General features: G+C 32.2%; 5 protein-coding genes and 1 long non-coding RNA gene across 6 annotated transcripts in view; 4 read left to right on the top strand and 2 right to left on the bottom strand.

Annotated features, from left to right (window-relative positions):
* Positions 1-6087, bottom strand: part of LOC100257346 (dicarboxylate transporter 2.1, chloroplastic) — a 9662-nt gene extending 3575 nt beyond the window's left edge. Inside the window, exons 1-2 of the mRNA XM_010649845.3 lie at positions 5005-6087; positions 3573-3886 (exon numbers count right to left, since the gene is read on the bottom strand). Coding sequence (XP_010648147.2) covers positions 3573-3886; positions 5005-5820 — 1130 coding nt within the window. The 5' untranslated portion in view covers positions 5821-6087. The remainder of the gene's footprint in view (positions 1-3572; positions 3887-5004) is intronic.
* A 29901-nt stretch (positions 6088-35988) lies between these two features.
* LOC104878939 (uncharacterized) lies at positions 35989-37173 on the top strand. The gene has a single exon (XM_010649931.1). It carries the CDS (start codon positions 35989-35991, stop codon positions 37171-37173), a length of 1185 nt encoding a protein of 394 aa, XP_010648233.1.
* A 1413-nt stretch (positions 37174-38586) lies between these two features.
* LOC100253700 (2-oxoglutarate-dependent dioxygenase 19) lies at positions 38587-44123 on the bottom strand. The gene is made up of 4 exons (XM_002267979.4): positions 43787-44123; positions 43466-43701; positions 39409-39736; positions 38587-39111 (listed from the first exon to the last, which is right to left on the bottom strand). Exons 1-4 carry the CDS (start codon positions 44036-44038, stop codon positions 38869-38871), a joined length of 1059 nt encoding a protein of 352 aa, XP_002268015.1. The 5' UTR covers positions 44039-44123; the 3' UTR covers positions 38587-38868.
* A 3515-nt stretch (positions 44124-47638) lies between these two features.
* LOC132253518 (uncharacterized) lies at positions 47639-49984 on the top strand. Its single transcript, XM_059735696.1, has 3 exons — positions 47639-47945; positions 48791-49563; positions 49664-49984. The coding sequence occupies exons 1-3, from the start codon at positions 47639-47641 to the stop codon at positions 49982-49984; spliced, it is 1401 nt and encodes a 466-aa protein (XP_059591679.1).
* Positions 49985-50712: 728 nt separating this feature from the next.
* LOC132253517 (uncharacterized) lies at positions 50713-51601 on the top strand. The gene is made up of 3 exons (XM_059735695.1): positions 50713-50815; positions 50929-51507; positions 51575-51601. Exons 1-3 carry the CDS (start codon positions 50762-50764, stop codon positions 51599-51601), a joined length of 660 nt encoding a protein of 219 aa, XP_059591678.1. The 5' UTR covers positions 50713-50761.
* A 2227-nt stretch (positions 51602-53828) lies between these two features.
* LOC132253539 (uncharacterized) lies at positions 53829-55333 on the top strand. The gene is made up of 2 exons (XR_009465373.1): positions 53829-53956; positions 54914-55333. It is a non-coding gene; the product is annotated as an uncharacterized LOC132253539 (long non-coding RNA).
* Positions 55334-72089: the final 16756 nt, after the last annotated feature.

Here is a 72089-nt window from a genome sequence, read left to right as displayed (position 1 = left end):
CAACTCTAGATGGTTGGTTTCATTGGACTCTTCTCACCCCACTAAAAGAGTATCTTCAATAGTTATCTTCACACCCTTCCAAGAGGGGGTTTGCAGAAGTGTATTGTCAATGGAGCAGGTACTTCCTACTCTTTCATTCAAGATGCCTATTAGGATGGACCTAGATACACATGTTTTCTCAGGGATACCAATTGGATTTAGACTTTTAGTGCAACTTAGAGATGGATTCGACCTACATCTCCAAGTATATGGGAATAGTATGAGGTTCTTAATTTGGTTGCTAGAGTAAGAGACCAATTGAAATGAGCTAAGCCCATTTCACCTATATAGAACAACAAATTGATATGCTAGGGAGTCTCTTGAGAGGAAACATATCATTGTTGTCGCGTTCTTTTCAAAAAAAGTTGACTAGTTGCATACAACAACATTTCATTGCTCCACGTACACATGCCACTATCTCATTGATAGTAATTTATCACTCAGTCAATTTTTCTCCACAAAGCCCCCTATAGTATAAGCTTAAAGAGTCACCATGTAAAAGGAATTGACAATTTTCCCTCCAAAAGTCGAACCTCTACATTTCAAAGCTCACAAAGAGTCTATCATTCCCTCAAACCCCATCTCACCTCACTCTGCTACACTTGAATCAGGACATCTCATCATTCATGTGGCCAACTTCCTCTTACTAAGGTCCCACCATAAACAATGAGGAAACATGTTAATTAGAGTGGGATCTTATCCAAAGACTGAATCAACGGATCAAGAGATTAGGTCAACCAAGTTAGTTTTGAGGGAAGATCTAAGTTAAAAAATAAACATAAGCTTGAAATAAATGACTTTGGATATCTTTTGGAATGGTCTAAAGTTTAAAGAATGTAGAAAACCTTTAGAAGTTCAGATAAATGAGAATTGGGTACAATGAAGAGAAAATGTAATTTAAACAAACATGGACCTAGGAGACAAACAAGAAAAATTGAGGCCACTAAATACAACTTTTGTACTAGAAAAATTAGGAAAAGTGAATCAGATATTGATTGAAACTAGCTGGCAGATTATTTGATTTTCGGAAGAACAAGAAAGATCCAGGCTCACCATTTTGAAAGATACTTTGTATAGGCATCATGAAAGTTACAAATGACTCATTGAGTTTTATGATCCAATTGGTTACCTAATAGTTTATGTTTTCTGGAGTTGGGAAAAGTAAATCTTATGACCCATGTTTTTCATGAACCTGGAGGAGAGGCAAAATTTGACTTAAAAAAATTACTATTATGAACCATTTGGAAAAATTGGAAATATTCTGATTTGAACTTGAAACCATATGATTTGTTATCAAATATATTTATCTGAACTCTTTGCCTCATGTGTATCTAAACATTTTTCACTCCAATTGACAAGAGATAAGTCATCAAACCTCTCCCCAATGGTAGAGATGTGTTGATTTGCAACCTAGCCAATAAAGGTGTTTGGTACATCTGACTTGCAGCATTCTACTCACCATACATTTTGAGGCTAGCCACCCTTTTGATCCTAGCCAACAAGAGATAAAGATGTTAGCCTTCAGATTCCTAGGAACCAATGATTTGTACATTAACCATTTAAGGCAGTTTATTTGGATATTCACTTTATCTGGAATTTATTTTGGAACATCTAAACCTTTGAATCACATGAATCTTTTGTTTCTCTCAATATATCTGATATGATTTAATCTTTGAAATGGTATGAACCAGCAATTTATGAGCCATTTGCACTACATTATTGTCGTATGTTTTCCCTATTGTACATGAAGGCTTACAGGTATCTTAAATATTTCAAAGACCAAGTTAGTAAAGAAAGTTAGACCTGTTTGGCAGTTTGATAGGCTTATTGGGAGTTTTCAGTTAAAGCTCTTACAAAATGAGCATTTGGTTGTTACATTTTGTTGGCTTAGTACATAAGACATTCAAGTTGTTCATCAGTTATCAATTTATATTCTGATGCTTTTTCTAGCTTGATATATCATGGATTCTTTCTTTGTTTGGATGTTTCATTTCCATAGTGCAACTGATTTCAATAGTAACAAATTGCTGGCAATTTGGTGTTGGACAGTTTCCTTGTTAGATTGGGCTTGACATGTAAAATGCAGTCATGCCCTTGAATCCTAAAGAACTGGGGTTTAAGGCATGACAACACTACTAACAAAATCATGTTTTTGTTAACAGGGTTCCCTTATTATAAAGAGCACAGAATTATAGGAGGCTTGTTAGCAGGGTTCCCTTGTTATAAGAGGGCAGAAATGGACTTCTCCAAAAGGATTGAGAAGGACAGAATATGAACGTTAAGACCCACCATTTGAGAAGAATTTCAAATGTTGATAATATTAACAGGAATGATTAGTAGGGTCCTAGGTTTGAGAGTTATAGTTTGGGAAGAATGTTGACAATATTGACTGAAAACATTGAACAACTAGCTTCATTAGTGAACTCTAATCTCGTTTTGGTATTTTTTTTTATTTATGAGAAACAACAGTATAGTATATTAAAGCGAGTAAAAATAAGTATAAAGAAGGATGAGAGATCCTCCAAAAAGTACACAAAAAGAAAGCAAAAAACCTCAAAGTTCAAAAATCTATACAAATATGAGGTTCCACAAACTATGTCCCATGTGGGAATATATAAAAATAATCTATCCTTGCTAGGCCACACCCTTGGAACTGCACACCAACACCCAATCAAGTTGGATAAAATCAAGGGGAACACTATGAAAAGTTGTGGTACAAGAGGCCCAAAAGGAGGCTAAGAAATGAATTATGTCCCAAAAACCCTCTGAAGTTCTTGTCTTGTCCTAAAAAATCCTAGCATTTCTTTCCCACCACATGAACCACATCAAAACAAGACAACCAAACTGCCACAACACCTTGCTACTGCTAGTACTTCCCAATCCTTTATATAAAATAATCATCATGTCACATATATTCCTAGGAGGAACCCAATTCATATGAATCAAATAGAATAATTTATGCCAAAGCCCCAAACTCAATGAACAATGTAAGAAGATATGATCTACTGTTTCACCACTCTCCAACACAACAAACAAACATTAGAACCAAGGGCTTTGTAGGATCTTCTCAATTGTAGCATGTCATTGGTGTTTACCTTCTCAAGTGCTACTAACCAAGTAAAGGATTTGACCTTAAATGAGACTTGCATTTTCCAAACAAAATCAATAGGGAGTGATGGAGTTAGATCAATATGGTTGGATAGGAATGAAAAGAACGACTTTACTACGAACAAACCTGAAGAAGATAGGGACTAGCTCTCGAGTCAGGACCAAATGGAGATAAGTGCAAGTGTGAAAGAGAGGACATAAGTCTTTCAAGATCTTCTATCTCAAGATCCGAAATATTGCGATGGAAGTTTATATTCCAAGAGAAAGGATTAGTGGACCCAAGAACTTATGAGATAGTGAGGTTTTTAACTAATGACAAGAGAAAGGTATCTTTGCCCATGTTATCACAATACCTTACAGATTTTTCACAAGTAAAATTCTAGAAGATTTTATAATAATTATGCAAAGTAAGAGATACTTCTTACCCAAAGACCCATAAAGATACTGCAAGAATCATTGTGCCAATCATCACCCACTCATCTCTTGTGACAGAACCCATATGCTCCAGCCTTTTAGCAGCCATGGCAGGGGCATCAGGTGTGTCTTTGATCTCAGGAGGATATAGATTATATAAGATAAATGGGGAGAGTAGAAGAGAAACCAGTGCTGGTACACTAGCAGCCCTGAACCAAGAAACCCATGGGCTTGAAACAATGACCCCAACTTCCTCAGCTAGTTTGAGGCATAGCATGTTTTGAGCTGCAGCAGTCAGGAAAAGAGCACTAGAGTTACCAGCAGACTGTCAATCATGCACACAAGAGTATAGTCATGTAGTTATCATGTGGCGCCAAAAATATATATACAAAAACAATATATATATATATATTATTAAACATATCAAATAATATAATTGGGAGATTGAGATATTAAATTCAAAAATTTAAAAAAAAAGAAAAAAAAAAAAGGAAGATTATTAAAATCATACAACATGGACAGTTGATCAATTCACAAAAATAGAACAAGTTTTCCAATTTGGCCAATATGAGGCTTCAGACTACTTGCATGCTAAAACACACATATGCAAACAAAAATCCAATCAAGAACCTTATCTGCCTAAGGAGCCATTAATTACTAGGGAATTCAGGCTGAGAATTACAAACAATCAGGCATCAACAGGATTGATTGTCCTATCAATAAGGTTCCCAGGGTATACCGATTACCATGAAATACAGAAGCTTCACTTTGGAAATCAAATCATGAAATTAGGTCACCATTGGCTACATTCTTCAAGAATACATTTCTAAAAATTTTGAAAATTCTTAGAATTTTGAGAATAAAAGAAAATTTTAGAAAATGATCCTTTTCATGTTCTCCTTAACCCTCCCACCCCCCCAAAAAAAAAAGGAATTGCGAATGAAAACAATTGGACATTACAATGTTTTCAGAAGCAGGGACGTTTCTAAACAATTCTTTTCTCCAAATATCAAAGAAATGTACTTCCACACATATTTCCTGCACCATTTCCACTTCTTTGTACACAAACACTTTGCTTAAGAGTGTTAAATCGAAACAAAACTATTCTATTTTCTTCAGGGTACAGTAGGAAATTAATTTAATCAAATGGGAAAGGCTCTCATGGGGATAAATTGTCAAGCATGGACTAACCAAAATACCAATTAGGACTTACATTAGATAAGCAATGAATGTGCATTTAAAAGAATCAGCCAAAAACAACATCCAAATTAATTTTGAAGTCCACAGTGTGCCCTTAACTCCACTAATCACTAACCACCAAGCCATATGGTTGAATTAAGCTCTCCCGGCATTGAAACAATGAAAATCTAATATTATTATCTGATATTTTCTCAACAACCAAACATATAAATGACCAAATGAAAAGGGAATGGAAAAGCAAACCTGAAATTGGGACTGAACGAGATAAGCGCCGAGTTTCCTGGCAGATGGATCGCCCGGTTTACTCCCAACGGAAAGCGACAAGGACTTGATAATGGGCAAGTAAATCCCACCAGCTCTGGCGGTGGTGGAGGGCATTGCAGGAGCAATGAGAATCTCACTGAAAGTTAACCCATATGACAACCCCAGAGTACTCTTCCCCAGCCACTTCACAAAGTAGTTGGCAACTCGATCGCCCAAGCCCGTTTTCACGAACCCACGGGCGAAGAAAAACGAAATCACGATCAACCAAATCACCTCGTTGGTGAACGCCCCGAAAGCCGTGGAAAACGACAGCGTATTGGTGAGAATTGAGGTAGTGAGGCCGAGAAAAGCCCAGGCACCCACCGGCAATGGATTCAATACCAGTCCGGCGACTGTTGAGAGAAATATGGCCAGAAGTTGCCAGGCTTGCATCGACACTTGCACGGGTTTCGGCACCAAAAATCGGACAATCAAGCCAATGGATATTGAGATTATAAAGGGAATAAGTTTGGCGCCCTTAGGGGATTCCTCTACCGGTGGTGGGGGTGGCGAGGGGGATGCTTGGATTGGGTGGAGGAAAGTGCGGGGTTTTGGGGACGGTTTTGATTTGAAGAGGGCGAGGGGGGGGAGAAGGCGCGAGGGAGGTGATCGGAGGTTGGAAAGCCGGCGAGGAGAGGCGGAGGAGGGGAAAATGGAGGGGGGAGATTTGAGGGAGGGCGGTGATCTGCGGAGTAAAGAAAGGCGAGAGGAGGGTGAGAAGGAGGAAGATGAAGTGTAGAGGACGAAGCTCTCCATTCCCTTGGGAGAAATTCCACAACCCACAACAATTCACAGACAGTGTAGTGATGAGATGTGATTTCTTTTTCCACCCAAAGAGAAATTGGGGAGGGAGGAGGGAGTAGGGAGGAGGGGGAGCTTTCACCCTTCTTCTGCCAGACCGCAACTGTTTGTGAGTTGTGAGGAGCGGACTCTCCAAAGCTGGGATGTGAGCATTGTGAGGAGGGAAATTAAATGGGGAATATTTTATTTTTGCATTTTAAGTGGGTGAATGTTTCTAACAAATCAGCCTATTCCTCAGGTATTGTCTTCTCGCATTCGTAGGTGGCTTCATCGCTATTTTTATTTTACGGATGTATATATATATATATATATATGACCAAAAATTGAATAAAACTTCTGAAAATATAAAAATAATAATAATCTCATAACAATCTAATTAGAAGTATAATAAATATTTTAAAATTATTTTATTAAAAATTTTGACATATGTATGATATAATTTATCATATTTGATAATAATATTGTATACGTCGATGATGGATATTTTGAAAAAAAAAATGATAAATAAAAAATTGATCAAAACTCATAAAAATATAAGAAAAATCTCATAATAATATAATTAGAAATATAATAGGCATTTTAAAGTTATTTTATTGAAAAATTTGATATGTGTATGATATAATTTATCATATTTAATAATAATACCGTATGCGTTGATAAAAAAATATGAATTTTATAAGTGTATATTTATTATTAAATTATATTAAATATTATTCCATGATATATAATTATAATATGTTTAATTTTAAAATATATTTAATATTAAAATTACAATCTATTTAATTTAATTATATGATATAAAATAAATGATAATATATATATATATATATATATATATATAAATTTTTTTAATATTTATATTTTATATTTTATATTTTTGGTGTTCAATTAAATTAAAATTAAAAATAAAATAATTAGAATTAATTTATTTATTAAAATATTTTATTTTTATCACGAAGTTAGTATATGTTAATTCTGGTGCACGTAATGTTATAAGTGGCAAGGTAGGGGTTTTTTAAGTTCTGCTTGAGCAGGTGGCTTGGGTTCGAATTTTATGTCCAGCAATTCACTAAATAAAGAAAAAATATTTTAAAAATTAATTTTCTCATATTTAGTTTTATATTGAAAGATAAAAAGAAAGTTAAATATAATTAAAATTGGTGAAAAACTTATATATTTTCAAATTATTGTGGACCACGCATTTTTACATGCGTTCCCACTCGACAGCATGACTCATTTTTTTATTTGTTTAATGAAAAATTGATTTTTAGAAAAATACTTGAAGTTGCCACTTATTTTAATTTTTTTTAAAGGGAAAAACAAAATAAGAAAAAAAAAAAAACTCTAAGTGTTGTGATTCCTAAAGGAAAAATACGTCTATGAAAAACCAAAGTCGGGTTCGAGGGTCAGGTTACTTATTGGGAAGGTACAGTGGTGAGTCGTAACACCCCTTTAAGCCCGTATACATATGACCTCTACTAAACGAATTAAGAGAATTGTGGTAATTAATTAATTAATTATGGATACCAAGAAAAATAATCAATGTACAAGTTACGATGAAAATCAATATACACAAAAATAATGATGAAATCTAATTATAAGAATACATGAAATGAATAATAAGAGAATTGTGCAAAAATGATTTATTGAACTAAAAAAAAGAGGTATTAAAAAAATGGTTTTCAAGAAATTTCAAATGATTTTATAAAAAATGATTTTGAATTAATGATTTCAATTTATTTATTTACAAAAAAAGAAGTTTCAATTTATTTTCAATTATTGATTTGATTTAATTTCATTTGTATTTAATTTTCAAAAAAAAGTTATTTGTACTTATTGTATCAAAAAAAATTTATTACAAAATTTTAATTTGACAACAAAAATTATTTTACTTGCTTTTTTTAGAAAATAATGAATTTTTACAATTTTATTTACAAAATTATTTTGATTCATTTTCATTAAAAAAATTATTTTTACAAATTATTTAAAACCACATAACTTTATTTGAAAAAGAAATTTTAATTAAAAAGAAAAACAAAGATTTAAATCCTCTGTTTCTGAAAAACACTTTTAATCCTATTTTAATTAAGGAAAAAGAATTCATTTAAAAAAAATATTTTTAGACAATTTTATTAAAAATTAATTTTTGGGACAACTTTATTTACAAAACAATTTTTGGATAATTTTTATTAAACAAAGAAATTTTTGGACAATGTTATTAAAAACAATTTTTCGAATTCTATTAAAACAATTCTTTTGGATTTTTCTAAATGCATTTTTCTGAATTTTTATAAATAATAAAAAAACTTTCTTATATTAAAAATAATATTTCAAAAGTATTGTTTTATCAAAACACATTTTACTGAATTCTTTCTCTCATTTAAACAAAATTTCTAGTTTGTTCAATGTTCAATTCTATACACACTCAATAAATATATACGAATGCAATATTTACAAGAACTAATAAAAATAAAACCAAATAAAAGTGGGAAATAAAATATGTACCCAAATGTTTGTACAAGTTCGATGTCTTCCTACAACTTTTTGATTCTCACTTTCTTTTATGAATTTTTATGCTCCGCGTGTCATAAATCCATACCCAGCCAACAGAATTGAAGAATGGGCCCATACAAAGACAAAAATAGCCCAAATATAAATATTTAAAAAAGTATAAAATTCATAATAGATATTTGAACCCAAATTCAAACTTCAAATTAGCCCAATAAATTTCACCAATTAAAAAAAAACCCCAAATTAACAAATATACCCCAATAAAAATATCTCACATATCATAGATCATAATCTAAAATTTCCAAATTAATAGTCAAAATATAAGCTCAAATAATCAAACCTAAAACATGACAAATTAAAATAAATCTCGTTAGGCCTAAATTTAATATCTCATCATTAAGACCAATTTAACATGCAAATCTAAATCCACAACCAAAATCAACCCAATTTAATATGCAAACTCACATCCAAAATATATTACAATATTACATCATATCCAAATTAAATAATCCAAATGAGTACAACCACATAAATTATCAATTAATTTAGCCTAAATTAACAAATTCCAAATTAATTCACCAACAATAAATTAACCCAAAATTTCATATTAATTTATCAACAGCAAATTAACCCAAATTATATATTAATTCAACAATCCAAAATTTCATAAACAAAAATTACTATTAAAATAATAATAATAATAATAATAATAATAATAATAATAATAATAGAAAATGAGTGGAATGGGAAAGTGAGGGAATGAGAGAAAATGGGAGTCTTGGTCGGTAGTGGCTCATCGGTGGCGACTGGCAGGGGCTTGTCGACAACGGTAGGAGATTGGTGGGTTTGTGAAAATAATAATAATAATAAAAATAAAGTGAAAAAAAAAAGGAAAATGAGAGGAAGAAGATGAGATGAAAGGGGAGAAGGAAGGGTTCTAGTGCCTTTGGAAGTCGGGTATGATGGAGGAAGAGAGAGAGAAAAAAAATTGGTGGGAAAAAGATTGGAAGAAAAATGGGTAGGAGAAAATGAAAAAAAGAAATAAAAAATGGGGGAAGAAGTGGGGGGTTCCTAACCGTCCGGAATGGGTGTTGCGGAAGGAATGAGAAATAAAAATAAAAAGAAAAAGAAAAAGAAAAATGGGGCTGTGAGGAGGAAGAGAGAGGAGAGAGGAAAAATAAAATAATAAAATAAAGAATAAATAAAATAAAAATATAATATAATATAATTATAATGATAATAATAACAAATAAAATGAATAAATAAAAAAATAAAAAAATAAAAAAATTTACAAAATAATGAAATCTAAAAATTAAAAGGTGAGTAAGCCTAAAATAACACATGTAATCGAAATTTAAAATTAGGCTCAAAATTAATATAAAATTAAAATTTGGACAAATTTTGGGATTAGAATAATAAAATAAATAAAATGTGTTTAAAAAAACATATAAAACTAATTTATTAATTTTAAATCTATTTTTTATTCTCCTTCACTTTTTCTTTTATCATATTTTTTCTCTTTATTTTCTTATTTTTTATCAGACTTTTCAAATACCAAATATGGTATTAATATTTCTAATTTTATTCTCCCAAGCTTAAGGAAGTTTCTTATAGTTCAGCATTGAAAATCACAAAAATTTACCAAATCATGGAAAATGGTTTTTCCTTGTCTTCAATTTTCAAAACAAAAAACAAGATTAGAAATACCAAACATGTTTAATATTTACAAAATGTACCAATTTAATTGAAAACATTTTTGCTTTTTTTTTTTGTTTTTTGAAAATCAATATAATATAAAAGAAAAGTATATTCAAACCATAATAATTTTAAATATTTTTTATGTTATGAAAAAAAATATATAGAGTGAAGAAAAATTCTCTTAATTGATGTGTCTCGTACAAGGTAAGTCCTTCAAAATAACTTCATTTCTCATCTTCAAGATGAGTAAATGAAAGTTTTTAAACATTTTTATTTTGATGTGGTGATCATGCCCCATTTAATTACAACATTTAGGACATTTCCCCTCTATCACATTTCAAAGAATATGCCTTCATTAAAACCTGATTTGAACTAACTCATAAAAAACCTTGTCTTTCAATATCAATAAGAAAAAACTTGGATGAAGGAAAAAAAATACATAGCATTACATCCTTTTATAAACATTTTGGCTATGTTTGGTTCCCGAAAAATTTGAGGGAGAATGCGAAGGAAAGAAAAAAGAAAGGAAAAATATAAGAAAAAAAGTGAAAGAAAATAAAAAATATATTTAAATTTAATAAATTATTTTTATATGTTTCTTTAAACTCATTTTATTTATTTATTTATAATATCAATATTAAATAATTTAAAAATATATAAAATTTAAATTAATTTTAATTATATTTAATTTTCTTTTATATTTTTTATAGCGAAACCAAACATGAGAAAACCATTTTCCATAATTTTTTTTTCTTTCCTTAGTATTTTTCGAAAACTAAACATAACCTTCCTCTTATATTGATATAAGTATGAATTTTTCACTAATTTATCATGAAAGATCCTTAAGCTGACTTATTTTAATCTTATGTTATAATCTCTTGAATGTTGAGGTTGACAATGACTTTATAAATAAATTTACTAAATTATCACTTAAATGTATATGTTAAACATAAATTTCACTACCATTCTTTTGGAATTTATGTACATAAAAAAACTTCGATGAAATTTGTTTGATTCATCGCCTTTAGGCCTTGTTTGAATTGACTTCTAAAAAATAAAAAGCTCTTTTTTAAGCTCAATAAGAGCATCTATGCCTATTTAGCTAATTTTGTCAGATGAGTGTAAAAGTTCAGTCACATAGGCATGGAATCAAGGAAAATGTTAAGTTCAGTCACATAGGCATGGAATCAAGGAAAATGTTATTGTATAGCCTCCATTTTGTTCTCATAACACATGTATTGATTGTGTGCTCGGTCCCTCTTTACATGTGCCCTTTGTATGGCCCTCTTTGTATGGTTATTCTTGTTCTCTTCTTAATGGTTTAGATGATACTTGGATTTAGTATTGGATTTTAGGCCCCCCCTCTCCCAGAGAGCTTGCTTCATTTGAGTGAGGGCATGCCATTATTGGTTCAATTGGTCAAGCTATTTGAGGATCCGAAGTTTTTGTGGATTCGAAATTTTCACGCGTCCCTATTCAACGATAAAACTTGTTTTTATTGTAAAAACTTATTTTTGAAAAGTTGGAGTTACCGTTTTGTAGACCCCCGAAAGCAATGATCTTTTTTTTTAATTTTAATTTTTATTTCCCGGGGCTCGACATGATGGGAGAGCTGTGTTTGGGGGCTCTGAAGCTGCAGGGGAGAAGGCAGAGCTTTTGGGGGTTGCAGATGGGACGGGATACGGCTGGCTTGCGGAGGAAGACAAGAAGAGAAGAAAAACAGGAAGAGGAAGGAAAAAAAAAGGGGGATCCTTCAGCTTGGGGAGGCGTTCGACAGGGGAGGAGAAACGCAGCAATCTCCTTGCGGATTTCAACTGGAGAGGAGTCTTTCAAGAAAACTGTAAGAGAAGAGCAAGGGAGGAATCGCTCAGGTTTGATTATTTCGCACCTTAGGTTCTCCATTTTTAACTCATTTCGTTCTATTTTCAACCATACCTTAACTCTTTATGATTTTTTGGTTCGGATTATTTAATGTGTTAAATCTGCTCCTCATTCAATGTATTGTTTGGTCCCTGTTTTCCCCATGTGAGCTGTATGATGACCATGCTATATATGAGCTGTGTAATGGCTATACCATTTGCTTGTTTGTCGAGATCGCTCGAACCCTCCCACCATTCTGTTTGATAAGCCTTTTTTTACCTTGGTGAAGTGGAGTGAGATTTGATGATATTATATTTTTATGCACATACTCTGCTTTTCTTCATTTCCCCTTGTTTCTCGCCACCATCCTTCTTCGCAGTTTCGCTTCCCGTGGCTCGCCGATAATCTGATGTCTGAACATAGTTCATTAGATGGATCCGAGAGGGCGCGGAACGTGAACTGGTTTCCGGTGGCTGTCGCGGCTGCCGAGGATGCGGACGACGGAGGAGTGCTGTCGTCTCCGAATAGCACAGTCTCATTTTTTTAGATAGTTCTTGAAATATTAATGCAATAATTCCCGGTCTCATCTCTCCTCCTCCTAAAACTCTCCATTATTTTCCTCCATCTGGAGGTCCTGAAAATTTCTGCATTATCAATGGAGTGCCCCAGGGAGCATTATTCAGTGAGAGTATTCTTTGGACTGGTTAATGAACCTAGTTTTGACCGGGAACCTCTATTTAATGTTTCTGTAGAGGGAACTCAAATTTATTCTTTGAGTTCAGGTTGGAGCAACAGTGATAACGGGCAAATATTTGCTGAAGCCCTTTTGTTTTGATGGCATGTTTAAAGAAATTGGTGATTAAAAGTCAAAGATATGAGTTTTTTATATTATTTTTTTATTCTCCATTAGTGGCATGGTTCCAGTAGGCTTCAAGGTGGTTTATTATTATTTTTTCTCTTTTCTCCCACGTGCCATCATTTTGGTTTTTTTTATCTTTTATCTTTTTTTTTTATTATTTTATTATTTTTAATGTTAAAAGTTTTGTTTCTTTGATTATTTTATTTATTCTTTTATATATATATATATATATATATTCTCCATTAACTCTTTTAAAATTTCCTAAAATTTCAAAGTCCCAAATTTATTCATTTATTTATTATTTATTATTTATTTATTTTAAAAATGCCATTTTCAAAATAATTTTCTAAAATTCTAATTTTAAATTTAATTTCCTAATAATCAATTTTTTAAATTTAATTTTCCAAAAATTCCTAATCCCGAAAATTTCCATAATCCCATTAATTTATTTAATCATTAGTATTTTATTTATTCATTCTAAAATTCCATTTTAAACGATTCATTTAAAACTTCCGATTTTCGAATTAAATGTCTATTCCTGAAAATTCCGATATTCACATTAATTTATTTAATTATTATTATTTTATTTATTTATTCTAAAAATCCATTTTAAACAATTCATTTAAAACTTTCGATTTCCGAATTAAATTGTTATTTCTGAAAATTCCAATATTCACATTAATCTATTTAATTATTATTATTTTAGTTATTTATTTCAAAATTCCATTTTAAACAATTCTTCAAAATTCTAATTTCTGAACTTAATTTCCCATTTCCAAAATTCTAATTTCTTTCAAATTTAATATCCAAAATTCTAATTCTTAAATTTAATTCTCAAGACTCCAGTCCTCAAATAATTTTCGAGACTTCAATTTCCAAATAATCAAAAATCTAATTTTCTCTCGAACAAATTTTGATTTCACTCCGATTTTTTTAAATAATGTTATATTTCTTTTAATTTTTATACAAGCAAGAATGATGAATCTTCATAATTCCTAAATAATGGAATTTGTGATATTAATTCATGCAAGATTAATCGGGCTTCGGTGGGGGCCCCACATACATGATCTTATGATCTATTGATTGATTTGATTGATTGACTCGGCTATCATACATGATTTATTTATCATGCTCTTTGACATGCATGCTATTATTTCTTACTTGTGCACTAACCTCTCTCTTGATAGCGCATGGTGGCTCGTCGCCCAGGTACGCACCTACTTTCACTCTGGTAATTGTCCAAGCATATTTTGATTCTCACGTATGCATGATTTATTCTGGGTACTCATTGATCTACTCGTCCATTGCCATGATTGCTTCATTTTATTAGTAGAGACCCGTTTTTAGGGACTTAGAAGGGTGCTACGGTTTTTACCGTACCTTCCTGATAAGTAACCTGGCCCCCGAACCCGATCCGATTTTTCACAGACCACCTTTTCCAAAACAAGGAGTCACAGTTAGGGTTTTTCTTTCTTATTTTGTTTACCCTTTAAAAATAAAACAAAAATAAGTGGCGACTCCAAGTCAATTTTTCTTAATCAATAAAGATCAATTTTTCGAAATCAAAATCGAGTTTCGCCATTGAGTGAGAAACGCATTGAGCCGAAATGCGGGGTCCACACGTTTATTTTTGTTTATTTTTAAATGGAAAACCAAATGAGAATAGTCTTAAGTGACTCTTTACGAAGAAAAAACATGTTTGCAAAAAATTGAGTCTAAATCTAGGAATCAAGTTACTTATTGAGAAGGTACCCACATGAATAATACCCTTATACGTCATAAAAAAGTCTCTACTAAACAAATAAAGTGGTTTATGAAAATTATTTAATTAATGATGAATATTGAGAAAAAGAATGCCATAAACTAATATAAAGAAAAATATAACAAAAATCATATTACAAGAGCACAAAATAATTGATGAGAGAATTACACAAATTTGATTTATTAGACTAAAAAAAAGGTATTTCAAAAATTACATTTTGAAGAAATTCCAAAGAGTTTATTTACATTAAAAATAATTTCTAATTAAAGATTCCAATTTATTTATTTATAAAAATGAGTTTCAATTTATTTTCAACTAGTGATTTGATTTAATTTTATTTGTATTCAGTCTTTACTTTCAAGAAAGCTATTTGCACTTATTATTATTAAAATAATTTATTAAATGCAACTCCATAAAAAAATTTTAATTTGATTTTATTGACAAGGAAAAATATTTTTATCAAGACTTTGTTAAAAAAAAAAATCTTCATAATTTCATTAGCAAAAAGTATACCAATTTTTTTTTTTAAATATTGTTTAGAAAAAAGAATTTTGCATTTTCATAATTTTATTTAAAAAAAAAAAGAGTTTTACTTGACTTTTATTACAAAATGATTGTCACCATTTATATATAAAAATATTTCAATTCAATTTTATTTAAAAAAATCCATTTACAATTTTATTTATAGAAAAAAAAATATATCTTTTACAATTTTATTTAAAAAGATGATTTTTATAAGGAATTTTTTCTTAATTAAAAGAATATTTTTTTAAACTTTATTTTAAAAAAAATTCTTTTTTACAAGTTTATTTTTAAAAAACCTCAAATTTTATTAAAAAAGATATTATTTTTGTAATTTTATTTAAAAAAAGAATTTTGCTTTTAAAAATTTGTCTAGAAAAGGAATTTTACTTAACTTCTATTAAAAGAAAAAAGGTAGATTTACAATTTTACTTGGAAAAAAATTTATCTCTTTTTTTTTTTTTAAAAAAAAAGAATAATCTTTTTTCAAAATTTTATTTAAATAGAATTTTGCCTTTTAATTTTTTTATTTTTTTAACAAATTATTTAGTAAAATGATTTTTACTAACTTATTTAAAAATATTCCAATTCAAATTTTATTTACAAAGTATCACTTTTATTATTAAAAACATTAAAAAAGTATTTCAACTCAATTTCTTATTTATAAGAGAATGATTTTTATTTTACAAATTTATGATTTTTATAATTTTTATAGGAAAGATTACTTCAATAAAAAATGATGGAAATAATTTTTTTTTTATTTAGTATTGTTATTATTTGAAATTTTTTTTGAATTTAATTTTCATAAAAGAAAATGATTTCAATTTATTAAAAATTTATTCCACTTTTATTAAAAAGTGGTTTATCAGGAAAAAAAATTTCCTCAATTTCGACTTAATTGGAAAGAAAAGTTTTTTTTTAGTTTTATTAAAAAAAATATTTTGCAATTATTAAGAAAATAAATATTTTCAATTTTATAAAAATGGTTTAATTATTTATTTACTAAAAAAAAGATTTAGAATTTATTATTTAAGAAAATGATTCTGTTTTTAAGAAAAAATGGGATTCATTAACAATCCAAAAATAAGGAAAAAAATTAAAGACTTTTCAATCACCTAAACTAGGCTTCACATGCATTTTTTATTAACCAACAAAATAAGAAAAACTAACTATGTATTTACAAAATAATTATTAAAATACAACAAATATATACAATGCAATAATAATGCATTAACATATATATCAAATAAAATGAATAGATGATGGTGGAGATCAGTAGTATGGTGGTAGGATGGAAATGAGATGTGGTATTGCAAAATCGAAATACAATCGTTGACGATGGTGTTGGGTGGCAATGGTGGCTACGACATGGAGCCATGGTCAATAGTAATGGTGTGGGTATTGATGTCAGTGTTGTAAAAGTGAGGAGTCATGGGCATGAGGGGAGAAAGGGGAAAAGACACACACATACATAGAGAGAGAGATAAATAAAGAGAAAGAGAGAAGAAAGAAAGAAAGAAAGAGATGGGGTAATGGGAGAAGTCGTTGGACTGTGGCAATGAGATGGTTGTTGTCGGCGATGACAATGGTAGCGGAGGTGGAACGAGTATAAGGGAAAATAGGGAAAAGAAAGGAAAGAAGAAAAAATGGAAGATAAAAAAAAGGAAAGAGAGGGCGACTAGGAGAATGAAAAAATGAAAGGGAAAAAAATGACCTTCAGGGTTTAAAAAAGTCAAAGTGGAATAGATGGGAAGGATGAAACCCAAAAATGAATGGCCCATATTTGACCTTGTGTAAATGGGTCATGAACTTTGGCCTCTTTAATTTGACTTGAAAAATCAACTAGTTGTCTTTTTTTGTGATTTTGATCAAAGATTTTTTAAACTGATTATATGAGTCTTATTTCAACCCTTATGAACTCCATTTTATAGTCATTTAGGACTTGAATTAATGGTGAATTTTTATTCATTAATGGTTTTCATGAGCATTAGCATACATAGTTTGAGGCCACTTAAGAGTATGTTTAACTATGGATGCTCTATTGTATCTTTTAACCCTTTTTTTGAAATTTGAGTGTACTCAAGCATCCCTTAAACTTATGAACTTCATTTCATGCTCATTTGAGGGTTAGAAAGGTCTAAGACCTTGTAGTTACACTATGGTCCATGTCCTTAACCAATAACACTCATTTTTTCAAAATCTTTGTTTTTTAATCCTTCTTGTTTTTGAATTCATGGATAGCCCTTAAAATCTGAATCTAATGAGATTGTTCTTAGTCTTCATGAGTGTTTGAACATACTTCTTTGATGGTTAAAATGTTGAAATGTCCATGCAAATTAAATTAAGTTGAGCTCTTTTTCATGCTCATTTGAGACTTGGGAATGTAGGAATTTCATGCAAATAAAATTAGGCCAAAGTCTTGGGGAATTAATTTGCTAATTTTCTTACCAACACTAGCTCACATGCATGTTTATCTAAGTTCTATTATGCTTGTTATCTCCAAGTAATCAATTTGATTAATTTCAATTATATAAATTATATCTCATTCTATACTTTTCTTTGAAGATTATTTGCTATGTGATTTAAGTTGCTAATTATTGCTTGAATGCTACACATGTCTAAAATTTCTTTTTCTTTGAATAATTGAAATAATGCTTTGTTTTGCATGTTCATAATATTTTATTAAATTTGATTTGTTTAGAGCTTATTGGGTATAATTTTGAAAGTTGTTTTAGGTTGCATATATGTTGAATAATATAGAGGATTCATGTTTTGGTGGTATCACTTTTTGTAACCTTATAAATTGGTTCATTCTTCCATGTGTTCATTTTCGGCCTTGTTTACATCATATAAAGTTTTTGTAAATTTTTATTATTTGGTGTGTCTTTAATAATTTTTTAAACTTTAAATGTGTTCTAGACATCTTAAATATGCCATATTTTTTTTTCTTTGGTAAATGGCTCACTTTAAACCATGTTAAATAAATCATTCTTTCACACACTTACATATTGTCTTGTTTTTAGGACTCTTTTGTGTTTTGTTAAATTGGTCCTATTTAGCACATTTTCACCATATTTGTATAGAGAAACATAGGTATTTTTGTCCATAATCCTAAGATCATGTTAGAAACATGAGAAACTTCCTAGTCTTTTCTAAATCTTATGCACAACGAAAAAAATGACATTTTAAATCATTAATAGGATTCTAAATGTGCATTAAAAAAAATCACCAACATCCATGTGTCAAAACCATGATGAGGACAAACATTAACTACTTCCATATATCTTTCCCAACAAGCATAAAACTTTTCATTGTCCAATGTTGCAAAACTGGTAATTTGCCTTTTCAAGCCACTTGTGCGATGTGTGGGAAAAAATTTCTTTAAGAAGGTTGTTTGTAGTTCCAACCATGACCTTATGCTTTGGGGCCTCAATGAGTTGAACCACAACTTAGCCTTATCATTCAATGTGAATGGAAAAAGCTTCAATCTCATAAGCTCAATGGATGTGTTTCCCTCATGAAATGTATGACAAACCTCTTCAAAATTCTTGATGTGAGTATAAGGATTCTCATTCTCCATTCCATGAAATTGAGGTAGAAGGGGTACCAAGTGAGTTTTTATCACAATATGCTCATTAGGAAGAACTATACATAATCCCATGTCTATCATTTGAGGATGCATATTTTCTCTCATTGATCTAGACATGTGAGAATTGCCATTGTTTGGTCCTTGTTAAGTTTGTTGATTTTCCCCTTGAGTTTCCATTTTCTCAACAATTGGATCACAAACCAAAGATGATTAGCAATGTAAGTCTTGTGCAATCTCTCCCTCAAATTTTATTCTCAATGTAGCATGCAATGGAGAGCCTACAAAACAAGCCAAGAAAAACCAAAACAAAACAAAAAGAGAAAAATAAAAGATAAAAAATGGAATAAAAAAATAATTAAAAAAATGGAGAATCGGTAAAGAGAACTTCACCAATCTTGTGATGTGGATCACAAGGGCTAATCCTCACAAAAAAAAAAAAAAGCCTCAATCACCTAGGCACCATCCCCAACAGCGGCGCCATTTTTGATCGCTTAGTTTTTGTCGTTTAGTGGATCAAAACAAAATTTATAACCTAATTCACTATTCTATAACAGTTTGTACCCGATCAAAAAGTGGTTTTAGTACAAAATACTGTAGTATAGTGGTTTTTAGGTGTCGTCCACTATGATGGATTATTCTCGGTAATTAAGGCTTGAATGAGAGGATAAGAAATGATTATGATCAATTGAAATTGATTTAAAAATTCATAGTGAAAAATCAATGTAACAATGATCTCAAATTGTGAAGAAAAATAAAATGTAAAGTAGAAGAAAATTAATAAGAGATGAAATTCTAGGAGTTAGTATTTTCTAGAAAACAATTTCCATGGTGAATAGATGTTGAGATCTAATTTTCATCAAGTTAGATTGAAAACCTAAATTTTTATCTAAACTGATTTTTGATTTAGCTTTAGGTCTAGATCTAATTTCTCTTCAAATTAGGTCATTTAATCCAATAGATCAGTTCAAATCATATATTCAATTCATCTTAAATTATCTTCCAATGATTCACACAATACAACTATTCAATCTCATCAAATCTAACATTAAGAATTTGATGAATCTACCTAGCTTGCATTGTAGTAATCATCCAAGACAATTTGAAGAGAAAAATCCCAAAATTTCAATTAATCAATCAATTGGATCAAATTACCTTTGCAATTCAAGCTCATTTCTCTAATTCACCATAGATTTTGCCTCTAAATTCTCCCTCCTCCGAGAAAAACAGGATTTAGCCACTCATGCTTGGAGATTTGGTATCACAAGACATGTTTGGCTACCAAGAAAATGAGAGAAAATGAAGGAAAATAGAGAATTATATAGAGAGAAGAAATCTGGAAAGTTCTACAATTAGGAAATGTATAAAAAAGTCCAAAAAATGAGTAAATCAAGTTTCTATTAATAGGCCAAGGTCAAGTGGACACTTGACATCATCTAAGAGGTCTTCTTGAGGCTTCTTCATCAAGAAATATGGAAAATATGCAATTTCGCACGAGCTCTAACAATTCCACACGATTGTGCGAAGTAGAAAACGCATTAGCAGCAATTTTGCCTTCCTAGAGCATTTCACATGACTGTGCGAAATCGATTTTTAATTTTTCCTTTGAGTTGCAGCTAAAATAACTTTCTGGTCCATTTCGCACAACTATACGAATTTTTCGCATGTTTATGCGAAATTGAAAAACATAGTTTTTCAACTCCTTTTTGCCTTTTTTTTTTCTCTCTTGATTCCACTTTAACCACCTCCAAATCAACTCCAAATCTCGGTCCAAACCAATTACATTACTTCTTTCATTGGTCATTTGGATCATCATCAACTTTATTCGTTCTCTTCAATTTGATTCATCTCTTTTGACACAAATTTATCAAAATCATACCTTGAAATGACTCCAAAACTTCATAAAACTTATTAGTAACTCTTGTAAGGGCAAAAACATGTTAATTGAGTATTTTAGGCATAATTACTACTCAAAAGATGTGAAACTCATGAGAATTATTATCTAAAATATGTTCTTTTTGAGTAGTAATCAGTATGGTTATACATACTAGTGCATTCACCATAGGAAACTCATCTTGATGGCCAAAACCAACTATCCTACAATTAAGGTAATACACTACAAGCTCTAATGGCTTGTTTAAGCCCACGAACCAACTATGAACTAGTTATTTACTTGCAAGAAACCTATAACTTGGATTTTTTGTGCAACTCCTAATGCTTACAAAATATAACATATGGAATTAGGATAAATAAAGTGAACTGAAAATTTTATTAATAAATAATAAAATCCAAACATCATGTCATGCTTTTAAGGACTTTATCCTAACAATTTGATTCTCATTTTTTATAATACACATTTTATACATGTTTAATAAATCTTGCCTTAATGCATAGTCCCTTATTAATCTTGTTGAATAATTTTATTTATTATATACATCTATCTTGTCCAGTTTGTAAGTCATAAAATAATCATTCAAATTTGATTATTTTGGTGGTTTTTTTAGCATGTTTGAGTTTTGATACATGTTATAGATACCTTGCACATACTAGAGTCTTTATTCTGTTGGTAGATTTTTTCCTAACCTTCTCAATTAATTCATTCATTCTTTCACATAGTTGTTGTCCTACTTTAGCACTCTTGAGGTAAGTCTCGTATTATTCTTGTTGTTTAATTCTCTGTCTTCTTTGCTTGCTTAGCCTAGGTAGACTATAATCTTTTAGTACACAGAGCCCATATATTCACCACCATTCCTTTGTCTTTTATCATCATGCCTTGTATATGTTTGTGCTCTTAATGTTCTTGATAGTCATGATCAATTAGTTAATTATCATAGTTTGTTTAGTAAAGACTTCTTTAGAGTTTAGAAGAGTGTTTTCTTATGGTACCTTCCCAATAAGTAACTTGACTTTTACACTAAGATTTTTTTTTTTTCAAAAAAAAAAAACAAACTACTTTATTCTTTTCTTTATTATTTTGTTTCTCCTCTTTTAAAAATAAACAAAAATAAGTGATGACCTCACAAAATAATTTTTTCATAATAAAAAATAAGTCTTGCCATCAAGTGAGAATTCATGTGAAAAATGCAAGTCCACAATTACTTCATGAAAAAACTTTATTTTGACTTATGCACTAAGTTTTTCCATATTTAATAAAATTTTTACAATATCAATGTTATCCTTTAAAAATTGTGACTTTGGTTTCAGCTTTAGCTTCCACCTAAAGCCAAAAATAGAAAGCTATACCAAATGAGGCCTTAAAATAAGCTCTTTTTATTTCTGTAATGCTTGCAATATTATGTTTATATAATATTGTTGAGTTGTCTTTGATTGAAGATAGTTTACAGTGTTAGGATAGAGCCTTAGAAAGCATGACATATTTGTAGACCCCTCAATGGACCAAAGGTTTTTTCTCTTTTTTTACCATTCCTTATTGGGATCGGGTAAATGAGGCCTTTCCTTTGAAGCATTAGAGTAGCTGGAGTATCTAGTAGAGAGAACGACTGGAACGAGATAGAAAAAAAATGATGGTCTAAGTAAGAGCAAGGAGCCGGTAGAGGCTTGCTTGAAAAGAAAGAGCACGAGAGCTTGCAGGCAAATGAGGAGGGTGAGTCGACTGATTCAGGGGGACTGAGACGTGAGGCTGTTCGGGGGCAGGTGAGGTTTGACTTAGAAGAAAAATAAAAAAGGAGCAAGAGAGGTGGAAAAGGGGGTTCAGAGGAAAAAAATTGGAGAGCTTGAGAAAAGAAAAATAACGAGAAGAGGACAGAGGAAAAAAGGAAGGAAGAACCAATTGAGAAGCGAAGGGACTATTGGAGAAAAAGGGACAATTTGGAGAGCAAGAGGAACACCTTCAGGTATGGATTTCTTTTTTTTATTATTCTCCTCATCACCCTGTTCCTTGTTCATCCTTTGTTGTTCTGGATATTCATCTGTTGATTTTGAGCATGAATGATAGACGACCGAGTATTCATTTTTGTTGATTTCTTGGGTTGGTCGATATTGCTTTTATCTCTCATTTATCTTATTCCATTTTTAAGAGTAAAATCTACTGTGCCATGTCATAAGTTTTGTTGCACTCCCCGTTTTTTTTTTTTTTTTTTTTTTTTTTAAGCCACCTTGTATTTGCATATTAGTTTTTAGCTTGGGGATGGAGTAACGAAACAAGGCTTCACCTGATGACTTTCTTTTTTATATATATGCTCTGTTATATATATATATATATATATATATATATATATATATATATAAGTGCCTTTTACGTTTTCTTCTGTTTGTAATGGAATGGATCATGAGAGTGATGTCATTCGGGTTAGGTGAGTTGTTAGGGGGAATGGAGAGAAAAACAGAGGACATTTTTTTTCAGAGAAAAACAAAGGGGACTATGAGGGGGTGAGTTTTGAAAGAAGAGAGGTGTCCAACAGATGGAGGTAAGGGGAGAAAACAAGGTTAAAAAAATCGACCGAGTCCGGTACGACTCAGCCAAGTCGTATCTGCCTCGACGATGACCGTGACGAGTCCGATACTAGATACCTAGACTCGGCCTTGAATCGGTTGGACTCGGATGATTCGACCGATATTCCGAGTTAACCCAGTCAACTCGGAAAAAAATCAACAGATTCTCGACAAAAGAGCCCCATCACAACAAGAATCAATTTTTCAGAGAAATCAGAGATTCCTCTGCAAAAGAAAACCCATGAAAATTTGAAACAAACCCGTGACCCTTTCAAAAGCCTTTAAAAAGAGTCTCGGTTGAAGAATAACTTACCTAACCCTAAATCCACCATTATCGGAGTGTAGAATCTTCGTCTTTGGTGCAGTGCCTAGTGGGAAGGTAGCAGATCGTGGTCCGATAGTCTGAGAGGCTGCAAATCGTTGTCTTCGTGGTGTGTTGGGGAAGAATATAGCAAGACTACAGAGTATAGATCAGTTTTCGTGGTGTTGGGGAAAAAGATAGAGGGTTGCGTCTTCATGGTGTTGCCGTGTTGGGGAAGAAGACAGAGGGCAAGGGTTTCAACTTTCAAACCGGTAGCTAATAATTAATAAAGAAATTCCCCCTTTTTGCTATATAGTTGTGTTTAATGGAGCATATGAGTATATATATACTCTCTGTATATGGTTTAATACTTTATTGTTGCTATATATAATCTGTTATTCCTTTTCAAATATTGGATGTTTATAACATTTTTGTTTTTAGGTGGTAATTAATTTGATTGACTTTCATCCATCACATAAATGAGAAAACATAAATGAATATCTTTAATATTTTAAAATTATTATCACTATTAAATTATACATTTTATCAATTTCTCAATACTCTTGATAAAATCAGTCATTATTTTTTATTTTATACAATGACAAGTGACATTAAATACTAATTTATTTATTAAGTGATGAATTAAAATTTATCTTAGCCCTTGACCATCCTTGAGATGTGATCTATTAGTCTTTGGTTGAATGGTCTTTGATTTTTGTTTTATATTCTTCAACTATGGTATAATCTAATTTTAAATTTAGGTATATAAATTATAAACTAAATAAGACATAATTAATAATTTTAAATTATTTCATGAATTTTTTAATTTTTAAAAATAATTTTGAATTCAAAAAACCAATCTAATTAATTACATATAAAATCAAAACATTTTATAATATTATCTTCATAATTCAATTCTAAAGGAGTACATGGAATGAAAAATTTTACTCATTTTTAAAAAGTTAAACTTTATTAATTATTCAATTTAAATAAAATATTATGAAAAATTATTAATTTAAATATTTATTATTAATTTTTAACCCAAAAAATGATGAAGATGCTAATATTTTTTTATGTTTCTAACATATACTAAAATAGTATTTTTTTTTATAAAAATAAAATAAAATTAACCTATGATTTTATTATAATATCATATATAAGTAAAAAATTATAAGTACTTTTTTGTAATAGATTTTAAACCTTCGTTTAGGTTATATTTGATTCCCAAAAAATTATTAAGAAAATTTATTTATTTATTTTCACTATTTTTATCATAAAAAATATAAAAGAGAATCATCTACAATTAAAAATTAGCTAAACATTTATATATTTTTAAATTATACAATCTTTATATAGAAAAATAAATAAATAAAATGAATTAAAAGAGCCATAAAAAAATAATTTATTAACCTTAAATTTGTTTAGTTTTTTTATTTTTTTCCCTCTAATATTCATAAACCAAATATAGCATTAGTAAATGACTTACTTAATTAAAAAGGTTATTGAAAACCCAATTTTGTAAATCTAACCCTTCATTATTTTTTTGGCATCATTTTAAAAAAACACTCTCATTTTTTCCTTATAAAAATAATTATTTCTTTTAAAGCATTCATGTAAATACTTAAAATAATCAAGGGTATTTATATACAAAAAAAATGAGTTACTCTTCAAATATAAGGATTATTTTCATCATTTTTAACTAATTAGGTTTTAATAAATTGAGTTACTCTTCAAGTATAAGGATTATATAAAATTTTGTATAATGCTACAAAATATAATGTACAAGAAATTGTATTGAATACTTTAAAAATATCACTCAATTTTCTATTAGTATAAATAAATTTACATTATATTAGTGACAAAAAATTTCCCTATTACTCAATTACATTAATACTATATTGCAAAATTAAATTACAATAGAAAATTAATAATTATTTAATTTTTTTTTTCAAATAATTATAAATGATTTAATAATACGGAATGAAGGGTATGCATTTACATGGTTAATTACATTTATATTTGAATCAATCTTACTTCATTATATCATGTAGATTTTTTTTATAATATTCTACAATTAAATTACAATAGGAAATCAATAATTATCAAAACAAACTTTTTTAAAAGAATTTTTTTATAAAAATATTCATTAATTTAACTATTATTTATTTTAATTAAAAAAACATATAAATAAGTGGAAAACAAAAGATGATGAACTTAGGTGAGATCGTGTTTATTGCTTTTTTAGTACAATTTATTTTCATATGGTAACAATATGAAACATACAAGTGAGTGGAAAATTGAATATTATAATTCTTATATAAACGTGTTTATATATATTTAATTTGAAAAGTAAATTGTTTTCCTTTTATACATGGTTATGTTAAAATTTCACAATGGCTTCAAAACATGATATTGGTTGGGAGCATGCAGAACCTGTTGGTGGTAGTAGAAGAACCACAAAGTGTAAATATTGTGGGAAAGTTATACATGGCGGTATAACAAGATTAAAGCAACACATCGCAGATATATCTGGACAAGTGGAAGGATGTCCACGTGTACCGGTAGAAGTGTCACATAGTGTTAGACAACATATGTCTAATACTTCAAAAGAAAAAACACAGTTAAAGAAAAAAAAAGAACGAATTTTGAATTCCTTAAATAGAGAAAATTTATATGAAATTGATGAGGGTGATTCTGGTGATGAAATTGAGGAAGTTGCTATGGCTGATTTTGAAACAAGATAAATGAAACAAGCAATGAAAGAAAGTCGTCGAATTTTTGAAGAAAGTGGACAAGAGCATCAGAAGGGTGGTAGTTCCTCACAATCCTCTAATGCTAGGATTAAGCGCGGACTGACATGTAGCTTCAATGTAAGAGAAGGAGCTAGCATACCTCCAAAAGGAATTGATTCCTACATGTTCCCATCAAAACAGAAATCAATAAAAAACTTGTTTTCTATTGAAGGCATGAAGAAAGTGGGTAAAGCTATTTCTAAATTCTTTCTCTTTAATGCAATACCCTTTAATGTAGCTGACAGTGGGCCTTACTATCAATCAATGATTGATACCACACTAGAAGCAGGTTCAGGCATCAAGGGTCCCACGGGATACCAAATTGGAAATACATATTTGGAAGAGGAGGTGCAAAAGCTTAAGGTATACATAACAACATTGAAGGCTAAATGACCTATATATGGGTGCACAATCATGTGTGATGGTTGGAGTTCTAGGACTAGAAAGCCTATCATCAATTTCATGATTTATTGTGATAGAAGTATTATATACCATTCTTCACCTAAGACAACAGACTACATCTTTTCCCTTATGGATAAAGTTGTAGAGGAGGTTGGGGAGGAAAATGTTGTTCAAGTAGTCACTGATAATGAGGCAAGTTTTAAAGCAGCCGGTATGTTGTTGATAGAGAAGCGGAAGCATTTGTTTTGGTTTCCTTGTGCAGCCCACTGTATTGTTTTAATGCTTGAAGATATTGGAATCATGAAGTAGATTAAGGAGACATTAGATCAAGCTAAGATGATCACAGGATTTATTTATAATAGCTTGAAAGTAGTGAATTTGATGAAAGTGTTCATCAAGGATAGAGATCTATTAAGGCCAGGAATAACCCGTTTTGCTACTGATTCATTTCACTTGAGAGTCTTATACGTTATGAGGCTGATTTGAAGAGAATGTGCATAACAAATAAGTGGCGTGAATTCAATAAAGATAGGAGCAGAAAAAGTCTAAGAGATAAGGTATCCAATCTTATCTTAACTGATCGATTTTGGAAAAAGGTAGGGGAAGTTCAAACCATCATGGAACCTCTCGTCAAAGTATTGAAATTGGTTGATCAAGATAAAAAAACCTACACTATAAATCCTTTATGAAGCAATGGATAGAACTAAATTGGCTATCAAGGCATCGGTCAAGCAATGGGAAAAGTATTGGGAAGTCATTGATAGAAGGTGGGAAAGTCAATTGCACAGACATTTGCATGTTGCAGGTAATAAAAAAATTCTTTATATATTTTTTTCAAGTACAAATTATTATAAACTAATCATTATTTAACTTATGGCAGCATATTTTTTAAATCCAATGTTCCAATATTCAAAGCATTTCTCCAACCATCCGGAAATTAAAGTTGGATTAAAGGAGGTTATCAAGAGATTATAGCCAGATTTTGATAGACAAGCAAAAACTATTAATGAGGTATAATAATAGTTTGTGACCTTTATATAATGTATTTTGTATATGTAATGTGCATTAACAAAAAAAAATGTTAATGATGTAGGTGAAATTATTTGTTGACGGCCAAGGAGAATTTGGAAGTGCACTTATAAAGAAAGCAATAAATCAATCTCTTCTAGGTACTCAATACATTTACGTCTATTACAAATAAGAAATTATCATCATTTTTTGTTAAATATATCATAGTGATTAATAAGTATGCATTTTCTTTATTATAGCTGAATGGTGGAACAACTATGGCGACGAAGGTCTACATCTACAAAAGATTGCTGTTAAAATTTTAAGCCAAACTTGTTCTTCATCAGGTTGTGAAAGAAATTGGAGCACATGGTCATTCACACAAAGTTACGCAACCGTTTGGCAATGAAAAAGTTGCATAAGTTAGTTTATGTGCACTACAATATGCAACTTCAAGTTAAGAATTTGATGCAAGAGCGAAGCAATGAAGATTTATACAATCCAATTGATCTGAATCATATCTTTAATGATGATGATATATTAGATGAGTGGATGTGAGAAGGAGAGGAGTCTATTTTATCATCTGATAATTTGGATTGGTTGGATAAAGGTCTTCCCATTAATGAAGAAGGTAGAGAAAGAGATGTTGATTCCCGTCGTAAAGGTAAGGCTTCTAGAACAATTTCTTCAAATTCTAGTAGTGATGATGGTGACAATAGGGGTAGTAGGCGGGGTGGTGGCACTAGTGGGGGCAATAGAGGAGTTGGTGGCACTAGTGAGGGTATTGGAGGAGATGGCTGGGGGCGATTATGTTAGTCAAGTAGATCCCGGCATGTCATGGGTACAAGGAGGTGAAAATTACTATGCCACACAAGATACAGATCATGGATATCGACCAGGGATATGGGAGCAACGACAACATTTGGAAAGACTAACTACATTTCCCAACAATGATGATTATTCTAGTGGGCATGATTATCATAGATCAAATTATCACTGTATTGATGAGCACTTACAAAATTTGGGTATAGGATCAAGGCCGTATTTCAGAGGGGTAGATGATAGATCATATCACAACTTTAGAGACTGTGATAGCTTTTCTAGTACTTTTAGTAGAAATGATTTTAATCGAATTCCAATGATGCATCCAGAGGGATATTCAAATACTGGAACACGAGCTAGTGACTCATATGGATATGATCAATCTTCTAGTAGCAATAGCGCTTATCGAGGTTTTGGATACTATCAATATGGTGTTGATCCCGAACAGCCTTTGAAACCATATTTTCCTGATTATGGATCATCAAGCCAATCATCTCACCCAACATATTCGAGTTATGAACAACTCTTTCAACCATATCCTCACTACGGGAATTGCCATCCTAATTTGTATGCTCGTCGTAGGACTGATGATGATGATTTTGAATCCCCTCGTCATTCAACATGGAATTGATTATTATATTGTATGTTTTTTTAGTAAAAATGTTATTATATTTGAAATAAAATAACTTTCTTTTATTAACATTATCATAAATAACTTTGAGCAGATACTTTTATAACTATTTAAATAATGGTAAATGTGAGACAATTTTATTTTTTTAATTTTTTGAGCTTATTTAATTGTATATATTTTTCTAATGATTTACATATTATTTTTATATTTTTTTGAATTTTCTAATTAGCTTATTTTACGTATCGCCCGATACCAAACCGATACACCGAGACCGATATGCCTCAGGACCCTCCGAGTCAGTGACCGATACCGCGACTTTGAACCATGGGAGAAAACGAGCAAGTAAACTAGGATTTTGGGTTGTCTTTCTCTCTTAAAGCAGAGATGGTCAAGTTCCTCAAGCAAAACAAGGTTGTCGTTGTCCTTCAGGGGCGTTTCGTTGGTTGGAAGACGGTGAGTGTCTGCTCTTTCGCCGACGGAACCCGCGGTCAGCCTTATGGGTGCTGCCTTGTTGCCGAAATCGCCAAGTACCTGAGGAAGGCCATCTAGAAGGAATCTGCGGAGAAGATGATGAAGAAAGCCGAGTGCGAAAGCCTTCATCAAGCTCATCTTGGGCTATTTCTCACTTAGGATTGGAAGTCCCAGTGATGACTGTTGGCACTGTGACCTACCCAACACCACGCCTAACTCCCCGCTTATATGGCATGCCGACTCCATTGTCTCTGTGGTCGGTCTCCTCACCGTCGTCATCGGCGGCGGCAGTAGTTGTGAGGACGATCTTCTCGCCGTGGAGGACTGCAACATCGAGTCCCAGTGTGGGACTCATGCTAGTCCACGCCGACCACCCTCCAGTACAGTTGCAGCAGCCATATGCCACCTTTTATTTTGTTTTGTTTTTTTTTTTTTAAAAAAAAACTCTTGATGTTAAAAAGTTTTATTTTCCTACTTATTTTATCTATTTATTTTTATATTCTCAAATAACCTTCTAAAATCCCTTAAAATTCCAAAGTTATAAATTTATTTATCTATTTATTTACTTTTTTTTATTTAAATAATACCATTTTCGAAGTAATCTTTTAAAATTTGATCCTAAATCTAGTTTACAAAACTCTAATTATCGAAATTCAATTTTTCGAAACTCCATTTTTTTTAAAATCTAATCCTCAAAATAATTTTATAAGGTTCTAATTTTAAATTTAATTTTCCAAGATTCAAATTTTTAAATTTAAATTTTCAAAAATTTCAACATTCCAATTTTTTTTTAAAAAAGAAATGCCACCTTCAAATGAATTTTAGAAACTCCAATTTTTTTCCAATCTAATTTTCAAAAAATTTCCTTCTTAAATAATTCTTCAAAATTTCAATTACCAAATTTAATTTCCAATTTCCAAAATTCCAATTTTCACATTTACTTATTTAATCATTATTATTTTTGTTATTATCATTATTATTTTTATTAACTTATTTACTTTTGAAATTCCATCTTTAAATAATTCTTCAAAATTTCGATTATCAAATTTAATTTCCAATTTCCAAAATTCCAATTTTTACATTTACTTATTTAATCATTATTATTTTCGTTATTATCATTATTGTTTTTATTAACTTATTTACTTTTGAAATTCCATCTTTAAATAATTCTTCAAAATTTTGATTACCAAATTTAATTTCCAATTTCCAAAATTCCAATTTTCACATTTACTTATTTAATCATTATTATTTTCGTTATTATCATTATTATTTTTATTAATTTATTTACTTTTAAAATTCCATCTTTAAATAATTCTTCAAAATTTTGATTTCCAAAATTCCAACTTTCACACTTGTATTATTATTATTATTATTATTATTATTATTTTTAAATGCCATCTTCAAATGATTTCCAAGATTCCAATTTCCATAATTTAATTTTCAAAACTCCTATTTATTTCAAAATCAGTTTTCAAAACTTCAATTCCTTATTTTAATCTTCAAAACTTTAACTTTCAAATTTAATCTTCAAAATTCCAAATTTCAAAATTCCGATTTCTTTCAAATTTAATTTCCAAAACTCCATTCTCAAATGATTTTTAAAATTTCAATTTCTTTCAAATTTAATTCCCGAAATTCCAATTCTTGAATTTAATTTTCAAAACGCCAATTTTTGAATAATTTTCGAGCTTTCAATTTTTGAATAAATTTCGAAACTTTACTTTTCTTTCAAATAATTTTAATTTCCCTCCAGTTTTCAAATATTTCTTTAATTCTACCACTTTTCATCATTCATTAGGGTTTTAAATTGCTAAAAATTCCGTTTTTAAATAAACTTGCTACATTTCCTTTTAGGTAAGCACTTTTCTCAAATTTCCTTTAATTTTAAAATAGTTTTTCGTTTTCCTTGATTTTTAATAACCACGAATGAATCTTTGTAACTCCAAAAACAATGGAATCCATGAGATTAATTTGTGTAAAATCAATTGGGCTTTGGTGGGGGCTCTATATATGAGTTTTCTCTTTTGATTGATAATTGTTATGCTTAATGAGTATCGCTCGATCTTTGCCTTGCTCTTTGATATGCATATCATGATTTTATACTTGAGCTAACCCTGTTTCCATGATAGCACACTACTAATTGCTGCTAAGGTACGATCTCATTCCTCACTTCGCTTATTCTTATGCATGATTCGCTTTATTATTTAATTATTTTATTTTGGTATCCATAATTAATTAGTTAATTGTCACAATTCCTTTAATTTGTTTAGTAGAGACTGTATGTATACGAGCTTAAAGGGGTGTTACGACTCACCACCGTACCTTCCCAATAGGTAACCTGACCCTCGGACCTAGATTTGTCTTTTCATAGACCTATTTTTCTTTCAGGAGTCACACTTAGGGTTTTTATTTCTTATTTTGTTTTTTCCTTTAAAAATAAAACAAAAATAGGTGGCGACTCCAAGTCTTTGTTAAAAAAAAAAAAAAAACAAATTTTCACAAATAAATCAAAAAACGAGTTTCGCCATTGAGTGGGGGAGCGCATCGAGCAAAATGTGGGGTCCACAATATTATAATAAATTTTAGTTTTATTAATAAATTTATTTATTGTTATTCTCTTTATCCATCTTTATTTGGATTAACTTTTTTTTAAGCATTTACGTCCCTATATATTTGCACTATACATGACTTGGGTAGATTAAGAATTGCGCATAAGATTTAAGTTATGGGTTCCTTGTAGAAGATGATATTCTAAATTATTTTATTTTATTTATAATTAATTAATTAATTAGTTTTTTGAATTTCAAATTATTCACAAAATTACAAGATTTATTAAAGAATTTAAAGTATTAATAATGTCTATTATTTTTATAGTCATTATATGTATTTTTTAGTTTTAAATTATTTTTAAAATTATTAAACTTATTAATAAATTCAATGCAAATTCTCACTTAATTTGAAGTTCATTTTCTCTAATAAAAAAACTAAGAAGAATATTCCTTTATTTTACTTTATTTTTAAAAATTGTTTTTAAAGAATAACAACCAAATAAGAGTATGAAATTTTAAAAACAATTTTGTTTTTAAATCACAGGCCAAATAGGTTTTTATTATTTAGCAAAGAAAAAAAAACTCTCCAATTTTTTTTAAATGAAAATAAAAAATTATATCAAACTAAGTATAATGTGAGATTTTTTTTTTTAAATAAAAAGAAAAAAATTATTTTAAACCATATGTAAGGAAATCATTTTCATTTATATTTTTACTTAACATTAAAATGGAAAAAAATTACCATTCCAACCTTATAGTCCTATATGTATCAAACCACAAGAATGAATAATCAAATTCATTCCTATTTAAGAGAGAATAGGAATGAAACTTTATTCTCATTCTTCATTTTCATGTACCAAACGTGTGCTTATGATATAAAGTAAATTACTAATTAAAAGAGCTTTCATTAATTTAGTATTTTATTAAGTTATTCCCTCATAGAGAATAAATTAAAGTATTCAAATTAATTTTGTTATAAACTTAAAGTTTCAATATGCAAATATTCCAAAATTCTTAGATTCTCTTGCAAACTTTATATAGGGGTTAAAACAAAAAGAATCAAGATATGGTGGAAACTTTTAGAAAACTTGAGCTCTTTCTCTCTCACTAGTGATAAAATGAACTCTTAGCCTTCAAAGATTCTTAGCCCACTTCCCCATTGCCTAAGAATTATGCAAATGTTAAGTTCGTTGTACTTGGGTGTTGGAGCAGAACCTATATGCCATAGTGCACCAATATCTTGAAGAACATTGTCCAAATAAGCTCTTGTGTTGGCTAAAGACAAAGTTTGAGAATAAAGAAGATGATCAAGGTTTAAGACGGTCTGAGGGTGGCATCAAATCTTCATCATTAGAGGTCTTTGAAGTAAAAGAGTGTTCCGTAAAACTTAATACTTATTATTTAATGACTAATAATTATATTTTCACACATTTTAAGTAATAATTTTATTTATTAAACATCATATTTAAAGTATTATAGATGCATAAAATAATTAAAAAAAATATTTATTATAAAAATTGAGCTATAAATGTAAAGTCATGATTGTAAAATATATTCTCACTCAACATAAGCAAAAAAGATAGAAAAGATTTGATATTAAAAATAAGTTAACTATTTTAACTTAATACTTAAAGTCATATTTTACTTTAAGTTAGATATTAAGTTATTTTATCAAACATATTAATCTACTTAATGATTTAAATTAAGTTATTAAATTATATTAAGTCATTAATTTATGGAGTGTTTGGTAAAACTTAATGCTTATTACTTAATGACTTACGTTGACTTTAAATTAAATTATACTTGAATTATAGATTTAAAGCTTATTACTTAATTTTTACTTTAAATAATAAGGTTGTTTGATAAAATTATCTTAAAATTTATTCTAAATCGTTAAATTAACATATTTATTCTCATAAATTATAATTAGGGCAGATGAAATTGAGTAACAATAGAGGTCAATCATGGAACAACAAAAGATATTATGAAGGTAATTATAAAAAATAAAGGATAAAAAAGTAAATTAAGGATGCAAATTTTAAAATAAATTAATTGTTTTTATTTATTACTTAAAGTTATTTTTTACTTTAAGTCATAAGTTATTTTACCATACATACATAATTTATTTAATAATTTGAATTAAGTTATCAAGCCTCTTTAAGTTATTAAGTTGGTTCCTTAAACACCCACTTAATTTACCAAATCCATCCAAGATCTAAACTTGTTGTTTAGTTTAGTAATTGTGTTTTCCTAGTAAAAAATTCGATCATTTCCCAAATGCTTGTTATTTTATCACTCGCTTAAATTCATAACATTTTCTTTGGAGACAATCGCTATCCTCATTTCCTACCCATTTAAGGCCACAAGTATCCATCCTCAATGATATTTGGACCATTCTACCATGGTACTAGCCAGTGTTTTGAAAGGCGCTCTTGAGGCATGCTCTAGGGCGAGGCGTCCAAAAAATGCCTTAAGGCGTTGGCACAACAACGTTGAACACAAAAGGCGAACGCCTTTTTGCCTAAAGCGCTTCAAAGGCGCGCCCTGCGTACGTCTTTCATGCCTTGCTCACTAAAGTGTGAGCCTTTGGTTGCTGAGGTGGCTAATAAAAAAAAAAAGAAACAACTTACCGTTGAAGACTTTATAACCCCATAAACACATTAAAGGCTGAAGAGGGAACAAAGAGAACGAGTTGGGGGAGAAACCTAACCCTAACCCTAGCTCTTCATGGTTCGTACCTTCGACGACCTGAAGATCAGCTTCTTCTTCGGCAACCTGAAGATCGGCTTCTTCTTGGGCAAAAACACTGAAGTGCTACTCCTCTTTCTCACTCTGACGACTTCATCTCAACGGAAGTTCTCATTTGGCAGCAACACAACATGAAGAACTACATCTTCCATCTCGATTCTCAATAGGTAGGTTTTTTCTCTCTGTTACTCACCATCTCTTAGTCTTACACAGTCAGACTCTTCTCATCACCTTTTCTCTCTCTGTTTTTCACTCATCTCTTCTTCTCTCTCTTTATGTTTTTCACTCTTTTCAGTGCCCAGTTTCTCATAGCTTCAAGCCTTTAACGACATTATTTTTCTTCTCTAGATCTTTCCCTTTATTTATTTTTTCCTCACAACAAAGTCAAATAAATCCCAGTTGCAACCTTTATTGCAATAGCCTAGATCTTTCCCTTTATTTATTTTTTCCTTACAACAAAGTCAAATAAATCCCAACTGCAATCTTTATTGCAACAACCTTTATTGCACCTACAACAACCTTTATTGCACCTGCAAGAGACTTTCTTGCACCAGTAGAATTTATTGCACCTAGCAGCAACATTTATGCATGCACAGTGCAATAAAGCTATATGGTGCACTGCACCATTTTTAAACAATGCACAATACTAAAGTGACACCCGACAATATTTTTTAAACAAGGCACATAGTAGTGCTTTTCTAAACAGTGAACCCAACACTATTTTTTCACTCTTTCATGCTTTATTTTTAATTTTTAATTGTTAATTTGATATTTCAATTATGTTTTATAATTATTTTAAAGGTCAATTATATAATGAAATATAATTATTATTGTTATTATTATTTTTTAGAATGAGCTCATCCAATTCGAAAGTTTTAAGATTTTGTGTGGAAATATATTATTGAAGTCTCCGAGGAGAAGTATATATGATGTAAGTTTTGTAATTAAAGATGTGCGGGAGGGGTGAATAGACTCAGACATCACTTAGCCGGAACTCATCATGGTATGAAAGCATGTACCAAAGTCAGTGAAGATGTTAGATTGGAATGCAAAGAGGCATTGAGCAATTATAAGGAACAAAAATAAAAAAGAAATGAATTGCTCCAAAAAATTGGTGTAGGTCCAAATGAGAGTGCTTTCTCTAAAACAATGGGGGCATTGTGGAGTGGGAGTGGGAGTGGTAGTGGTAGTGAGAGTGGTAGTGGGAGTGTAAATGAGAGTGGGGAACCTATACCTAAGGGACCCATGGATAAATTCGCCATTTCACAACCTAGACAAAGTACTTTGAATTCTAAGTGGAAGCTAGAAGAAAGGAAGGAAGTGTGTAGAAAAATTGGACGGTTTATATGCTCAAAAGGTCTCTCATTTAATACAGTGAATGATCCTTATTGGGTTCCTATGGTTGATGCAATTGCAAATTTTGGGCCCGAATTTAAGCCTCCATCTATGCATGAATTGAGGACATGGATTTTGAAAGAAGAGGTGAATGATAGAAATATCATGATGGAAGAGCACAAAAAAGCTTGGAAGCAATATGGATGTTCAATTATGTCAGATAGTTGGACAGATGGAAAGATTAGATGTCTTATAAATTTTTTGGTGAATAGTCCTATTGACACATGGTTTTTGAAATCAACTGATGCATCTAATACGATAAAAAATGGAGAATTGATGTTCAAGCATCTTGATGAGGTGGTTGAAGAAATTGGAGAGGAGAATGTTGCGCAAGTTATTATTGATAATGCATCTAATTATGTGAATGCCGGAATGAGGCTTATGGAAAAAAGGAGAAGATTGTGGTGGACTCCTTGTGCTGCTCATTGCATAGATTTGATGTTAGAGGATGTTAGGAAGCTAAATGTTCATGCTAATACACTTTTGCGAGCTAGACAAGTGGTGAAGTTCATATATGGGCATACTTGGGTTCTTAGCTTGATGATAACATTTACAAAAAATCATGAACTTATTCGTCCAACAATTACACGATTTTCTACTGCATTTCTTACTCTCCAAAGTCTTTACAAGCAAAAGCAAGCTTTTATAGCAATGTTCTCCTCTGAAAAATGGTGTTCTAGTACATGGGCCAAAAAGGTAGAAGGTGTAAAAGCTCGAAGTGCAGTATTGTTTGATCCAAATTTTTGGCCTCATGTTCCTTTTTGTATTAAGACCACTATTCCATTAGTAAGTGTCTTAAGAGAGGTTGATTTAGAGGAAAGACCAGCCATAGGTTATATTTATGAGTTGATGGACTCAGCTAAGGAGAAAATTGCATTTAATTGTGGGGGCATGAAGAGGAAATATGACCCAATTTGGAGAAAAGTAGATGCAAGATGAACTCCGCAACTTCATTGGCCTTTACATGCAGCAGGTTATTATCTTAATCCGCAATTGCGCTATGAAGATAACTTCTCTAATGTGGATGAGGTGAGGAAGGGATTATTTGAATGCATGGATAGGATGTTGGATTACCAAGAATGTTTAAAAGCTGACATTCAGTTGGATTCATATAACCAAGCAATGAGTGAATTTGGAAGCCGAATTGCAATTGATTCTCGAAGATTAAGAAGTCCTACGAGTTGGTGGATGCGTTTTGGGGGTTCCACATTGGAGTTGCAGAAGTTTTATGTTTGAGTCCTTAGCATCACTTGTAGGACTTCAGGATGTGAAAGAAATTGGAGCACTTTTGAATCGGCAATACTTATATTTAAAAAAAAAAAAATAGTATATGCATTTTTATTGAGAACTTTAATTTAATTTCAATATATAAATTTGTTTATATTATTATTTGTAGATTCATACCAAAAAGAGAAATAGACTCGAACATAAGAGGTTAAATGCTCTAGTGTATGTGAGGTACAACACTAGATTGAGAGAGCAAAGTCTACAAAGAAAACAAAATGTTGATTCGATTTTGGTAGATGAGATTGATTCGGATGATGAGTGGATTGCGGAGAAAGAAGATCCCCTCCTCCCACTTGATCTTTGTTGGCTTGAAGATAATGAACTATTTAATGTTGATGCCATTAGAATTGTGTCATCCCAAAACCAAGAGACTCAAGCGTCATTAGACAACATGGTTTCTTCACATTCCAACAAAAGAAAACAAGATGAATTTGCAAGTAAGTACTCAAAATTTTAAGTTATAAATTTTGTTAAATTTATTAATGAACTTATAATATTTACACCTAATTAATACTTTATGTTAGGTAAAAGTGGAGGCTAAGGCAAAGGGAAGGAGTTGAATTTGACGTCAATTCATGAAGATGAGGAGTTAGATGAGTTGGGAGGGTTTGATAGTGGGAACTTTCCAACTATTGATACATTAGACGAGGATGATGATGACATTGGAGAGGATGATTTAAGTTGAAACGTTCTAGTAATATGTGTTGAACTCTATTTGATATTTTGTGACTTGGTTATGGTTGTTTGGAACTATTAGTATGGTTGTCTTTATTTTCTATTGTGAAAGTATGGAACTAGTAAGGTTTTTTTATAATTCTAATGGATTGTTTTCATGTTTTTTAATTTATGCTATTTTATTTTTACTTTTTATATATTGTAAAATATTTATTAATTATAAAATGAGGGTTTCAAAAGGCTTATGCCTCAACGCTTCGAGGCTTACACCTCGCCTCATGGGTACAAAAACGCCTCACCTTACGCCTTCGCCTTTAAAAACTTTGGTACTAGCTCACAAGTTTGATCGAGGGTGCGGCTATCTTTATGAGAGGGATCACGAGCATCCAATGATTTAATATTTGCATGATATATATTGCCAATAATAAAGTGAAATATTTGTACAATCATTAATGAAATATTTAAGTGTATATAAAGAAAGAAAAAGAGTTTAGCTATGAATTCTTTACAAGCCAAAAACACCCTAATAAAGCGATACAGATTGTATGATTGATCATTCTCTGAAATCACAAAAACATCCATATATATATATATATATATATATGGTGGGATCAAACACATGAGAGCATGATCACTGGATTAAACCTCTGGGAATGAGTCACTACAAATTGTTCAAATCCGGACCTGATCCAGGATACTTTTCTCATGATGCTTGTTGGTCTGGCTAAGTGTAAGGGTTTCTTGGAATTTCATCCCAAAATATGCTGGTGGATGGCTTTCGTCTATCAATTCTGGGGCTGGCGCAACAACTGTGTCTAGGGATGGTCCATTTGTGATGAGGACGGATAGCCTCGTGGCTTTTCTGTTCACCACAACTCTATGTAAGACACTCTTGTACTTCCCGTTGCTTAGAACCTTGCATAAAACATTAATACAAATCAATATTGAAGCTAGAAATTGTTATAGAATTTTGTTCAGGTCTAGGACTGAAAAAAAAGTCATTTTCTTTAAGACATTATTGGTTGTGAAAGAAACTAATTAAAACATGCAAGAGTTTTCAAAATAATTCTACTCTCTTCATCTGGGTTCCATCTGATCAGTTTTTTCAACAAGACACAATGTTTTGAAGCATCCCTTTTGTCTTGTTGGAGAACCTGAACAGGACTGTATTTTATTAGAGGGAAAAGAGGAGCAAGGCAAGTAGGAGTTCACCTCAAGATGATCACCAATGTTGACTAAAAGAGAGTTGGGGATGAGATTCACATTGAACCATTTGCCTTGATGCTGCACTTGAAGGCCGCCAACTTCATTCTGTGTGAGGACAGTCAATAAGCCATAGTCGGAATGAGGGGGCAAGCCCATTGCATGTTCTGGCTGAGGACAAGGTGGATACAAGTTGGCAACCAGGACTTGCAAACCTGAACTCATATTCATGGCCTTGTCTATATACCACTCTTCCAATCCCAAGCTCTTTGATATCCCTTTAAGCAATTCTTCTACCACCTTTTTAATCCTTTGACTGTACTCTAATGAAACCTCACTGCAGTTACAACAACCCGAAACAAAATATAACTTGTCAGTCATTATGCATGCATAGGTGTTTATTAAAGATTGCATTTAACTTCTGCACCTAGTAATACGAGCAATAGAAGCAATAAGTTCTATATATTTACTACTACCTCATTTTTGCCAATGTATCTTATGAATCATCCATTAAGTCTCATCTCAAGATCTTATCCTCATATGATGCACCTAGACTTGCAAGGACCTGCTAAATTTAGATTAAAGTGAATTTGGTCATAAAGTAGGCTAGTATACACCTACCTTAATTAAGGCAGTTGGTTGCGTTTTTAATGATATATTTATTAGGAATGACTTTTTCATCAACCACTTAATCTAATGAAGCAAGTCTATCTTCACCCAATTTCAGCCACTATAGCTGCTAGTCAACAACATCGATAGTAACTCAAATCTCTCCTAGTTTTAGCTGTTGTAGCTATATGATTAATTTCCACACACTGTAATTGCCACCTTGATTTGTGGCCGAAAATACCTTACACACTTGTATTCACACATGTGAATGTAATGAAGATTCTACCACCACTCCAACTATTGAGTCATCTCCTCCAACCCATCAAACAAACACTCAACAAAATCTTGTTTTCATTAATGTTGCAGCTCAATTACCAATGAAACTGACCTTAAGGAACTAGGCCAAAATTTATGCAAGTGAATCTCGCTCTTGAGTCTTTCACTTGAAGCATAAAGTCGGTTTTCCTCGAGGCTCTAAACATGTGGCAGACTAAACAAATGGCCTTAGGGACATAAAAGATGGATTAACACTAGTTGAAGATCTTGTTATCCAAGCTATGAAAGGTTTGCCAAAAATTTAAGGATGTCATTGCTGATGTTTGCATCTATAACTACATCATCTCCTTTGAAGAATTCTAAGACATGCTTGTAGATCATGATTCTTTTCTCAATGATGAAGAGTTTAAAGTGATTATGGAATTTGCCACTGCAAACAAGACTTGGTTGAGCAACAATAATAAAAACATCAGAACCAAAACACCAACTTCAACTCGCAAGATCAACAACAAAGGTTCAACAATGGGTGACTTCCCAATCAAACCAACAACTTTTACCCACAAAGCCATCAAATTTATTTTTTAGAAAACCCCAACCAAACAAGTTTCAATTCCAATCCATTGACAGTATCAAATACATGAAAAATGAGGTCATGTCCCAAGCAATGCTACAAACTTCAGAGCCTGTTGTTTCTTGAGCTCACTGTCAACCACACAACAACCAACACTACCATTTCACTCAATTGGCTAGCTAGTAGATTCAACTGCCTTGCATCATGTCTCGGCTGATCTAAATAAGCTCTCACTTTATCAGAATTATGAGGGTCAAGATGATATTATAATTGGTGATGGTTCTGGTCCTACTATAACACATACCAATTCTACTCATCTCTCAACCCTATCATCCTCTTTTTTGCCCATCCAATATTTTATATGTTCCTTCTATGCCAAAAAAAAAAAAAAAATCACATTTTTGTGTCTTAGTTTTGCAAAACCAATTGTACATCTTTTTGTGAAGGATCTTAATATAGGGGCACATATTCTTCAAGGGCTGAATAGAGGTAGTATCTATAAGTGGCCACAGACAAGTGATATTAGAGGTAACTCTCCTTGTGCACTCATTGGCATGAAAACATATCTGCAACAATGGTATCATCACTTGGGATATCTGTCCTAAAAAATTCTCCAATTTGTTTCCAATAAAAAATCTCTAAACTGTTTCATCTACTGTTTCTACTCCTCTTAATTGTGACTCTCGCTCATGTAATAAAAGTCCTAAACTCCTTTTTGATACTCCTAGTTTAATGACTTGTGGTCCTTTAGACAATGTATATTCAGACGTATGGAGCCATGCACCACACTCACCTGTTGATTGTTTTAAGTACTAAATTATTTTTGTTGATCATTCTATAGAATTTGTATAGCTTTATTACTTTCCTTTGAAATCAAATGTGATAATTGTTTTTTTCTAAATTCAAGGGTCTTGTCAAAAAGCATTTTAATACCTTTATCACATAGATGGTCATGGGGAGCATAAAAAACTTTACCTTTTTAAATTCTCATGATATATGACAACTAAAAAATGTTACCTCATACTCTTGAACATAATGGGTCCTTTGCCTTTCTGCTTCCAGTTATTTACATGAAACCATCATTTTAATCCTTTGTTCAATACCACACCCTATTAATTACAATGTACAAACATTGTACCTTTGGGTGCTTGTGTTAACCATGGCTTCATCCCTACTCCACCAACATATTGGAACCCTGTTCCCATCCTTGTGTGTCATTGGTTACTTTACCTCTCAAAGCGCTTACAAATGCCTTAATCTATCCACAAACAAAGTTTTTATCTTTTGTCATGTACAACTCATAGAACATGTGTTTCCTTGGTCCCATGCCTCTCTTTGATTCTCTTCCCTTGTGGTCATGTTCTCTAGTATTACTTGCTTCCTTTAGTCCTCAGCCTTCCATTCCCATACATGGTACGCCCATGGTTTCTTAGCCTATGTTACATGAATATCACGAGCCACCCACAAGGCCATCTCCCATGACACCTTGTCTAGGTAATGTTTCATCTTCCCTCGCTGATCATATGATGGACTCTCTGTATCCTATTCCAATCCCACCTGCTCAACCACCATCTTTACCTACCCTCACCATGACCACTAGATCCTAGAATAATATCTTTAAAACAAAAGTCCTCTATAATACAATAAAACATCCTATTCCCGAACCCATTGAGCTTAGTAGTGTTAAGACCACACTTAGGGATCCAAAGTGGAGAGAAGCAATGCCCACCGAATTCAATGCCCTCTCAAAGAATAACACCTAGGATTTGGTTCCTCCTACCTCTAATCAAAATATGGTTGGTTGCAAGTGGGTCTTTCAGCTGAAATAAAATCCTAATGGGATTATTAAGGGACATAAAGTCATGAATTGTTGCCAAGGGCTCACCAAAGACCAGGAGTAAGACTATCATGATACGATTAGTCCTATTGTTAAGCCCACCACCATACAAATGGTTCTATGTCTTGCCTTGACTTCTGGATAATCTATTTCCCAACTTGATGTTAATAATGCCTTCTTGAATGGAAACCATCATGAGAGCCTATATGGCCCAACCCTTGGGGTTTGTTGATGCTTCAAAACCTTCCCATTTTTATGGTCTTCATAAAGCTAGTCATCGCCTTAAACAAGCTTCACAGGTGTGATATATTGAGTTAAAAACATTCCTAATTGAAGTTTGGGTTTCTCAACTCAGTTCTGAAGCCTCTCTATTCACTTATAATGCTAATAGGCTCACCGTTTCCTTTCTAATATATATGTACATATATAACAAGACGATGACATTATATATAGACAACAAATGAGTATGTATCGAACTTATAATCTTGATCATGAAAAATATATGATAAAATCTAGATGCATTAAATAAGAATATAAATATATCATAATAAGTTACAAAAGAAGAAAGACTAGATATAAATATATGTAGCATGACATGATTGGCCCAATGTTTTGATAGGTATCAATTCCATATTGTGATGGGATGTATGTATATATTAATCATGATGTCACCGTTTGTCCTAGATTGTGACATACCATGTGGTTATAATTAGCAATAAAGAAGATTAATAAAAGAAGACAAAAGACATGAATGGCATCTTGGAAAGGGGTACCTGAAGCCGGGAGGCTTGTTGAGTGAGTGAAACTGAGGATGCAGAAACACCTTGAGAAAATCTCTCCAGAATAATATTTTATCCAGGCTTGTATTAGAGCTTGTACCACATCTGATGGGTGCCAGCACAGGCTTTCCTTCAAACTCCCCCTTCTCCTCCTCCGTCAGATCAAAGAATCCTCTACACGCCTCAATCATCCCCTTCATCAAACTCTCCGCCACGCCGTGATTGATCACCTGCCACACATCAACTTCAATACACATGCACCCACTCACTGTATCATCAATTATGTATGACAATTATTAACACAGTTCAAATTACCATGAAGAAGCCCCATTTCTCACAGGCCCTGTGAAGGTCTTGGATGGCTTTGGAGCGTTGATCAGGATTACCGGAGGTGAGTAAGGAAAAATCAATGACTGGGATAGAGTCTTGTGGGTCTGAAGCGATGTGTTGGTTAGGATCAGTGGTGAAGGTGTAGGAGGAAGGGATGGAGGTGAGAGCAGAAGATTCGGATAGAGATTTGACGCTTGGGAACTTGGGAGGTTGAAGCTCTGGTGTTCCAGGGGCCATTGAAAATCTGATACAGAGAAAAAGAATTAGCGAGTTTGTGCACTTGTTGTGATGTGGGGATGAGGGAAGTGCCTATTCTTCAATATTGGTAAAGTGGGACCATCCCATCAAGCCGCCTAAATATTAAAGGGAAACTTGTGTTTTAGGGCCCTTATTTATAAAAAATATGATATTCAAACCCCAAGTTTTTCAAATATGGAAAGCAGTTATTAATGGGCAAAATAATATGAGATTTGTGCACTCTGTGTTGGGTCAATTTTATCTTCCAAAAATGCCCTCAATGTCTTATGCATCAGCAGCCAAATAGCCTCCATGTCATACTTAAAAAAAAAAATTGTGAAAATTGATAATTTCTTAAAAAAACCACCCGACCCAACTTTTGGTGTCCCTTTCTCTCTTTCTCTCATTTTAGTAAAAAAAAACCTTAAGTCAAACGACATCTAACTTTGCTCTCAGTAGCCCTAAATCTGCCTTTTAGTTTGGCAACAACCAAATCTAAGATTTTCCCTAAGCCAGAATCTCAAAAACTTGCCATTTTAGAAGGTTATTTCAAATCTGAATAAGCCAAAACCTTCACGTCCAACAAACCCAACTGATACACATCTTCCCCGAATCTCAAACTTCTCTGTTTTTCTCTTAACATCCCGATTAGTCGAACGTGTTTGTCTCTAAACGTCTGGAGTAGCTGAAACTGATACCCATCTTCCCAATACATTGAAGTAAACCAAACGGGAGATATATCTTGTTTTTGCATCATCGAAGTTGGAATTCCGTTCAGGTTTCTCGAAACGAAACTGGAGTTTTCCCTCTTGTGCGTGTTTTCCGATTAATCAATCACAGGTGAGTTTTCATTTACGGGTTTGTTTGGATGGTGCGGATATCTTAGGGTTTGAAGTGTTTTATTTTGGGGTTTCTTATATTTAGCTTCATTTTCTATAGAATGAAATATAGGATAAATTATTTTTGGTTAAAGATATGTTCGTATTTAGAGAAAATAAATTATTATTATTATTATTATTATTATTATTATTATTTATTTTTAAATATTTTTTTTGCTTTCCAGGAATTCTGTTGTCATTAGATTTTTAGGGAAATTGGTTCATTTGTATTACTACTAGTTGATGGAAATTTTCTTTCAATTTTAATGGTATATATGAGAGTTACTACTAAACCCTAAACAGATTATTTGCTTGGTCGTTTGTCATTGTTATTGCTTTACTAAATTTGAATACCGATTTCATTGTGTGTATGTTGTTATTATTTTGTCCTTTGTCTTTGCATGATAGAATTGAATGTATGTTGTTATTGTTATTGTTTTATGAATTTGATTTGAGACATGATAAAATGATAGCAGTAAGCATGTAAAAGATGAATGTTGACTACAAATTTGGGATGAAAAATAAGTGACAGCATTGTGAAGTGTTGGTCATGCCTTACTTTATTTGCAGATTTTATTTATTTTTGAATCGTTTAATGCGTTGTTGAGGTAAGAATTGGTACACATTTTTTCTGAGTTATGTTTTGGGGACCACATTACATTCCTAAGTCTTTAAATTTGAGATGAGTATAGTTTTGTATTTGTCTTTTTATGAGTGGAAAATTGTATTGTATCTATGCCATAAAATTATTTTCGAAAACACTAACCAAATAGTATATTTGCTTTGTGGGAAGTAATTGTTGATGACGTGAACAAACTGAAAATGGTTTGTTAGGGGCAGTGATCATAATTATGGCTTTAATATATTCCACATGTGTTGCTATAATGTACAGTGAAAAAATATTTATGTTGGAGACTTGGTTTTGGGACAGACATATCTTGCAAGATGTAGAAGGCAAAATGATTGAGACCACTAACTGAGGCATCCTTCAAATGAGAGTCTGTACAGCAAAAGGAAGAGTTCAAACAAAATTTAGCTTTCAATTTGTTAGAAAATGAAATCAAACTGGACAAATCAATAACACCTTTAAAGGCATGTAAATTTATTAGGTAAATTACTAAGTTAAAGATATAGTGTAGTGGTATGATAGCCAGAGATACAAGGAGGTCTCCAAAAAGTGGCAAACAATTTCTAGACTATCTGATACAACCCTTGTAAGATGAAACCTCTCTTGAGGCATCTCAAATACTAGTTACTTTCCTTATTTTTGGAAGATGAAACCCTTGTAGCTTTTATTTAAACTAAAATTCACAAGTACACCAGTTCATTTCAAGTGTTAGCGGAAGTATATGCCTAAAATCAAGGCCTAAAGTAATATCCTATCTAAAGAGGAAGTTATAATATACCTTAATAAACCGCTGGAAACCTAAAAATTATTGGAAATGAAACTAAAATCATTTGAAGACAAGTTGGACTTTGAATGGAAATTGAATGGCTCACTATGAAAACAATGTATCTGAAGGTGCATAGCCATCAACAAGAAAGTCATAAACGTGATTATGAAAAAATAAAATAAAATCATCAGAAAGAATGACCTCCTTATAGGAAATTGATCAATCCCTACTAAACCTGGATTAAACACAAACAATGTTTTACTTTGTGCTTAATGGTTTGTTGAATCTTGCTGTTACTTTTGTGAATCGCTGAGGTTTATTGATGTTTATGATAACCAATATGTTCATTATGGCAATAAGGAATGGTCAATATTGAAATGGGTCCGAAAAAATAATCTTCTAATTTTATTATTTATGCTATTTCCATCAACATAAGTTTGTTTGAAGTAAGACTTAATAAATGAATATAAACTAAGTTTTTAGAATGTTATGACTACAAATTACATCATTCTAATGAAGTTGTGTTTTGAACAATGAATTTGAATATTTACTTTTAATTATTTTTCTAACTTTTCCAATCTCTAATACGTCATTTCCAATACTAAATCTGATTTCGAATGTGATTGTGCTAGACAGTTGAAATCCCTTTGTTATGATTTCTTGGATGGTGAATGCTTACTCTTATAATAACATTAAAGTAGACATGTTGTTCATTCTATATGTTGGTTGCAATTTCCTTAGTGGCAGAGCCGTTGGGAAAAAATATTTCAAATGGTTGCAAGTTATGCAACTTGATTATAATGTAGAGAACTTTTGCACTATAGACTACATCATGTTTGAAATAACTTCTCTTTAGTTATTTCTGTTCATGTGAGACATGCACAGAAAAGTCTTATGACAAAGCGACCTCTTATATAATATCGTCATTTTCTAAAAATTATGGAAGTTTGCAGTATCATTTATTTGACAAACTTCTTTTTGTTAAACAAAGGTTACTTGGTCAAAGGTTATACCTCAAATCTAAATCTACATTATTACTCCATTACTAAACCAGTGAAGGTTTGTTCTAGATTGTGTGGTCATGATGCTGCCATGTGTTGCTGTTGTTATTGTACTTTAGTTACTACCTTAACCATGCTTAGATACAACCTTAATCAAGCTCAGGTTACAATAGTGAACCATAGGTACTACCTTAGTGTAGTTTAGGTACTACCTCATCACACTTTCACTTAATATGTATGTGAGCTCTAGTTACTTTGTTCGGCACTACTTACTGCTTTATTATTCTTGTTGTATTGTTTGTAACCCATTTTGTTGTTATTAAAGGAATGGAAGAGGATATTTTTTGTTACATACATGAAGGCGGTGAGGTTGTTAAGTCTGTTGATGGGTCCGTACAATACAAAGGTGGTTGGACAGAATCCATTGTCGTTAGTGGAAATATCACACATGCAGAATTGGTTTCAAAAGTGTGTGGTGAACTGAACATTGACCCAAACTTAATAAAATTAGAGTTTACGGTGAAGTTTGACCCATCATGTTTACTACCGTTGCATGATGAGACTACCGTTGTGAAGATGTTCAGATTCAACGACATGTTTTGTCATGTTTATGTCTTCCCACGTATAGAAGTTGGTGAAGGGTTGATTGCACAAACTAGGTACATATGGCCTTAGCCCCATCATATTAATTTGGTTGAATCACTTTCCAAACATTTGTTCTTAGATAGTTAGCAAATTTGTATGGGTCTCTTTTTTGCAGTGGGCTAACACCTATTGTTGCTTCTAATTCGACACAAGTAATTTCCTCCCATGCAGATCCACCTACGGAAATTAATACTCACTCCCCTACGATTGAGTCATTTGGGTTTTCCTAACGATGTGCAGAATCAAATGTTGTTCAACTTGAATCAAGACGGTTCAAAAATGCCATTATGGGTAGTGGACAAACATTCCCTAATGCTTCTGAGTTTCGTGATGCGGTCTATTTGATGTCCATGGCTTGTAGATTCCAATATTCGTTCACTAGGAATACTCCAAAACACATGACAGTAGTTTGCACAATAACCCAATGTCCTTGGAAAGTCACTGCTCGTGCAATAGGGGATTCTAAAATCGTTTAGGTTCACACATTCCGTAATGTCCACAACCATAGTTTAGAAGATGTCTCCTCCTCCCAACCTTTAATAAGATCCAATCGTGCATCCTTGGTGATTGATGATGTCATAAGGTCTACTCTGAATTACCAACCAAGCCAAATATGTAAGGACTTCGTAAGGCAACATGGGATGCAATTGACTTATCTTCAAGCGTGGAAAATGAAGGAAAAGGCAAAGGAACACATTTATGGACAACCTAAATATTATTATAAATTGTTGCTTTGGATGTGTGACAAAATGGTTACTACTAATCCAAGAACCGTTGTTTAGTTGTGTTATTCGAGTGATGAGCACTTTCAACAACTCTTTGTTGCTCATGCAGTGTCAATCCAAGGGTTTGCATTGGGGTGTCGACCTGTCATTGCTATTGACTCATCCCATGTGAGTGGGCCATATAGGAGTGCGTTATTTTCAGCCACTGCATACGATGCTAATGACTCTATGTTTCCGCTAGATTTTGGCGTAATGAGCTCAGAAAATTATGAGGATTGGTCATGGTTTTTGCAAAACTTCAAGAAAGTTGTTGCAGAAAAGGAAGTTGTTATCATCTCTGATAGACATCCAGCCCTACTTCGTAGTGTTCCCGAGGTGTTTGGCCTTGAAAATCATGCCTACTGTTACCGTCACTTGAAGGAGAATTTCAGTACATTTGTGAGTAAGCAAATTACAAAAGGAAACAAGGGTAAAGAAAATGCACTTCAATTCCTAGATAGTATTGCCTATGCAAGGTTAGAGCATGATTATAATGTTTCTATGTATGAACTACGGAAATACAATGATGTTTTAGCCACATGGGTAGAAGATAATTCACCCGAACATTGGGCCATGTCAAAATTCCCAAAACAAAGATGGGATAAAATGACCACCAACCTTGCTGAGTCGTTTAATGCGTGGTTAAGACATGAAAGACATCACTCCATTTGTAACTTTTTAATGGAGCACATGGCTAAGTTGGGTTCTATGCTTGTGAAGCATAAAGAGCAGTCCAACAATTGGAAAGGGTCTCCAGGGCCACAGATTGAAGAAAAGGTACTACAGAATATTGTCAAGGGTGAAGTGTATCCAGTTACTCCTTTCATGAATGGCATTTTTAGGGTTTGTATCGGTAGGACATTCTTGAATGTGGATATTATGAAACGTACTTACACATGTAGGGGTTAGCAAATGTTTGGAATCCCTTGTGAACATGCGACAGCTGTTATTCTCTCCATTGGCCACAATGTTGCTGATTTTGTTGATGAATGCTACAAATTCCCAAATGCAAAAGTTGATCTACGCGGGCTCTTTCTCCAGTATTGAGACCCATGACATGCCAATTGTGGATGACCATGGAGTTGTACGATCCATAACGGGTCAGGTTTTCTTATCTCTTAAGCCTCCTCATGCAAAACGTCCTCCCGGAAGACCAAGGAAGAAGCGCATCGAGTTCCAATTTCAAGATAAACAGACAGTCCATTGCTCTCGTTGTCATATGTCTGGCCACAATAGGAAAACGTGCAAGAATCCTTTGTCTTAAGTGCATCGTTGTTTTATGTACTTCTATTACTGAACATTTGTATTAATGTACTTTCATATGTATTTTTGGAACGCATGAGTATGTGTTGTTACCCAGTATGCAATCTTAATCATGTTTGTTACTTAACTAGTTACGTTATAACTTATGTTTCTTTTCCTGTAACTAGCCATCTTGTGTGTGAATTAGCATGCATTAATATATTTTAAAGCATAGTAATCAGAATTGAACATTCCAGTTGAAGTTCAGAGACCATTTTTCCTTGCATGTGTTTCCATTCATTGTTTTTCATGTACTCTTTACTTACACCATGACCTATTTCCCTTGTCAGTTGTTGCATGCTTTGTTTAGTTTCATTTGTTATGAATAGCTAACCTAATGGTCAAGTGTAAACTTTTGAACTGTTAATGTTGAATCACTTCTAACATTTTTCATTCGATGGAAGTTTGGTTTATATGTGAATTTACAAGTTCAAATATAAGAATCTGCTGTGATTTTGAATGAACAGACAACACTGACCTATCAGAAGAAAATCATTTGCCTTAGTGGAGATACATGGTTTTTTTTTTTTTTTGTGGATGCCATGGTATTAAGATGTTTTATTTTCTTGGGAAGTGTACAATCTCATCAGAATTGTTATTTCCTTACAAAATAAATTTTCCTAGGCATTTGCTGTTGTTGTTGGTCCTACCGTTGCTGATCATTCTATTCACTTTCTGTACTTTGCACAGTCCGCGACTAACATTGAATACCTTGAACACATTCCTCACTAATATATAGATGACCACTGTTCGGCGGAAAAGAAAAGAACACCTCCCAGCTACATGCAGCCAGGTTGCCAACAAAATACAGTTTGTAAACTGAATTGAAATTTTTTTAATTTTTTTATTTATTTCCCCCTATATTGATATGTTTTGATACTAATAGAAATTGCCCACTGACTGCAGGTGAAACTGCCAAAATCATGGTGTTCTGGCAAAAAATTCATTTCAGTCATCGCGAGGCTTCCTGATGATAAACGAGACGCTATTACCGAAATGGGATTTGGAGGACTTCTACACTTGGCTTGTCGAGAACTACGCTACGAGTTGTGTTCTTGGATAATTTCTAATTATGACACTGCCTACCATCAACTGAATATGGCTACTGGCGTTGTTGTCCCGGTAATAGCACAAGATGTCGGCAATATTATGGGCATCCCATGTAATGGTGAGGAGATTGTGGTGCATACTAGGAGAGACACCTCTAATCGCACCTACACCATAAGTCTATTGGAGCAAAATCTAGAGAACTTGGCCATTGGTGATGACTTCAGGAAGACTTTCTTGATTTTTGCATGTGCCACCCTACTTGCACCTAACTCCAAGCTTGAAGGAATACGTGACCTATGGGACACCATATGGGATGATGACGTTGGTGTCCAAGAGAATTGGTCAAAATTTGTCCTACATTACATAGAGGATGGAATCAGAGAATACCAGAAAAACCAGCCAACTTACATACGCGGTTGCTTTATTTTTCTCCAGGTACAGTTAAGACTTAATGAATCTATTGTTTTAATTTTGTCTACTACATTCTCTCCTTTTAATGTAGTTTCATTTAAATTACAATTTATTTTAAACCGTATTCAAAGATGTTGTTGAATGTGTTTCAACTATTACATTTTCCTGTCATTTCACAGCTCTTCTACATGACAAAATTTTATTTGCCATCCGTCACGATTGATGTCACTATGGCATTACTTGCTGCATGGAGTGATGACCTAATCAAAAGACGGTTATCAGCTGAAATTGCCACATTTGGTGGTTATGGTCATGTCCATGTAAGGTCCAACTGTACACTTCTTTCGTTATAAAAAATTTCTTATCCAAGTTATCTCCATATTTAAAAAAATATATTCTAATTTTTGTTTAACGACCCTTTCCAGACTCAACAACTACCAGAATCTGCTGCCCACTCCCATGCACAGGCAGCAGGTGGGCAGTCCTCGACTTCTGATGATGCTACTGACGTTGTAAATGTCTTCATTGATAGCCAAGCTCACATATGCATAGTTGTATTACAGTAATGCAATTTTTTTCACCTCATTTCAGTCATTGATTTTTTGTTTCAAAATTTTTCCTCCTCATCTTAGGTAATTCAAGCATGTATGGTAGAAAACTCAGAAAAATTGTTGAGATTAGCCTCTTCATTAGCTGACGATGTTGCTGAATTGATTTCCCGTCAGTTTGGGTCGCAATACCGATGTTCAACTACTCCAACCCAGCCTTCAGCCCAAGTCTAAGATGAACCAGCTCCTATGACAGGCGACATTCAGCTTTCAGCTGAAGAATTTGTTGAACAACCCAACCTACCATTAGCACCGCATTCTCCAATTGAAAGACATGAATCTGCATTTGACCATGGACCTTCATCACTACACTAAGAATCTCATGACCAATCCTATCCTTACCCACACTTGGAAAGTGTAGAAGATGTCCAAAATGTTGGCACAATAGCTACTCACAGCCATTTAGACATACCAACCTCAAGTCACAAATATAAACGGACTGGTAGGCGGATTGTGAAAAGGCTTGCCATTTGTAAATCTCCATTTGTTGCACAATGCCTTAAACTGTTCCCGAAAATATCACATAAAGATAGGTTGGTAGCTGATTTTGCTTTAGACGAAGATGCTGATCCAAGGTAGTTTTTGAATTTCATTTGCAACCATATTTAATGTGCATAAATATGCCTCTATTGCATGGTTTAACATAATCTTTTATGACATTTCAGCGAGGTTGTATGTGATATGCACGGACTGTTTATTACGAGGGTCGAGCTCGCTTCTCTCAATGGAGGTCGATGGGTGAACAACATTGTAAGCTACTAATCCTCCAATTTCCTGAATACCTAATTCACATTATTTTTTTTCCAATAATAGATGCTTTAAACTTGGCTAATAATTGAGTATCGAATTTTTTTTTTTCCAGATTATTGGTGTTATGTCTCGCATGTTGAATGCTAACCAACCACATCCACGACGCTGCCACTACTTCGATCCTTCATTTTCGGTACACACTTTTCGAGACTTATTTATTACATTAAGGAAAAGTAAATTGTATTCGTTTATGTTATTATTGACTAATCCCCAACTTGAACAGGTTGTTCTTGCTAGTCTTTTACCGAAAGCCAGAAAAGAAGAAATACTTGACAGATCACGCATGTTTCTTCAAGCTGACATAGTGGGACACGATGTAGCGTACCGTGAAATGATACATTAACATACTCCTTTCATAGCTACCTAACAATATGGCTTATATCTATCAACATAGACCCTAACAATTCAATTGTTGATAATGTAGTTGTTCATTCCCGTATGCGAGAATAACCATTGGCACCTTCATGTGCTGAACATTCTGGCTGGCCGTATCGAGATCCTTTCTAGTCTACCACTACGAAGAGGGAACTACATTAGTGCTTCCACTAGGCAATTGTCAATGGCTTTGGAGAGAGCATTGCATGCACATGGAATTCATGTGAATGTGGAGGTTTCAAAATTGGTCCATGTACAGCCAGATCTAGTGCAACAAAAAAATGGGTAAATTTTGTTGTGAATGACAGCTTTGGTTGCAATAAAGTTGTAGTTAAAATGCGTTAGACGATTGATGTATGTGTATGATAATCCAAACGTTATGGTCTTCTAGGTATGACTGTGGTATTTTTGCACTCAAGTACATGAAATATTGGAATGGGGCTACCTTAACACAAGCAGTTGCGGAGGTTAGTGTTGCGTTACAACATGTTTTAATCATATCTTCCAATTTTGTATACACTTGCAAATAATTTTTAATGTTATTTGTAGGAGAAAATGCATGTTTACAGGTTGCAAATGGTTGTGACATTGCTCCTTAATGAAGCCAACAATGTTAGGGGAAATATTATACAGGCATGTGGATTGTGAGAGGTTATCGGACCGGAAAATGTCAAAATAAGGTATTTCGTAGAATGACACCTAGTTTTGCATTTGTAAGTAGTGAAGTTAGTTGTGTTATCCCTTTAATTTCCTCTTCTGATCATTTTGATGAATTTCAGCCATGTCAAGTTATTTATTCATGACTTTAAGTTACAAAGTTAATAAAGGTAAGTTTTGTTTTTGGACAAGAATGGACAATAATTTGCATATTAACAAATTGGAGAAAATGGAAGGTACTGAATGACAACGGTATTTTTTTTCAAAAACTGATGTGTCTTGTGATTTTTTTGTTAGCTAGTAAATATGTCAAATTATTACCCTATTGTTCCTTCATTGGAGGACCTACCAATTGCACAACTCTCAACTTAGTTCTTTAAAGTATGAAGTTCCCTCTGAAATAGTTGTTCCTTTATTTGCATTGAAAATGAAACACTTATAATATTTAGTAAATAAGCTAGAGTTTGACACTATTTCCAGGCCTTTTTGCATATAAGATAGTATTATGTGATAAATTCCGAAGTTGACCTGTGTAGTTAAAATTATGAGTTTTTTGGTTCTTAGTTCAGTTTTGTTGAGCTCGCTTTTGAACTTAAATTTTCATTTATTATGAATTGAACTCTGAAAAATGATATGAAAAATATTATGTTACAATGGATTACACTTGAGAAGACAAAGAAATTTGTATGCCACATTGAGTTGCATTTGGAACATGCTTTTATAAGCTTGGCCATTTATGTTTGATTCATAAATAAATGTTTCAAATACATTCAATTTTAGACACAAATAAATTAATTTAACAGGAAATCGTACTTTGCTTTCATATGAGAGATGTGGATTTTAAGCCAATGCTTGTAACTACTTTTGCTTTGTCGCCTATAGTTTTGTTTGCTTTTATTTGGTATCCACTTAAAAATTATTGTAGTTTTGGTTGGTGGTCCATTGGTTGATTATGGGATGGTTTCTGTGACTTTTTCCAGGTAGAGAACGAAGAAAATTCGGGAGATGGGGTAGAAAATGATGGAGATGGATAAATGAATGCAGAAATTGGAGAAACACAACCTCAAAGTGCTGAAAAAATGAGGAACATCAGGCAGTGTTTGACGAGAGGACATGATATTAAATTACATTGAAATGACGATGAGAAAAATGTCAGGACAAATTCGGTTAATATACAATTGGAAAGTATTAATTTTGGCTTCTGACCATTTGTATGCCATATGTAGTAAATAGATATGTTTCAACTTCATTGTGTCTGTATTTGATGAATGGTATGTGGGCCGCTACATAAGCCATTTGTTTGAAGAATTACAGTCCATAGATGCTAACAATGTGGCTAATCAGAAACTTTTGTTTCATTAGATTGACTGAAATTGAATTGTTAATTAACTTGAGTAGGATATCGCTGCTTTGTGCCCAGGTACTTTCATTTATATTGGAATGAGATGACTATGTTATGTAGAACATAGAAGCATAATTTAATCTATGAGATAACAGTGTGTTTGATGATAATTTTTTTTCCTTCTCTTCAGCCTAATAGAAGTACATGTAGGTCATAGGAGAATAATAAGGACAATTGGATGCATGTTTCCATGGTAGCAATTGAAAGTGCTGTTGAAAATTTTCCAGTAGTTTGTAATCTGAACCCCACGAAATGTGTAATGCAATTATGATGGACATGCATTTAATAGTAGGACATGACATGTAGTTGTTAATGGTGATAAAAAGCTTTATATAGTTGTTCAATTGCTACATTGGAAATATTCCTATGCATGAATTTTTACCTATGCAAAATATACATAAAGCACAAACAGGTTATTGAGGATGGACGATGTTCAGACACGATCGAAGTAACAAATGGTTATCGCTTAGTATTAAAATTACAATTACAACCCACTTCGCACTTATTATAATGAAAGGGTATTTTTTTTTAACACATATTCATTAGGCAGTGTTGATGTGAATAACACTTATATGAGAATCAGGAAAATGATTCTAATAATGTTGTATAAAATATGTTGTATAAATATGAAAATACTGTTAATAGTAATAAATCACAACAAAGGACATATAATTGTAATTACGAAAACGACAATAGTATGATAAACGAAAAACTTTTAATTATAACACTATAATATGAAAAACTCGTTTAGAGTATCCACTTTTTGAGCTTTAACAGTGGGCCACATATCAGGAGTAGATGTTAGAGCGGCAACAATAATTGGAAGCCACTGTGAAGGTTCACGGAAAAGATGAATTTGCATTTTGGCTTGTAATGATGATCTACAAATTACTTGGCAGCTGCATACCTGATAAAAAAAACAATTAACATTGGTTAAGGAAAGTTGCAAAGACAACAAGGGGACAAAAAATGAAGCAAGGAAAGCCAACAAATGTGGAGTTCAAACCAAAATGTTCATATATGGAAAAAATGTTCACACTGGTGTATACCACATATATGTGTTATCGTACAAAATTATGTCATCATTATAGTACCAAATCATTTTATACATATCTTTATAGTAATACAGAGATGTGGATGAAAATCTGTATACAGGGACAACTAGGCATCAAAATTGGTTAGTCCATAATGCTTGGACATATATCTTTGTCAGTGTGAAATTATGATGAAATTGAATGTCAAGTGTTGGTCTTATGGATGAGGAATGTGCTACCTAGGATTGATAAACAACAAATGTAAGGTAATAGTCGTAAGGTTAACTAGGGTAGTCCCTAAGATGTAGAAAGATAGTACTCGTAAGGTTAAATAAGGTAGTACTTTAGACACATTAAGGTAGTACCTTAGCCACAATAAGGTTGTAACTCGGATGCCATAAGGTATTACTAGGGGTGGAAAAGATGGCTAACCTATTACAACACAACAATGCCATTCTCAATGAAAGAAATTGTCTATTCAGTGTAATTGCTTTGTTTTTTATAAACTAGGTGGAAATTGAATGTCGAAGCATACATACTAAGGTTTACCATGGTTGAACGTTGGAATCACAAATTAACTACACCTTGGGAAACAAAGCTAGTAGGAAAGTTGTGGTCAGTTGCACGATTTAAGTATTGAACTATGGAGAGAAAGTGTTATAGTAACGTAGTACCTAAGGGACATTTAAGTAGTACCTATGATATATTGAGATAGTACCTATAGTACATTAAGATAGTACCTTCAAACTATTATGAGTATATAACGTACGAAGTGACTAACCAAATAACAGAAAGTAATGCCATTATTGAATCTGTAATGGAATGAAAGAAATGTGTCTTCAGTTCGAAAGTGCAATAGAAAGTAATGCCATTGTCAAATTATGATGGAATTGAATGTCAAGCATAGGACATATGGTTAAGGAATGTGCTACCTAAGAATGATAAACAACCCAAGGTTCATGAACTCACTACCTAAGCTCCATTAAGTTAATAACTAAGGTTCACAATGGTAGTCCCTAAGCTGCAGTAAGGTAGTACAATTAATATTCATTAGGGTACTCCCTAAGTTGCAGTCAGGTAGTAGTCGTAAAGTTAACTAGGGTAGTCCCTAAGATGCAGTAAGATAGTAGTTCTAAGGTTAACTAAGGTAGTACCTTAGACACATTAAGGTAGTACCTTAAGCACATTAAGGTAGTACCGTAGGCATTTTCAGGTAGTACCTTAGCCACATCAAGGTTGTAACTTAGATGCCATAAGGTATTACCAGAGGTGAAAAAAATGGTTAACCTATTGCAACATAACAATGTCATTCTTAATTAAGGAAATTGTCTATTCAGTTTAATTTCTTGGGTTTTTTTTTTTTAAACTAGTTGGAAATTGAATATCAAAGCATACATACTATGGTTGACCATGGTAGTACGTTGTATTCATAAATTAACTACTGATTGGGAAACAAAGCTAGTAGGAAATTTGTGCTTGCTTGCACAATTCAAGTACTGAATTGTGGAGAGAGTGTTATAGTAAGGTAGTACCTAAGGGACATTTAGGTAGTACATATGATATGTTGAGATAGTACCTAGGGTACATTAAGATAGTACCTTCACACTATTACTTGAAAATCATGTACGAAGTGACTAACCAATTAAGACAAAGTAATGCCATTATCAAATCTGTAATGGAATCAAAGAAATGTGTCTTGAGTTCGAAAGTGCAACATTTCTCCAACGTGCAATAAGGACAATAACCAATTGGACCTTACAACATAAAAAGTAGTGAGATACCACCTATGATGCATTAAAGTTGAACCTAAAGTGGATGACAATAGTAAGTAAAGTGCATTAGGGTAGTACCTAAGGAGAACATTCTCAAAAATAAATTATTTTTAACTAATGCCAATGACAATTCAAGACATTGTGTACTGAGGGAAGATGTTGGGCATATATCCATTCAGCGTCAAATTAGGATGAAATTGAATGTGAAGCTTAGGTCCTATGGTTGAGGGAAGTGCTAACTAGGATTGATGAACAACCCAAGGTTCAAGAACTCACGACCTAAGCTTCATTAAGTTAATAACTAAGGTTGACAATGGTAGTCCCTAAGTTGCAGTAAGGTAGTACTCTTAAGGTTCAATAGGGTAGTCCATAAGTTGCAGTCAAGAAGTACTCCTAAGGTTCACTAAGGTAGTACTTAAGCTACCTTAAGGTAGTACCTTAGGCACATTAAAGGAGTACCCTAGGCACATTAAACTAGTACCTTTGCCACTTTAAGGTGGTGCCTTAGCGACATTAAGGTAGTTAATCAGGTGCAATAAGGTATGAACTAAGGTGAACGGGATGCATAACCTATTACAACATAACAATGTCATGCTCAATTAAAGAAACTATCATTTTCAACCAAATGGCTTGGTTATGTATCAAACTATGATGAAATTGAATGACAAAAATACATCCTATGATTGACCATAGTAGTACCTAGAATTCACAAACTAACCATAAAGTGTTTATGAAGCTAGTACCCAAGTTGTGATCGGGTGCATTGTTAAGGTTCCGAAATGTGGAGACAATGTGGTACAGTCAGTTAGTACCTAAGGGACATTAAGGCAGTACCTAAGAGACATTAAGGTAGTACCTAAGGGACATTAAGGTAGTACCTAAGGGGTATTAAGGTAGTACCTAAGGGACATTAAGGTAGTACCTAAAGTTTATTACGATAGTACCTAAGGGTTACTAAGATAATACCTAAGGCTCAGTCAAGCAGTGCTCACATCTAAGGTGAACAAACTCACAAAAATTGCAAAACATGATGCCAACTCTAAATACAAATTAATTACCTTAATATTTTGGTGGGGTTTAGGCCAATATGCAACCCAATCAGACGAAGAGGAGATTTCTTCTTCACGAAGGCAATATTTCACACTTGCCGTTTTCATTCGGGTTTACTCAATTGAACCAGAATTTGAATCACACTGTTGCTTCCTCAAACCCTTTTTTTAACTGGATGTTGTTACCATGAAGTGCTTCATTTGCTTCTTCAAAAACTGCACAACAAAGAAAAATGTAGATTCAGGTTTTCGATTGAAGGTTTCTTCTCAGAAATGTACCACATTTTGCAAATTTAAACATGGTTTTCCATTCACGGTTTTTTCACTAAAATATGTGAAAATTTTCTAATTTAAACACGCTCTCCTCTCCAGCTCACTGCAGACATGAAAACGAATGAGATAAATGTTCCCAAACTTTGAGAGGACGAAAGAAAGGGAAATTTCAATCTCGGTATCAGTTGGGTTTGTTGGACATGAAGGTTTTGGCTGATTTAGATTTCAAATGATCTTCTGAAATGTCAAGTTTTTGAGATTCCGGCTTAGGGAAAATATCAAATTTGGTTGCTGACAAACTAAAATGCAGATTTAGGGCTACGAGAGTTTTTCAGAAGAAACTTAGATATCCATTCTAGTTTTGACTGAAGGTTTTTTTTGGCTAAAATGAGATAATGAGAGAGAGAGAGAGAGAGAATGGGACAATCAAATGTTCTGATTTGGGAGAGGCAAATTAGGGATGAAGAACTATCAAATTTGGGAATTTTTTCCAATTCAAACAGAGAATTGGTTTTTTTTTTCCAGTTCCAAATGTCGGGTCGGGTGGTTTTTTAAGAAATTATCAATTTTCACAATTGTTTTTTTTTTTTAAAGTATGACATGGAGGCTATTTGGCTACTGATGCATAAGACATTAAGGGCATTTTTGGAAGATAAAATTGACTCAGCACAAAGTGCACAAATCTCATATTATTTTGCCCATTAATGATTATTTTCTATATTTGAAAAACTTGGGGTTTGAATATCATATTTTTATAAATAAGGGTCCTAAAACAAAAGTTTCCCAATATTAAATTGGAGGAGTAAGTCCCCAAAACTTTGAATGAAGTGCAATGTGTCATGTGTGTCATTTATCCTCCTCCCCCGCCTTATTTTTGTTAAACACCATGATTTACGTCTTAAACTTTTACGAAAATTGATTGTTGATAAGATATCGAAGTTTGATTTAATAAGAGATCATGCATTTGAATCGATAATTTAGATATTTATTTTTCTCATTAGTTTTTCCTCACCCCAAATTTTCCCTCCAATTTGTAGTGTACCTTAATTTGTTGTTCTTTATCCATATTTACTCTCAATATATAAGTTTAAAGTCGTATATGAGAAAGGGTGTTAAAGAGTATAACATATATTATGTACAAGTAAACTTCATTATACATTTTCACAGTCTGAAATTGTAGATTTGAAATCAATATCCTAAAATTTTCCTTCCTCAAATTCCATTTTAATGGAGGCATCAATGATATTTTTATAAAGTAGAAAAAATAACTCGCTATAATATACTATAATACAACATACATAATGTCAGTGTTGTCACTTTCATCGTTTTTTTTCTTATAAACTATTTTAAATGGCTAAAGAATATTATTTTTTTCCTAATGTAATACTTAGAGGCATTTTAAAATAAAGTTGGATCTAGCCTCTACTCAATTTAAAAGCTCATAATTCTGAAAGGACTAATAACTTCAAGACTAGTATCATGCATTTTGGTTTATTTGTATGAATAATATTAAGATCTATAATCAAAATAATTTCCATATATGTTGTATTGAGTTAACGGGGTTACTAATTCAAGTAAGAAATCCTCTATTAAGAAAATATGTTCTTCCTTGGTAACATTTTATCCAAAATACAAAAAATTAAAAATTTAAAAGAAAAAAACTAAGGTGTTGTTAGTTTTTAAAATTTTTTGTTTAAAACAATTTACTATCAAATTTTAGATTTTTCTTTCTACTTTTTATTAACTTATCACTTATTTCTTAAATTTTTTGATTGAATAAAAAAAGTTAAAATATTTTATTTTTCCTTATTACTAAAAATAACATATTGGTTTTTCTTTAATTTTCAACACTTAATAGAAATAAAATATTTAAAAAGGCAAACATCTTAATACTTAATGCTATTAAATAATATTTAGTTTTAAATTATATGTAGAATTAAAAAAAAACCATACTTAAGCTTAGTAATTTTCAATTATATACAAGAAGTAAAAGATTTGATAACAAATATATAACTAACCAAATAGAGGTTGAGATGATGACCAATAGGTAAAAGAAATCAGTCTCAGAAAAGAAAGTTTTTTTAAAAAATTAAAGATGATATTAGTTCCATTATAATTTAAGTAGTAAATACAATAATATGAGAGGAAAAGATGTTTAATTAGTTGCTTCCTCTACTTTTATACCTTTCATAATCTCCCATGTTTCTTCACTCCATCATCATCAAATCTTATCTTCTCTCTAAGCACCACTTGTGGAAATAGAAAAATATTCATTATCTCTCTAAGCACCACTTGTGGAAATAGAAAAATATTCATTAGATTTTTTTTTTTTTAAATCTATTACTTATTTTTATTATTTTTATTTTTCATGGGACCACTATCTATATAATATAAAAAACTAATATATATGTTTCTTGCTATATTTATATCTTCCAAACTTCTTAATTTAAAACAAAATGTGTTTCTGAGTTATTATTTTTATATCCCTCTCTCTCTCTCTCTCTCTCTCTCTCTCTCTCTCTCTCTCTCTCTCTCTCTATATATATATATATATATATATATATATATATATATATATATATATATATATATATATATGTATGTATATAAACTAAATACATCATTATGTTAGTCTTTAAGTGTCTTTTCAAGTTTGAAAAATTATTATTAAACATCATAAATTTTATGATAAATGTATTATTATCTTCAAATATGCGTGCTACTACTTATTTCATCATTTCTTTAATTTAAAATTTTTTTTTTATGAATTTTGATGAATTTTTATTTTATCGATACTTTTTTGCTCCAATTTCTATTCAATATTTATGTAAAATCCAACTATTGATATTTTCATAATTTTCAATATTTTAATTCTTGCATGTGTCATTGCAATGAATTGGTACCCATGGGGTAAATAAATTTGGACTTTTAATCTAATAAGGACTCTTGTAGGCCTACCTTTAGGCATGTGTGTACTCTAGGTGATATTTATTATTATTTCTAAAGCAACAAATGAGGTTGTTTGGCTTAAGAGGTTTTTTATGGGACTTAGGGTAGTTTCATTGGTTGTATTGCCCATGTAACCCTATTTGGTGACAACAATAGGGTAATGGCATATAAAAATAACTAAGAAACCACTAGAAGGGAAAACACAAAGAGGGAAGTACTACATGTTTTGCGAGATAGTTTATGGAGGTGATATGGTTATGGAATAGATTCTTTCTATTACGCCTAATATGTTTTTAGAGCTAGTGAGAGATTGTTGGGACAGAGCCTTGAAAACATGAGATGATGTAATAATTAATAGATTTCATTGGTACTTATATTATGATTTCCTATTCTCCTTTTTCTATCCTATATATGAATTATATATATTGAGCATTTGGGTTAACATCACTTGCATTGTATATGACTTGAGTGCATGATTACATGGAAGATTCAATTCATGGGTTTCTTACAAGTTGATGACTCATTTACAATTGGTTCATGGACTTGGACAATCCATTTGAGGTTGTAGTACACTAGTAGTATCCTAATTAGACGAATGACTTATCCTGGTCATCAAGATAGGTTTTCCATGGTGAGTACATGTTGGAAAATTCTAGATCTCTCCACCCCTAACCCTATATCTATTATGGTGCATGCTACTAATCCTAAGGCTCATTAAATATAGTGCAACAAAAAAAAAACATGGTAATAAAAACCATTAAAAACATAGAACTACAGAGTTTAGATATCATACCTATGATTTGAATGCTCCCAAATCAAGTCCTATCTGCATAAGTTGTGTAAAATAAATCGTAGGCCTCACCAACCAAGCAATCTCTACTCAATCACTCTATATCACAGATCCATGCATAAGAGAAGCATGGTCTTCTCTTTAGAGAGGGAGACTAAGGTTTATCTTTAGAGTCTGAAAGATAATTGTTTGAAAATAAGCCCTAAACCCTTAAGGGATCTATATAGGCTTCCTCATAGGCTTAAGTTACTTGAGTCCAACTTGGGCTTAGGTCACTTAATCTAGATCTCTCGAGTTCTAATTAATTAATTAACTTAATCCAAAAAGAATATATATATGATCCAACTGCAACCTTACGTTTTTACCAAAATGCCCTTATGAACACATAAATTTGAAACCTAAAAATACCTTTAAAATGGCACCACCATGAATCTAGAGCTCAAATGAGGATCATTGGGACCACAAGAAAATATCAACTCCTTTAAAATCCAATTTTGAAATTGACTTAACATCTCAATACAAAAGAGTCAATTGCACTTCAGTATCCTATATATATATTACAATGAGGCAAAACTCAGATTCGAGACCTACTATCCATTGCTTGCAAACACCCTATGAATGGATGTCTATAATCTAACGAGGTATATTTTATCAATCTCTAAAAATTACATTTCCAATCATTGAGTTACGAATTCTTTTACAACTACCATACTCTTGCTCACAACTAGCATATGTCAAATTTCAATTAAAGAGCTAATACTATGACCATAGTTTTCCTAATCATATGTCCTCATGATGATCTAAAGGGATACATTATCTCAAACCCATGAGATATTATGATGCCTCTATTGAGAATTCTTGTTGCTACTAGCTTTCATCAACAGTGACCCAATTCATAGGGAATATATGATCACTTTAGCGACTCACTCATATGTCAAAACCTTCTAATGATTTTAACATATGTTCAATATCCTCTCAATATTAAGAGTCTAAGTGTATACTAGCTTAGTGAATCATGACTACCCAATAGCTAATGTCATGATTCTCCATAGGTTGGGTCTAATGTGTAACAATACACACTAATTCACTCACCATGAGAAAACCATCTCAATAATCAAGACAAGTCATTCCTCCAATTAGGAGTTAGTGCACTATAGTATCTAATGGATTGCCTAAATTTATGAATTGATTATAAACTACTTATCATCCCTATGACTTGGATCTTCGATGTAACTCCTAATGTATCTATGTTATATACAATGTAAGTGATAAGGGTGTGAGTGTTCATCTACTTAATTAATGCAAATAAGGACAGAAGAAAGAAACCATAATCATAAATAAACATATTTATTAAGGAAACTATCTTTTGTTACATCATGTCATAATGTTTTCAAGGGTTTTTTTCCTAACAGTGCACTAGTATGTATGGTTGCGCATTAGATAAGACATATGGTGAGTCATGACATTGACTATTGGGTAGTTCATGACTTCACCAAGCTACTATATTACATGAAGTCCCAACCTTGGAAGAATATTGAGTTAGTGTTAAGGTTATCAAGGGCTTTAACCTATGAGTAAGACCTTAAGTTAGTTATATATTCCATATAGATTGGGTCACTATTGATTAAGGAAAATGGTGACAAATATTCTTAAAATAGGCACCAAGATATCTCATTAGTTTGAGACAACATGTCCTATTGGGTGATTCTAAGGACATGTGCTCATGAAATATGTGATCATAATAATTCCTTAAGTGGAATTTGACTTATGCTCTTAGAAAGATAGAGTATGCTCGTTTATCACATAATAGAAAGATCTTAGACTCGAGGACGACAAAGGTAATCTTGTAGAGGGTGATAGTATATGTTAGGAAATTGAGTCTTGTTTATTTATTGACAATTTTATTCCAATTAATGTTTGGCCATGGAAGTCTTTTTAGATAATGAGTTGCTCTCCATTAAAGATCAAGGGTTATTGTTCGTCCAACCAAGAAGCCACATGTACATTTAAAAAGGTTTGACTTGAGGCATATAAGGCTTATTTTAGGTATAAAAAGGTTCGATGCCATTTTTGGACTTAAAATGTTTTTAAAATGATTTTTCAAGAACCATGAACCACTCAAGCGGTTAATCCCGCTCAAGCGTTGATCGATTGATTTTTTGTTGTTTATTTGATCAAAACAAAATTTATAACCTAATTCAACTATGCTAAGGTAACTCTTGCCCAATCAAAAAGGTTTTTTTTAGCAAAAGTTACAGTAGTATAACGATCTTAGGTATCATCCATTGGGATGGATTATTCTAAGTAATTAAGGATTTAATGGGAAGGAAATAAATGATTGTGATCAATTGAAATTGATTTGACAATTCATTGTGTAAAATCAAAATAACAATGATTTCTAATTGAGAAGAATGATATAATGCAAAATATGAGAAAATTAATAAAGAAAAGGAATTTTCGGAGTTAAGATTTTCTAGAAAACAATTTCCACGGTGAATAGATGTTGAGATGTATTTTTCATCAAGTTAGATTGAAAACCTAAAATTCTCATATAAACCGATTTTAGATTTAGCTTTAAGTCTAGACCTAATTTCTCTTCAAATTAGGTTATTTAATCTAAAAGATCAATTTAAATTATATATTCAACTCATCTTAAATCATCTTCCAATGAATCAAACAATACAACTATTCGATCTCATTAAATCTAGCTTTAAGAATTTAATGAATCTATCTAGTTTGCAATGTAATGGTCATTCAAGATAATTTGAAGAGAGAAATTCCCAAATTCAAGTAATCAATCAATTGAATCAAATTACCTTTGTAATTAAAGCTCATTTCTCTAATTCACCATAGATCTTGCCTCTAGATCCTCTTTTCTTCAAGGAAAATGAGATTTAGCTACTCATGCTTGGAGATTTGGTCTCATAAGGCATGTTTGGCTAGCAAGAAAATGAGGAAAAGTGAAAGAAAATAGATAATTCTATTAAGAGAGAATATAAAAAATTCTACAATCAAAAGTGTTCTAAAACTCCTTAGTGAGAAATTCAAATTCCTATTTATAAGCTAAGGTCAAGTGGACACTTGACATCATCTAAAAGGTCTTCCAGAACTTTCTCCATTCAACAATCTGAAGTTTAACAGTAAAAATAATCATTTCATACTAACTCAACAATTTTGCATGGTCATGCGAAATTAGTGGAGTAACAATAACAACAACAACTTTCTGGACCATTTTGCATGAATGTGTGCAATTTTTGCATGTTCATGCGCAATTAGCTTGCAAATCCTCCTTAGCCTGCAACACAAATCCTTCTTTTGGTCTATTTTGTAGAGTCATGCGAAGTTACACCATATGGTTTTTGAGCTTCTCTTTGGTACTTTCTTCATTTTCTTTTTCTTTTTTTACTCCACTTTAACTACATCCAATTGACTCCAAATCCCAATCTAATTATATTGCTTCTTCCTCAAAAGATTATTTGCCCTCTTCAATTTCATTTCTTTCTTTTGTCACTTAATACATCAATATCACCTTGAATTAGCTCCAAAACTTCATAAAAATCATTAGGATTTCTTGCAAGGGTAACAATGTATTAATTGGGCATCTTCGGCATAATTACTACTCAAAAGATATGAAATTCATAAGAATTATTATTTAAGATGTGCTCTTTTTGAGTAGTAATCAAGCGGTTAGCCCGCTCAAGCGGTATGAACCACTCAAACGAAGTGCTCAAGTGGTCATGACAGTCCTACTGAGTTTAGAAACGTATTTTGAATGAATTTCACTTAAACTCTAATTTGAAAACTTAAGATACTGAAATCCTCATGGCTTTTGCTTATAAATACCTTCTTTGTAACCCTTTAAGGGTTAAAGATTGGAGATTAGAAAGATGATAGAGATCTTGGAGATTGTTGAGAGACCTATTATTCTTTAGAGCAATTCCTTGTGAGAAAATCTTATTGCCACACCATTCCCGCTCTCTCATTCAAGGACTTTGAATCTTTGAATCGTGGGTTGAAAACTTTAATGCCTTCTGAGTGGTATAAGGATCTACTAGGAAGTAATAGAGAGTTGCTATGTTGTACACATGGATCAAGTTGCAGGTGCTAGAGAGTAAGTCTTTGGAGTAAAAAGGTCAAATAAATCTGTATAACTTGATTTCAAATAGTGGATTTAGATTGGTAGGTCTTAAACCTCGTGGTTTTTTTGTCTCCATAGTTTGTGGGGGTTTTCCATGTAAAAAATCTTATGCCTTATTATCTATATCTTTTATATTTGATATTATGTTTGAAATGCCTAGAATAGGTCAAATTAATCATCCCTAACATCTTGTAAGGTTTTTCCTAAAAGATATATATGTATTTATTCTTGCAAATATTTTATTTGAATAGTTTAATTGATTTGTTGGGATTACTTTTGAGAATGTTAGGTTGGTTATCTTAGTGGTTATAGAGGTTATACCTATAACCAATTATTGTTATCCCAAACTTCTCTCAGGATATCCTTTGGTTCATTTGTTGATTGAGTTTGTTAAGGTAGTTGTTATAGTGATTATCATTATCCTTAATACATCTCAATACTTATATGTCAGATATTAATGATCATATTATTTTATTCCTAAATAATCTTTGGATACCAATTAACCATAAAAATTAGATTTTTATTTAAGGTGAAATCCTATTTGAATATCCAGGACATCCTTGATTTCTCTTGAGACATAGTTTAGACATAATTATAAACAATTTATTTAAATTTTTTTAAATCACCCATTCACCCCCACTTTGGGTGTTCCTATTGGACTTTCGGTTATTATTCAAGTGGTATTAAGAGCAATACCCATTTATCAATTGGTATTAGAGCGGGATAAAAAAATTGAGTCTTTATCATATTGATTAAAAATTCAATTTTTATTATTTGTATTATTTAAAAATCAAATTTTTATTAATCATATAGGATAAAAATCAAATTTTTATTGATCTTGTAAGTTCAATATGGAACAATCTAAGAGTGGTGCTCCTTTGAATAGTACACCCTATTTTGATGGGAATAACCATTCCCATTGGAAAGCACGTGTGATGTTTTTCCTCAAAATGCAAGGTGAAAGGGTATGAAATTCAATTGAATAAGGTTAGGGACCAACATGGATCCTTGATGCTCAAGGAAAATCAATAGGAGAACTTAAACCTAAACATGAATGGACAGAGCCAATAATGAAGGTAGTGAAGCCAATGCTAGGGCTTTATTTAGTAATTTTAATGGTGTTTGTCTAGACGAGTTTCATAAGATAGAAAATTGCAAGCATGCAAAGGACGCATGGGATATTCTTCAAGTCACTCATGAAGGTACATTTTTCGTAAATATTTCTAAACTATAAATGCTTGCTATTAAGTTTGAGAATATTAGGATGCATGAAAATCATTTTTTTTTTCTTCCTTTTATTCTAAACTAAGTGATATTATAAATTCGTCGTTTAACCTTGGAGAGCCTATTCCATATTCAAAGGTAATTAGGAAAATATTGAGATTTCTTCCAAAGAGATTTAGACCTAAAGCAACTGTCATAAAGGAGAGCAAGAACATTGATTCCATGAGAGTTGATGAACTTGTAGGCTTTATTCAAACATATGAGATGACCCTACCTAATTCTCAAAAGCCTAAAGGCTCTGCCTTTAAGGCTTATGATAATGAGGAGAAAGATATTGAAATGCCATATGATATAACTAGTGAGGAATTTGTTGGGATTGAGCCCTGGAAAACATGACATGATGTAACAGATTGAGATTCATTTATAAATTTACTTAATTATGTTTCTTGGTTTCCCATAAATATCTCATTTGTATTAATTGGTTATTTGAGAATACACACCCCATATCACTTACATTGTACATGACTTGGGTGCATTAGAAGTTGCACAGAAAATCTAAGTCATGGGTTCCTTGTAGAGTAATGAGTTGTCCATAGTTGGTTCATGGATTTGGGTTATCCATTTGAAACTATAGTGCACTATATCCTAATTGGATGGATGACTTGTCTTGGTTGTCGAGATGGTTTTCCCATGGTAAGTGTGCTAGGCATGTGATGCACATTGGATAGGATCTATGGTGAATCATAACACAAGACTATCAATTTTCATGATTCACCAAGCTACTATACTGCATGGACTCTCAACCTTGAGAGGATATTGAGCTTATGCTAAGTTAACAGGAGGCTTTGACCTATGGGTAAGACCCTAAAGTGGTCATATATCCTTATGGATTAGGTCTCTGTTGATAGAGGTTGGTGGCAATAGATATTCTCAATAGAGGCACTATGATATCTCATGGATTGAGACAATGTGTCTCTTTGGGTGATCCAAAGGACACGTGATCTAAAAGACTATGACCATAACTTTTCCTTTAGTGGAAATTTGACATATGCTCCTTAGAGTTAGAGTATGTCAATTAATCACATAATAAGTGGGATCTCTAACTCAAGAATTAGAAAGGTAATTTGTATAGGTGATAACACTACCTTGTTAGATTATGAACATTAGTTCATGAGGAGTCTGCATGTAGTGGATTGTAGGTCAAGGACCCCGAGCTTCGTCTCATTGTTATTTACATAGGATACTAAAGTGCAATTGATTCTCTTTAGTGGAATGTTGAATCAACTTCAGAATTAGATTCTATGGGAGCTAGTCTCATATGGGTCCCAAAAGTCCCTGCTCTAAGCTTATATACCATGATGACATAGTTTATGAGGGATGAATTGACTCTTAGATCATTCTTGTGTATAAAGGCGCTTTGGAAATTAAGCAAGGTTGCACAAGGGATAGTGAACAAGTTCTCTGGATTTAGCTAATTGATTAACTAGACGGCCTTATATGGTTAATTAATCAATTATGACCCATTTTAGGCTAGATTAAGTGTCCCAATCCTTCGTGGACTCAAGTCACTTAAGCTCAGTAAGGGAACCCTATAAATACCCCATAAGAGCTAGGGTTTCCATAACTTTTAGAGAGACTTTGTCTTCTACCTCCAGAGAAATAAAGAGATAGTGAGAGTCAAGAGATCATCCATTCCAAAGCCCACACTTTGAAGTGTCAAAATTGTGGTTCGAGTCATTGGGCGAAAGATATTGGGTGTACGAGACTTCTAGATTCATTATTCTTCATTTTCTCCAAGTGGAATTGATTTAGGAACATCCAAATCAAAGGTAAAGTCCTCTAATGGCTTTCCTTTTGATCTTAGAATTGTAAAAATCTGATTTTTTTCTTTCGTTGCATAAGATCTAGAGGCTTAGGGTAGTTTTGCATGCACTTAATGATCCAAGGTAAGGGATTGGAGAAATCTAGCGTTCCTAACAGAATTGACACATATGGCCAAAAGGATTAAAAGGGTCATGAAATTTAATAAAAGGTTATACAAGAACCAAGAATCTGGAAAAGGAAAAAGACCTAATGAACAATCATCCAATGAGAAAGGAAAAGGTTTCTCCAAAGGTAAGAAAATTGAATGCTTTAATTATGGAGGTTTAGGACACTGCTTAAGATTGTCCTAGCCCTAAAAATAGTAAAAAGTCTACGCAAAAAACATAAAGTGACATAGATTCTGAAGAAAGTACTTTCCACAACTTTTGAAAATGCAAGGTATGATCCTAATGACATTTTAGCTTTTGTTGCATCTATGGAACCTGTGATGATGACCAAAGGGTTGAATTTTTGGATAATCTTGTTGTTGAGCACGAAAGATTAATTAAGAGTTATATGAAAAATAATGATATTCTTAAAGCTCATAAAAAAAAAAAGATTGATGTGCTTAATGTTGAAAAGCCTAATTTGCTTGAGAAAGTTAGGTTTCTTGAATTTGAACATCATTCTCTCCTTGAGAAGAATAATGCTCTCACTCAAGAGATAAAAAGCAATAAGCCTTCTTCATCTATGAATGACAATTTTCACCGTAGAACTAAAGTGCTTAATGAAATTCTTGATAAATGCAAAACCCATGGTGATAAAAGAGGATTAAGGTACATTAATAAAGATGAAACTCCCTCTAGTGGAGAAATTATGTTTTTCAAAGGTAAGAATGATACCCATAACTAAGTAGAATCTCCTAAAAAGACATCACTATGCACACACTATAAGAAATCTGGACATTTTTAATTTAGATGCCACACTAGATTTCTTGAAAGGTTTGAATGTCAAATTAACAGACTTATAAATGCCTTTAATTCCCTTAACATCTTGAATAATGGGAAAGGGAATAAAACCAATCAAAAACCTAGAAGTTAATCCAATTCCTCCAAGTCATCACCTAGAACTAAACAAGTTTAGTTAAGAAAATATAGGTCTAAATGTCAAGTTGCGGTAAATGCTCTTAAAGTTAAATCTTCTAGTGAGCAGTACCTTGATAGTGGTTGCTCTAGACACATGATTGTTGGGATTGAGCCCCTAAAAGTAAGACATGATGTAACAAAGTTAGACTTAACTATACCTTTACTATCCCTTTGGTATATCGACATTGATTTGAACATTTAACCCATGCCTCTTACATTGTACATGACTTGTGTGCATTAGGAGTTGCACATAAGATACAAGTCATGAGTTCCTTGTAAGTAGATAAGTGGTCTATAGTCGGTCCATGGATTTAGGCAATCCAATAGAGACTGTAGTGCATCACCTCCTAATTGGAAGGATGACTTGTCTTGGCCATCGAGATGACTTTCCCATGGTGAGTGCACTAGTGTTTGTGATGCACACTAGATTGGACCTATGATGAATCATGAAGTAAGGCTATTAATTTTCATGATTTACCAAACTACTATACTACATGGACTCTTAACCTAGAGAAGATATTGAGTTTGTGCCAAAATCAATAGGAGGTTTTGACCTATATGGGTTCTACCCTAAAGT

The sequence above is a fragment of the Vitis vinifera genome, chromosome 3 (assembly GCF_030704535.1).
Source record: "Vitis vinifera cultivar Pinot Noir 40024 chromosome 3, ASM3070453v1".
Lineage (NCBI taxonomy): Eukaryota > Viridiplantae > Streptophyta > Magnoliopsida > Vitales > Vitaceae > Vitis > Vitis vinifera.
Note: the sequence above shows the minus strand (reverse complement) of the source record. Positions and strands in the feature narration are given on the sequence as shown.

Bases quoted from the DNA above. Each gene is read 5' to 3' on its own strand.
- LOC104878939 (XM_010649931.1), top strand. From the start codon at position 35,989: ATGGGGGCATTGTGGAGTGGGAGTGGGAGTGGTAGTGGTAGTGAGAGT.
- LOC100253700 (XM_002267979.4), bottom strand. From the start codon at position 44,038: ATGGCCCCTGGAACACCAGAGCTTCAACCTCCCAAGTTCCCAAGCGTC. The intron at 43,702-43,786 runs GTAATTTGAACT...GATGTGTGGCAG, and splicing joins AGAAATGGGGCTTCTTCATG to GTGATCAATCACGGCGTGGC. The intron at 39,112-39,408 runs GTGAACTCCTAC...GTTTTATGCAAG, and splicing joins ACATTGGTGATCATCTTGAG to GTTCTAAGCAACGGGAAGTA.
- LOC132253518 (XM_059735696.1), top strand. From the start codon at position 47,639: ATGGAAGAGGATATTTTTTGTTACATACATGAAGGCGGTGAGGTTGTT. The intron at 47,946-48,790 runs GTGAAGGGTTGA...TTGCTCATGCAG, and splicing joins CTTCCCACGTATAGAAGTTG to TGTCAATCCAAGGGTTTGCA. The intron at 49,564-49,663 runs GTTTGTATCGGT...AACATGCGACAG, and splicing joins TCATGAATGGCATTTTTAGG to CTGTTATTCTCTCCATTGGC.
- LOC132253517 (XM_059735695.1), top strand. From the start codon at position 50,762: ATGACCACTGTTCGGCGGAAAAGAAAAGAACACCTCCCAGCTACATGC. The intron at 50,816-50,928 runs GTTGCCAACAAA...CACTGACTGCAG, and splicing joins TCCCAGCTACATGCAGCCAG to GTGAAACTGCCAAAATCATG. The intron at 51,508-51,574 runs GTACAGTTAAGA...CTTTTAATGTAG, and splicing joins GTTGCTTTATTTTTCTCCAG to TTTCATTTAAATTACAATTT.